We start from the raw sequence: 72,089 nt of genomic DNA on the forward strand, positions 1-72,089 counted from the left end.
GCTAGTTGTAAGATTATTGTAAAAAGTATGTCCCATTTGAACGTTTGTAAAATCATTTCATTCAGAATATAATTAACTTTTGCCAGCAATATTGCATTTCTAATTATAATCCATCCCAAAAACCATCAACGTAAAACTTTGCAAAATTTTATTGTTGTCAAGAAAAAGTTTAACTATGAATTACGTAATTTCAGTCAAATTAATTATAGAATAACGTCAGCTTTGCTATTAAAGAATAACGTCAGCTTTGGTAATAAATACAGCCACATATTATGAAAGCCCACCAGCAGCTAATAGAGTATAGTAAAACAGAGTAAGTATATTCATGTCGCAGTTCGATATAGCAGTCAGATGGGAATCCAGTAACAGTAAAAAAGGTAAGGAACAGTTTTGGGTATTGCAGATAACGACTGAGGGCCACGGCGACGACACATTCTATGTTTCGTCGAAATAATCAGAAAATCACTTTTAATAAGCAGCAATTAAATTTGTAAGCGAAGATAGAGAAAGAGAATAAATTTCAAAGGGAAGATTTCATTTGTTATTATAAAGCAAGAGATAGAAATCCTAAGGAACGGTTTCATACTTTATTGTAACAGGGAAGGTTATCATTAACAAAAGAGGTATAGAAGAGACGGGAAGGTTTCAAAATAATTACTTTTACAAAAAAGGAAAAAAAATATTTTTACAAATATATCATTTTCTTAACTCTACATTCGTGTTTTATCAGTCTTTTCGTTTTGTGCTGCGTCAATTTCTGTACTCGACGATCCCCACTGAAATACTGGAAGGCTTCGATTCATTTGTATGGGTGTAACAAATCATGAGAGAAGCACTCTAGGATGCGATGCCGGGTCTTACTTGTTGACATTGTCATCACTGAGTGGTGCTTTTAACCGGTGATGATGACTCTGGTTTACTGCATAAACAGTGATGTCTTGGTACTCCTTTGCTGTCACATCTGGGACGGTATGCCTGATTATGAACCGTACTCTCTCTGATCTTATCTTTATGTTCCTAACATTAAATGAGCGTTGGCGACAGTAGAATCGTTCTGCAGTCAGCCTCAAACGCCAGTTGTCTAAATTTTCTCAACAGTGCTCCTCAAAAAGAATGTCGCCCTCCCTTCAGAGATTTCCATTTGATTCCAGATACATTTCTATAATACTTGCAATTTGTTCGAACCTACCGGTAACAAATCTAGCAGCCCGCCTTTGAAATGCTTCGATGCCCTTTAATCCAGGGGTGGCCAAGATTTCGGCTCGCGGACCATGCCCGCACCCCAGGGCCAAAGCGCTCAGCCTCGCTTCTCTTTTCTCCCACTCCCACGGTGGGCTGTCTGAGCGCTTGGAAGGAGAAGAAACGAAAACAGTGAACGTGCCGCATTTAAATGGCAGTACAGTCATACTACAAATGACATGGTTTTATATTTTATGTTTTGGGTTGGCAGAATAGCCAACACAGTGTTGCGAGTGGAGGCCGAAATGAACGCGTTTTAGCTCACGCAGGCTTTCGTGTGGAGGGAAGAACTATACTGACGGGAGGTCTGGAACATGACAAGGAATGAGAATTTAGAAAGCGGACGTAATTGGTTTGATACTTAACTTTAATCCATTAACCCTAGCATTACCAACGTATTTTTTGTTACATGTAATACCAACGGGGGGGCCTCAAAGGCCCATAAAGAATACCACAATTTATTTTATCATAAATCAAGTTTACTTACTTCTGATACCTCTAATAACAATTCAAGATGCTTAGACATTGTTTTTGTATACTGGATAATAAAAGATGTTATTATAATAGGAATAAAATGAACAAATCACGAGATTCAGTTTATATATTTTTTGGAATAATGTTTCAAAATAGTGTTTTCTTATAAAAACGACTTTTTTAATTCGATACACTACATGAAGCAAACAAAATTTACTGTCTCATTCTGCAACGCATTTTTCACACAACACTGTCTTCCTGCAGTGTTTCCCACAGACGTGTTTGTGGCACTGAGAGCAGGTAACAGTTGACTTTCCCAGCTTGTTGTACTTGATCTTTTTAGGTGCAGCTTCTTGGCAGCATAGGTGGCACCGTCCACGTGTTCCTGGTTCTGCTGTTGAGGATGATGGTTCTACAGAGCAGCTGAGCTTCCGTTGTGTGATGCTTTCCATTGCCATTATTACTGGCTTCTGAAGTCCATACAAATTTTGTGCCCTTTTATCTACTTGAGATCTTATTAGTTCGAGACCTAAGTTAGTGATAAAAACTCTTCTGCGGTTTAGCAAATTCTTTTTCCAATTCGGAAAGTTGAGGAGGAAGAGTGAATATGCATTTGTTGTTGCTATGTCAATGAGTGTGTAGAAGAGGGACAAAGGCCATCTTCTTGTTCCTCTCTTTGTGCTGTAGTGTCTTGCCATCTGGTCTATGGTGTCCACGCCTCCCTTTGTAGAATTATAAAAAAGATTTATGTTAGTCTTTTTTGAGTCTTCATTCAACACCCCTTCTGAGTGATAAGTTGAAAGCATCAACAGCAGTCGTTTTGGCTTCTCGCGGACTAGCGTTGATGCAAGAGTAACTGGTGGCCTCTGTGTCTGAGGGTCAGTATAAGCAAAGATGGAAGAGTGTAAACTGCGGCCAGTTGTAGTCTTCAGCTCTTCAGGTATGTGTCGTCTGTTAGACTGTAGGGTGCCAACAAGTGTGAGGTGAAAATCATTCCATAGAGTCTCAGCAAGCTCCACTGAAGTATAGTACCGATCTGTGGTAACATTACGGCCTGATTTTTCAATAGGTTTTATTAGTCTCTTTACAATTTCCATCGGTCCATTTGAATGCTGTGTATTTCCTGACTTGCCTGTATAGATGTCCATGCTGATCACATATCTAGTCTCAGAATCAGACAGCATTCGAATTAGAATGCCGCATTTTCCAGGTTTTTCTTTTAGAAACACCTTGAATGGACAGCGACCACGGAACAAAGACAACATCTCATCCACTGTTGTATGTAGACCAGGAATGAAATACAATGGAAGTGAAGAATTGAAGCTTTCAAAAATTTCCCTCATTGGAGCAAACTTGTCAGTCTGGCGACGAATTTCTCTTGTGTTCTTATCATCAAACCTCAATATTTTAGTCAATTCGAAAAATCGGGTCCGACTCATTGATCCATAGTACACTTGTCGGCCCTGAAGCAAAGACCATAAATCTTGGACAGGTATCTTATTGTCATGATTTGAACCCATGATTAGCAAGAGTCCTATATAACAAAATAACTCATCTTCATCTGTGTGCTGAATACCTAGTCGAGAAGCCTCTTCATTTGAGTGTAGTTTTATTAGATTCATAATTTGAGGTGTAAAAAAGAGCTCTATAGCCTCTTTCGGAGACGCAATTCTTCCTTGTTGTCCTAGCCCCATTCTTTCTCGCACTATATTTTGTACAGAACGCCGATATTGTCGAGATGGCTTCGGAATATACTCTCGTCCACTTTTTGCAATGAATTTATCACATTCCGTATCATTATCATCTGGTGGATTGGCTTCAACCTCATCTTCATTCTCAGACGATGAATCAGTTCTAATTTCTTCCACATCATCATCCACTTCACTTTCCTCTAAATCTGATTCGTTCAAAACTTCTTCTAGCACTCTTTCAATGGAACTATCACGTAAACGATGTCTACTCATGTTGCTGGTTCAACAGCAGCAGAAACACTGAAAATAACAATGGTCCGCTTCATAATAATATGTCTGAAGGCAACAATGCCAAAATTCGTTTCATGGTAAGAATTTGAAACGAGAGACTCAACCTCGTAAATCTTTCCTTGCTATTACCAACGGGTGGGCTTCTAAGGCCCACAGAGAATTAAATCAAGTAAATGAATTTTAATTACATTTTTATTCCGAAATTCTGTAATGACTCAATAGTACATTCAATAACGAACAATTACCTTTTCTTTCAAGTTCATATATCAAAGGGTGTGGATACAACATAGAAAAACTGAGTCAGTGGGCCTACGAGGCCCCCCCGTTGGTAATGCTAGGGTTAATGATGAACGTCGCTCTTGACGGTACATGAGTCACAATATTGTCTGTTCAGAAGACATTCTTGAAGATATGACTTATAGTAACTGAATATGGCGCCTTGGTAGGTCGTAGCAAATGACGTAGCTGAAGGCTATGCTAAAGTGTCGTCTCTGCAAATGAGAGCGTATGTATGCAGTGAACCATCGCTAGCAAAGTCGGGTGTACAATTGGGGCGAGTGCTAGGGAGTCTCTCTAGGTCTGCAATCACTGATAGTGGCGACACGTGGGTCCGACGTATACTAAAAGACCGCGGCCGATTTAAAGGCTACCACCTAGCAAGTGTGGTGTCTGGCGGTGACACCACATTATGTTTCTCAACAACATAGATCTGAAGAAAAGTAAATTTTCAGTATTAATTATTTTTGGAGTGCTGAAGACATAATATAATTTTTATCTGGTACAAATTGTCGCCATACGGACAGACGCAGACAATTTCACAGAGTTTCGCACTCAAGTTGCGTCGTACTGTGACTTACCTAGTTTCATAATCGAAAAAAGGTCTTTCACACAAATATGTCGATCAAAATATTGTAATAGTTTTGGAACATCATTATGGAGCCTTCGAAAATCTACCTGAGAAAAGCAATGTAGACGACGCAGACAGTTTTAACGTAAAAAGATTTGTAATTAAAACTGTAATTACCTTGCAGGTCAATCAGCTACATCTGCTCATCACAGGGCGCTTTCAACTGGAACGGCAAACAGTCTCCAAAAACAGCTCGAAAACAGATGTAAGACTGACAGTGTTCTCAAAACCGTTATAAAACTGTCGTTGTAATTCTTGCAAGGCCACAATGAATTCTTCAAACGTCGCACTTTCTCTAACGCCTATGAGTTCAGGAAACTGGATTGTGTCAGAATCTGTCCCTTTTACAGCGCGATTTTCTTTTTAAATGCACCCCCATCAAACCAGAAGAAGTTACCTGCAGCGTGCAGTCAAGTCCACTTAAAATGTAAAGTATGCAATCGATTCCGGATGCTCTAATTTTCGTTCCTGCACTCCTTTTACCTTCATAAATTCAACAACAGCGACATTTAAACCGAAAAATGATTCAGGGCATGCTTCTTGACTTAACCAACGTACTTACAGTAATATATGAAGTTTCCATACTCTTCGTTAATTTCCATTGAAAACTGTTGCAACTGAAAATGGAATAATGAGTGCGACTTCAGAAATTTTGCTGTTCGTTCCACCAATTTCATCAAGTGCTTCGTGCCTGCAAATTTAGCACTGTTATTGTTGTTGTTGTGGTCTTCAGTCCTGAGACTGGTTTGATGCAGCTCTCCATGCTACCCTATCCTGTGCAAGCTTCTTCATCTCCCAGTACCTACTGCAACCTACATCCTTCTGAATCTGCTTAGTGTATTCATCTCTTGGTCTCCCTCTACGATTTTTACCCTTCACGCTGCCCTACAATACTAAATTGGTGATCCCTTGATGCCTCAAAACATGTCCTACCAACCGATCCCTTCTAGTCAAGTTGTGCCACAAACTCCTCTTCTCCCCAATTCTGTTCAATACCTCCTCATCAGTTATGTGATCTACCCATCTAATCTTCAGCGTTCTTCTGTAGCACCACATTTCGAAAGCTTCTATTCTCTTCTTGTCCAAACTATTTATCGTCCATGTTTCACTTCCATACATGGCTACACTCCATGCAAATACTTTCAGAAACGACTTCCTGACACTTAAATCAATACTCGATGTTAACATATTTCTCTTCTTCAGAAACGCTTTCCTTGCCATTGTCAGTCTACATTTTATATCCTCTCTACTTCGACCATCATCAGTTATTTTGCTGCCCAAATAGCAAAACTCCTTTACTACTTTAAGTGTCTCATTTCCTAATCTAATTCCCTCAACATCACCCGATGTTCCATTATCCTCGTTTTGCTTTTGTTGATGTTCATCTTATACCCTCCTTTCAAGACACTGTCCATTCCGTAATTTAGCACTAAGAACAACAAATCCTCTCTGTCGAGCGTTGTAATGTTTTGCTCTTTCATTGCCATCAAGAAGTTTAAATTCTTTCTGCGTGGTACTACAATGTCGCTTCCTAGCAAATAAGCAGCACCCATCGTGCGTGCGAATTGGTAATTCTCATCCCTCTCTTCCGGCATTCGCATTCATTTTAAAGGATTGTGATGACAGATTGCTAGACTGCCTGTTTTGTACAAACAGCCACTGGACCTGTGAACGTCCTTCATACCACGACCAAATAGCGAAGGGTAAACAGTGCTGACGTTACCACCCTGCCGAAGTCAGGGAGTTGTGCTGACATCAAAATGCCGCACCATAATGCTAAATGAAATGTCGCGCTGCCCCATGTACTTCGGAGGACGGGCCCGCATACACTGCATGCTTGAAGCCTGGCGCGCTGTTGCTGGCCCAGCATTAATCCGGTATGGTGCGGATCCCAAACACTAAAACAGTACTCAACACTGGGTCGCACTAGTGTCCTATGTGCTGTCTCCCTTGCAGACGACCCACACTTTCCTAAAATTCTCCCAGAAGACTGAAGTCGATCATTCGCCTTCCCTACTACAGTTGTTATGCGCCCATTGCATTTCACATTGCTTTCAACGTTATGCCTAAATATTTAATCGATATGACTGCCAAGTTGCACCCTACCAATACTGTATTCGAACATTATGGGTATGTTTTTCCTACTCATACGCATTAACGTACAGATTTCTACATTTAGAGTGTAAGATGTCGTGGTCTCCTGACCTTTATTGCTTACATATTCCGCCCTCAATATCATATTCCGCACATCAAGACGCTTCATTCGAACTTGAACTCAATAAGATAAAGCCAATGTTGTATGAATTCATGTAAACGATATACAAATAACAAGTGCCCACCGGGGTTGAAATACTTGAGGCTGGGGTACAAACATACATTCCAGACACGACGGTCACAGGGGCTTTTAGTTCGAGAGAGGCAGACCACACACCGGGAGGCCGGTCCCTTCAGAGGACGAGTCAACCTCGGCCGCCCGTGCAGCAGACAGTGTATGCCCAAGTGAAGGGGGGAACGACCCCGTGTTCAGCTTAAAAGCAAATTCCACTACATTGTGTGGGAGAGTCCAACCTACGCATTCTTTACACATAGCACGCAGTTTCAGAGATTTTCACAGGGAGACACCAAACGCCAAACGACGATACTACAGATTTCCGGATTGGTCGCCTTAAACGAAATGTCATTCTCCCATTTTAGAAGAGCAATGCTGATTGGCAGACGATATTTCTGACGCCTTGAGCTGAAGGAATAATGGAAGAGACCGAAGGATATACCCCTTCACGTCTGGCGTGGAGAGGCGCCGTTCCGTTGTCGCTCTTGGAGCGAGGAACAAGTCTCTCTTCACTACTTCACTGGGGGAGCGCCTCTGTCGAGAGCGAATCGAAGTGCGACTCTATATTGAGTCTTTGCGATTAAGGGTTGTTCCCTGTGTTGTCTGACACACTTATTGTGCGGTGTGAACAGATAGAGTTATAGTTAAACGCCTGCGAGCGAATTTTTGAGTGGCCTCGCGGTGGACTGGTTATCTGACCGGTGTACCATGCCAATAGTTAGACTAGGGGCGAATAGGAATCAAAAAATGGTTCAAATGGCTCTGAGCACTATGGGACTCAACATCTTAGGTCATAAGTCCCCTAGAACTTAGAACTACTTAAACCTAACTAACCTAAGGACAACACACACACATGCCCGAGGCGGGATTCGAACCTGCGACCGTAGCAGTCCCGCGGTCCCGGACTGTAGCGCCAGAACCACACGGCCACTGCGGCCGGCGAATAGGAATCCTTGACTTCATCAAGGCATAGGGAAAGTTTGATTAGCGAAGGTCAATCCAGATAGAACGAGAGTTATCTTATTTGTCAGCAGCGAGCGGCGCAGACAGCAGTCATCGTAGCTTACGGTATTGTGCGCTACAACTATTGCGAGCCCCCTATTTCCTCCACAACAGTACAGTTCACTGCATTTCACACGCGACAGCCTCGACCGTACCTAGCAATATTCTAAAGGATAATTATTCAAGTTGAGTAGGCGCGCCTCTCAGCCATTCTGCCAAGTCAATAACAATCTTAAACTTTGTATAGAAATTTCATTAGCAAATCCTATCCTTGAGAGGTAACTTCACATTCCGCAAAGATCCAGGATATAACTTGTTCAATTCATAGTTAAAAGTGACATTGTGATTTCTCAGGATTTTTGCAAAATAAATAATAATTTTCGTTAGTTTCATGTTTTTCTTACACTAACTAGCACTACTCCAGTACCCAAGTATCCCACTAGTTACGTAAGACATTTTGTGAATTTTTGTGTCGTTTCCTTAAGTGGACGACTCCTGAAAATATTTATTGCTGAAAGTTTTTCAGGCATTTCTGTTTAGAACGTTAGGAGTGTATGTCTGTCTTCTGTAGTAGTGTGGGGGTGGAAATTTCATCTTGCAGGAGCCACAGGGTAAAGGGTACATCTCAGATTAATCCGTTGAGCAGAATAACAGCAGATCAACCCCACGCTCACAAGAGCTAAATCACAATTATCACACCTACTATAAAATTTGTCCAAGTCATCTTATATCCTCCTACAGTCACTAAACGGCAACTTCCCACATACCACAGTACCATCAGCAAACAGCTGCATACTGCTGCTTAACATGTACGCCAGATTATTTTTGTATACAGAAAATAACAGCGGTCCTATCACACTTTCCCGTGGCACTCCTACGATATCCTTGTCTCTGATGAACATTCACCGTCGAGAACATACTAATTCTGTTATGCATCAAGTCCTCGAGCCAGTCGCATACCTGGGAACTTATTCCGTATGCATGTGCCTTCGTTAATAGTCGGCAGTGTAACACCATATCAAATGCTTGACGGAAATCTAGGAATAACGAATCCGCTTGTTGCCCTTCATCCGTGGTTCACAGGATCTCATGTGAGAAAAGGGGAATCTGAGTTTCGCACTAGCGATGCTTTCTAAAACTGTACTCATTTGTGGACAGAAGCTTTTACTTCTCAAGTAAATTTATTATATTCGAACTGAGAATATGTTCAAGGATTCTGCAGCTAACCGATGTTCAAGATATTGGTCTGTAATTTTGTAGGTCCGTTCTTTTACCCTTCTAATATACGGGAGCCACCAGCGCTTATTTCCAGTCGCTTGGGACTTTGCTTTGGGAGAGAGGTTCGCGATGAATGCAAGCTGAGTCAATGAGTCTAATCATGTCTTCGCTGTTCGTGTGGGATCGATACGGAGGTGGCTGTAGTATACAGGGTGAGTCACTAACTATTGCCACCTAGAATAACTCCGAAAGTATGGTAGTAGCAGAAAAGTTTGTGGGACGAATGTTGCATGGGACAGCGGGGGCCGTAATATGACGTTGGTTTTTTGTTGCTAGGTGGCGTCACGTCAGAAATATGAAGGTCAACGTTGTTTTTTTTTTAATGGGATGCTACAGTTTGGTAATTACTTTCTGATAGCGGCTGTCGAGGCGAATCCAACGATGTGCAACAGTAAGTCTTTGAAGATCACAAAGATGGCATGAACGTCCATTCACAGAAGGTGTTCGAAGTGATGACCATCGGTATCAATGCAGTGCTGCAATCTTCTTATCATAAATTGAGTGGTCTTCCTTAACACTTCGGCACTTACAGAAGCACATTCTCTGACAATTCTCTCCCGTATATCGGGCAAATAGTAAATATTCGCCAAATGCGGCGTATCCATCTAACTTGCCATTGACATGTAAATACCATTCGACGGTTTCGTAATACGACACAAATAGGAACGGTAAGACTAGTATCGTCGAATCAAGCGAATGTGAATCATGTATTCTTTCGAAGAACAAGTCGATATGCTTCTCATTTGCAGAGAATTCCAACGAAATTCAGTGAGAGCTAGAGAGAGACTTATACGCTGAAAGATATCCTCAACGATTCATCCTACACGTCGTACATATTATATGTGTATGGTAAATTGAGAACAACTGGATCTTTAACGCATCGAAACATATCCGCCAAAGGAAATTTACTAACAAGGAAACGGAAATTGGTAGTCTTGCTACTGTGGTTCGAGATCCGTGTGTTAGTTCGCGTCAAATCGCAAGGGAATCTGGCATGAGCCAGAGTAGTGTTGTTCTTGTTCTGCATCGCCATAAATATCATCCTTACCATAACAGTCTCCACCAAGAATTAACTGGTCGGTTTATATGCGTCGCATTGAATACTGGCGATGGGCTCAACTTCAGATTCAGAGGGATGAGACATTTACTAATTTGATTTTATTTACGGACGAGGCTACATTCATGAACCATCGAAATGTTAATTTGCATAACATACATTATTAGGCAACTGAAAATCCATAGTCCTCAGAGCCATTTGAACCATTTGAAAATCCATGTTGGCTGCGGCAAGTTGCACACCAAAAGCCGTGGTCGCTGAATATATGGTGTGGGATTCTGGAAGGCAGAATTATAGGCCCCTATTTCATCGAAGGAAATCTTAATGTTAGGAAGTATACCACATTCCTGCAAGAGAAATTAGGCCTGTTATTGGATGAAATATCTTTAGGAACAAGGCACAGAATGTGGTATCAACACGATGGGTGTTCGGCACATTTTTCGCTAATGGCTAGAAATGAGTTGCAGAGACAATTCCCAAATTGTTGGATTGGACGCGGAGGAGACGTGCCGTGGGCGGCTCGTTCGCCACACTTGACGCTTCTGGATTTTTTCTTGTAGGGATTCATAAAAGACATTGTTTATAAATACGTTCCAACTACAGCTGAAGATATGCGCGAGAGAATTGTCACAGCATGTGCTTCGGTAAGTGCCAATGTGATAAGGAATACCACTCAAGCTATTATAAGAAGATTGCAATACTACATTGATACCAATGGTGCTCACTTCAAACATCTTCTGTAAATGGATGTTGATGCCACCTTTGTGACCTTCATTGGCCTTCAAAGACCTTACTGTTACACATCATTGGATTCGTCTCGATAGTCGCTATCAGAAAATAAGCACCAAACTATAGCATCCCATTTAAAGAAACAAAGTTGACCTTCATATCTTTGAAGCGACCCCACCCAGCAACAAAGAACCAACGTCACATTATGGCCCCTCTTGTCCCACGCAACTTTTGTCCCACAAACTTTTCAGCTCCTATCAAACTTGCAAGGGGGCTTAATTAAAAAGAAAAGACTAATATTAATGAATAAATGCAATAATTTTACTAGCTGTGTGACCAGTTACGATGTCTCGTACCTGGTTGGCCTGACTAGTATTAGCACGAAATCTGACTGCATAAAATAAAAATAAAGAATGACAAGGAATTTCCACTAACACAATTGATTAATTAAGTCCCCTGCAACTATAAAAGCTACGATACAACAAAGCACAAGTGTAACTGTTCTGTGTGTGGTAGTGTGACTCAACGTACATGTATCGGGCTCGGTTCTTTCTCAATACGACAAAATATTTTAAACACCATTTACAATGAACTAATTGAAAAACCACAAATACTATAATTGCAAATAGAAACCATAATTACAAGTCTAGTAAATGAACGCGAGCCAGATGCTTTGTTGACTGTACCTGTGAGCAAGAGGGATTGTTATTAAAGAAAACTGTAATACCTTTTTACCTCATTTCACATTGACGAAAATATTCCATTACACCAGCATCATAAATCAAAAGCCCATCTCCTTTCTCAAATATATTCTGACAATTGCATCTTCTTCCATCTATACATTACACCAAGCGAACAGTACAACATTTCAGTCAACACTCAGATCGTCTACTCTCTCGCCCAACAGAACGACTGCCCTCGATATCCTCTGAACTACTACTGCCAGTGGAGGCGGCGGAATAATAATCTTTGGCGCAATCTCTGGCACTGTGACTCAGTGTAGCCACCTTTCAAACTTTCGGTGTTATTCTTGGAGGATGTAGTTAGTGACTCACCCTGTTTTTCTAGACTCATCACTTATCCTGTTTATTGTTAAGTTTGTAAATAGGCTTTAGCATCTATTGGCGTCTATCTTGAAACGTATATCGATTCAGATTTTTCAAAAGGACCGTGACAGTTTGGCTCTGAGCAATATGGGACTTAACATCTGTGGTCATCAGTCCCCTAGAACTTAGAACTACTGAAACCTAACTAAACTAAGGACATCACACACATCCATGCCCGAGGCAGGATTCGAACCTGCGACCGTGGCGGTCACGCGGTTTCAGACTGAAGCGCCTAGAACCGCTCGGTCACAGCGGCCGGCTGTGACAGTTTACCGTGAGAGAGTTTTCTCAATGAACTGAAGTCTGCCACCTGCTTCACCTATACCTGACCCTTCGTGATCGTTCCAGTTCATATGCATACAAATTGTTACATCCAAGAACTTGTGTAAATTTACTGATTCCGGTAATGGCTCATTGATAATGTAGTCATAGCATTCTTTCGCGTTTTGTGAAGTGCGCAGTTTTGAATTTCTGAATATTTAAAACGAATTGTCAGTCTTTACACGATTTCGAACTGTTATCAGGATTTGACTGGGTATTTGTGTTGGTTTTTGTATTGTACGACACAAAGAAGAATACTACTAGGGCTTAGATACAGATACAGACGAATAATGTCCAGCATCTACCGGGTGATCAAAAAGTCAGTATAAATTTGTAAACTGAATTAATCACGGAATAATGTAGATAGAGAGGTACAAATTGACACACATACTTGGAAAGACATGGGGGTTCATTGGAACCAAAAAAATACAAAAGTGCAAAAAATGTCCGACAGATGGCGCTTCATCTGATCAGAACAGCAACAATTAGCATAACAAAGTATGACAAAGCAAAGATGACGTTCTTTACAGGAAATGCTCAATATATCCACCATCATTCCTCAACAATAGCTGTAGTCGAGGAATAACGTTGTGAGCATCACTGTAAAGCATGTCCGGAGTTATGGTGAGGCATTGGCGTCGGATGTTGTCTTTCAGGATCCCTAGAGATGTCGGTCGATCACGATACACTTGCGACTTCAGGTAACCCCAAAGCCAATAATCGCACGGACTGAGGTCTGGGGACCTGGGAGGCCAAGCATGACGAAAGTGGCGGCTGAGCACACGATCATCACCAAACGACGCGTGCAAGAGATCTTTCACGCATCTAGCAATATGGGGTGGTTCTAATAAAACCCCACGTCATTCCAAGCATGTGTGTCAATTTTTACCTCTCTATCTACATTATTCCGTGGTTTATTAAGTTTTCAAATTTGTACTGACTTTTTGATCACCCGGTACAACGTGAACTTTTAGGGAGACCCGAACCGATCTGACGGCGCCGTGTTGACCGTCGTGTTATCTGCAGCCAGTTGTTGGCGTCACGGGTCGCGCTGGCTGCGCTGCTGAGTCACGGACAGAGCCGTAGTTGGCCGAGCGCGGGGACAGCCAGACAAGCCGCCATGTCTGCCGAGAGCACACCGTTCCGCACCCTGGCGGTGCTGATTTTACTGTCGGTGTCGATGGTGGTGGGCGGAGCTCCTCCTCCGCAACCTCCGGAGGACAACGAAGGTACAGTAGCTGCGTCTCTATTCTTGTCTGAGCCAGTGTGCTAAATTAGTCCCATCACAGACCTCATTAACGTAGTCACTGCCAGTGAGAGAGAAAAATGTCACAGATGAAAGTTGCTGGAAAGAATGTACTCTACATCCACATTCTATAAACTGCTGTGAACTTCGTGGAAGAGGGCATTTTTGACTGTGCCACATGTTAAGGTTTCGCAATGTTCCATTTGCTTATGCAGCATACGAAGAAAGACGCGTCGCCACGCGCGATTAGCCGAGCAGTTCCGTTTCAGCCGCGCTCGCGAGTGGCCGCTGTTGACTGCTGCCCTGCACTTCAGTGTTTACATCGCTGTACTTCTGCTTCACCGAGTGCTGTCCGTCCGTTAATCTCCGTGTTCGTTCATATTCCTTGTGATCTGATCGCTCTTTATGGTCTTGCTGCTGCTAACGGGAATTTCGGTTGTTTAACCGCAATTGCGTCGCTGGATTAACCATGGCTACAAACCTCAGGAAGAATACTCTGGTACCGAGCGAGGTGGCGCAGTGGTTCGACACTGGACTCGCATTCGGGAGGACGACGGTTCAATCCCGCGTCCGGCCATCCTGATTTAGGTTTTCCGTGATTTCCCTAAATCGCTTCAGGCAAATGCCGGGATGGTTCCTTTCAACGGGCACGGCCGACTTCCTTCCCCATCCTTCCCTAATCCGATGAGACCGATGACCTCGATGTCTGGTCTCCTTCCCCAAAACAACCAACCAACCAATACTCTGGTATTTGATTTTGACAGGGAATCCCGTCCTGTTCAGCCGACATCCCTGGAAATAGATGACTGGATTACACAGGTAATTGGTCTCAATTCTGAAACCGTCCATACCTGGCAACTGGATCAGGAAAAATACTGTGTTTTTGTCAAGTTAATCAGTGCTTCGACTGTTGATAAAGTGTTACGGAAGTGGGGCTATGAAGTAGATTTTGTGCATAGAAATGGTTATAAAAGTAAGGTTTCCATCTATAGAGCGGACATTCATTACAAAACCGTTCGTGTCTTGAATCTCCCCATTGAAATTGAAAATGATAAGATTAAGGAAGCTCTTTTAAACTACGGAGACGTTAAATCAATTGCAAATGAAAGATGGTCGCCTCGCTTTAAACTGCAGTGTTTCAAAGGGGTCCGCTGTGTAGAGATGGACGTTAAGACGAATGTTCCGTCTCACATAACTGTTTGTTGGTATAAGGCACAAATTGTTTATACAGGTCAGGAAGCTACATGTCATATATGTAACGAAACCGGCCACTTCAGACAGGAATGTCCGCTGCGAACTGTTGTTCTTAAAAGTAATTTGATACAGCTTCAGAAGCTTACCTTAAATGATCTGTTACCAAAGAATAGCCCGGATCAACTGGTTGAGGACGTTAACGGAGCGGGCCAAGCTCATGTCTCCGTTCACGATAACAGTCAATTTCCCCTGTTAACAACAAAGGGAAACCCTGTTACCACTACCCATGAAACTGAAACGCAACCGAAAAAACGACCTCTGGAAATAACTGATAGTTGTTCAGAGGATGAGCTGTCTTATCCCACTCCCTCACTTCGCAAGCAAAAACAGTGCGATGAGGAGGCAGAGGAACCTGAAGGCAAAATGCGAATAGAAACTGATGAACAGAAAGATAATACACATACGGTACCAGAAAATGAAGGGGGTGTAATCATCATTAATTTGCAAGAAACAACAGGTGCAGTAGCCGATTCCAAAGATCAGCAGCTATCTGTTAATAAACAAATTCAGGGAGAGGTTACAAAACTGCAGTCTCCATTTGTTTCCCTCGATTAGAAAGTGAGTGAAATTAATAAAGAACGAGCAAATAGTGGCCAAACTGAAATCACGGTCAACACCTCAGGACAGGCGCCGGTAACCGAAATTGCGAAAGCGTCTGCTGCTGCTCCAGATAAGCCGCGAAGTAAAATACCGGCGCAACCAAATGAGAATGTAGCTCGTAACCAAGGGAAGGGAAAATCCGGTAGGGGCGACCCAAGCCCAAAGAATATTCGGTCCGAAACGGTCTTATACGAATCACTGGAGGAAAAACCAGGAAGTTCACCAGGAAATCAGTCTGCTTGCGGTACAAGAGAAAACATCAGAAGTAGAAAAAAAACGGGACAGTAACTAATAAACTGATTGAAGTGTTATTCCATGTACAGCCTTCCGAGAAAACTGTTACAGCTTGACTGAACCCTGAACCACAGGAAACTAAATTAGTTCATCGAAACAACTACATAGTGACAGCACAATGACGCAATCTTATTCTGTCACCACTATAAACGTAAATAAAATTACGACCGGTTTGAAATTATCGGCCCTTAAGGATTTTTTTTTTTTTTTTTTTTTTTTTTTTTTTTTTTTTTTTTTTTTTTTTTTTAAAGCGGTCTAGGGCGCTGCAGTCACGGACTGTGCGGCTGGTCCCGGCGGAGGTTAGAGTCCTCCCTCTGGCATGGGTGTGTGTGTGTTTGTCCTTAGGATAATTTAGGTTAAGTGGTGTGTAAGCTTAGGGACTGATGACCTTAGCAGTTAAGTCCCTTAAGATTTCACAGACATTTGAACATTTTTTTTGAAACACGCGTCGTACCCTTCCGTGGGAGCTGTTACTTGCCTAGTTTTATCTTCACTAGTTACACATGTCGGGACAAGCACGTAGAGTCCGAGGAATAATTTTAGTTTTAGGTTCATTTCAGAGTATGCTCATGCATTAGCTCCACACTTAACAATCATATAAACCGTTCACTTGACGAAAGATCCGTACCCAAAGACTGGAAAGTTGCACAGGTCACACCAATATTCAAGAAAGGTAGTAGGAGTAATCCACTAAATTACAGGCCATATCGTTAAAGTCGATGTGCAGCAGGATTTTAGAACATGTATTGTGTTCGAACGTAATGAATTACCCAGAAGAAAACGGTCTATTGACACACAGTCAACATGGGTTCAGAAAGCATCGTTCTTGTGAGGCACAACTAGCTCTTTATTCACATCAAGTGCTGAGTGCTATTGACAAACGATTTCAAATCGATTCCGTATTTCTGGATTTCCGGAAGGCTTTTGACACTGTTCCACACGAGCGGCTCGTAGTGAAATTGCGTGCTTATTGCATATCGTCTCAATTATTTGACTGGATATGTGATTTTCTGAATGAGATTTTCACTCTGCAGCGGAGTGTGCGCTGATATGAAACTTCCTGGCAGATTAAAACTGTGTGCCCGACCGAGCTCGAACTCGGGACCATTGCCTTTCGCGGGCAAGTGCTCTACCAACTGAGCCACCGAAGCACGACTCACGCCCGGTACTCACAGCTTTACTTCTGCCAGTACCTCGTCTCCTACCTTCCAAACTTTACAGAAGCTCTCCTGCGAGTACCTGTGAGTACCGGGCGTGAGTCGTGCTTGGGTAGCTCAGTTGGTAGAGCACTTGCCCGCGAAAGGCAAAGGTCCCGAGTTCGAGTCTCGGTCGGGCACACAGTTTTAATCTGCCAGGAAGTTTCATATCAGCGCACACTCCGCTGCAGAGTGAAAATCTCATTCTGGAAACATCCCCCAGGCTGTGGCTAAGCCATGTCTCCGCAATATTCTTTCTTTCAGGGAAAGGCGAAGGTCCCGAGTTCGAGTCTCGGTCGGGCACACAGTTTTAATCTGGCAGGAAGTTTCATGTGATTTCCTGTCAGAGAGGTCACAGTTCGTAGTAACTGACGGAAAGTCATCGAGTAAAAAGAAGTTATTTCTGGTGTTCTCCAAGGTAGTGTTATAGGCCCTTTGCTGTTCCTTATCTATATAAACGATTTGGGAGACAATCTGAGCAGCCGTCTTCGGTTGTTTGCAGATTACGCTGTCGTTTATCGACTAATAAAGTCATCAGAAGATCAAAACAAACTTCAAAACGATTTAGAAGAAACATCGGAGTGGTGCGAAAAGTGGCAGTTGACCTTAAATAACGAAAAGTGTGAGGTCATCCACATGAGTACTAAAAGAAACTCGTTAAACTTCGGTTACGCGATAAATCAATCTAATCTAAAAGCCGTAAATTCAACTAAATACCTAGGTATTACAATTCCAAACAACTTAAATTGGAAGGAACACATAGAAAATGTTGTGGGGAAGACTAACCAAAGACTGCGTTTTATTGGCAGGACACTTAGAACAGGCCTACTAAGGAGACACTACGCTTGTCCGACGTCTTTTAGAATACTGCTGTGCGCTGTGGGATCCTTACGAGATAGGACTGACGGAATACACCGAAAAAGTTCAAAGAAAGGCAGCAAGTTTTGTGTTAACGCGAAAAATGGGAGAGAGTGGCACAGAAATGATACAGGATTTGGTATGGACATCATTAAAAGAAAGGCGTTTTTCGTTGCGACGGAATCTTCCCACGAAATTCCAATCACCAACTTTCTCCTCCGAATGCGAAAATATGTTGTTGACACCGACTTAGATAGGGAGGAACGATCACCAAGATAAAATAAGGGAAATCAGATCTCGTACGGAAAGATATAGGTGTTCAGTCTTTCCGCGCGCTATACGAGTTTGGAATAATAGAGAATTGTGAAGGTAGTTCGATGAACCCTCTGCCAGGCACTTAAATGTGAGTTGCAGAGTATCCATGTAGATGTAGATGTAGTTTCTGCCATCAAAGGCTGCTGCTGTTCATGTTTTCTAAGTAGGTGTAATGCGACTGTCGTCAGGCGCCTGCCACTTACGAGTTTGGGTCAGTCTCCACCCTGGACCATTCGCACCAAACTTCTTTGTATTCCCAGGTCGTCCTCCATGAGTCCGATATGATGTGGATTCCACACACTTGAGCAGTATCTAGTATGAACTGTACAAGCGTTCTGTGTGCAATCTCCTTTGTAGATGAAGTGCAATTCCCCAGTAACCTATCGCAATCCCATTTGTTTTCCTTTCGACTGAGCCCGTGTCGTAAAACTATTTCATACCTCTACACAATTGTTACGAGGGGTAGACACAGACTTTCAGCTACCACCTCCAAAGAAATGAATTCCCGAAATTGATGATTTTATTACTTGTTTACAGGCACATGTCTGTACACAACGAAATCCCCACGTCACAACCTCGTGGCACGCCGCTACAGGAAACAAACACAAAATTCTACAGCCCCTTCATAAAGAGGGGATGATCTGCGCCATTTGCTTCTGACTTCTCTATCGGCGTGCTGTGGTACTGTCTTGCGTGGGTTTTTGTGTGTACATGGGCTGTAGACATTTATCTGTAAACAATTGAAACACAAAATTAATTACGTATTTTATTTTTCAATGTGATAATCAATACTTTACGACTCCCAGGTATTTAAAGTGAGTGGCATGGGATAGCGGTATGCACGTATACAGATGGCGGTAGTATCGCGTACACAAGGTACAAAAGGCCTGTGCCTTGGCGAAGCTGTCGCTTTCTAACACTACCGTCCGCTACTGCTGCACCGTAACCTCAAAGTTGGAGACATGTCATGAAATAAAACTAACTTGTTAAAGCAAATATGGTATAAAGCAACAGAGCAGTGTTACCCTCTGAGAGGAATTTTGTTATGTTGACCGTGTTTTACATAACAGAGGTAGCTTATAGGAAGTGAAAGTCAGAATTACGTAAATATTTAAACAGTAACGAACAATATTTTACCTATCTACACAGTTAAAAGAATAAGGAAAACGGTCGCCAGCCTAATTAGGCAAGAGAACGATTGACATTCTTGTTCAAGAAAATAAGTATGAGTAACTTTAACGGACAAACACAACCTATACTTTGCCACATGCGAGTGCAATGAACTCTGACACTTGCATATGTTCACGGTAAGATTGGAGCTGACAGATCAGAACGAACTATTTGCATAAATATAACTGATAACAATACACACTATTACTTTCAGGGCTTATTCAAACTGAATGGTCTTTATAACATTACTAATAATATTCACCGTATAATCATAAATTGGACATAGGTTCAGTATTACCTTTCAAACATTTTCCTGACAAAAAAATTGTAAATGTAGTTTACTGCAAAATTATGAACTGGTCGTAGGTTAAGTCTCTCTCAACTAAATACTTTTCTATTTAGAATGAAGGTTAAATGTATTTCACTAACAAATTACTTCTCACTGTCTTTTGAATAAAGAAGTTACTGTTTTCATAGATAGTTGTCTTTCTATTAATTGTTATTTATCATCAGCATAAAGTATAAACTGTGGATCATATTACATTATTAACATGCACTTTCAAAACACAAGAGGAACCCAATACTGTACAGAATTTGGCTTGAATAGGAAGAGTAATTAAAACTTTCCATAATTAAGTAACTTTGTGCATTTGAACTACTTTCAATGGACGGGGGCCCCTTAATCTTAGCCACTGTAGCAGAGCAACCTAAACACACTTTCAATACACTAAAGAAACAAGATATTAGCTCTCAACTCTTACTGCAGTAAAACACAACTTGACATATCTGACAGAAACTGACTCACCTTTGGCGATTTGCAACAAGCAGCAATGTGATCATTTACTAAGCAAAACTTTACCATCCTCAGTTTTAAGAACTTTTAATTTTGAAACTGGCAACAACATATTAATAAGCAGTTTTAATAGAAAAATTATTTTCAGCAAGCATCACGTACTTTAGCTCACTCTCTTGCCACATTAACTTCAACTTTCTTTCAATAAAGGACACTCAGTAAGCACTTTAGCGTGGGAGGGACCTTAAGTGGATAAGTGCCTAAGGATAAATCACGGTAGGTACAAGAGTTCAGTTATAAATTACCTTATATTTGAGCACACTAACAAATCCAATAAGCTGATCCTTCACTGTACATTACTACAGTGTTCCATTACACTGACTGCGCAATGTGGTGGCAGTTGCATATTGGTAGGTGGATTTGCAGGCAGAATTGCTGGATTCTGTCATTTCTTGGAGGCATTGGAAAGCGTCAGGAAAAGCGTCTCTCGGAACCAGCACAATATACAACTTTTACATGGGCAGTTCACAGTTTGGTAGCTCGTCCCGACTGACTCTTGGTTCCACCTTTTCTACCTAGGCCAACCACCATTTGCGCGCGCTACACAGTTCCATTCCCGAGGGGAACCACAACACGTTTTACATACAAAATCACTAAGAATCCTAAGTGAAAATCAGGAGTTTACATAACAGCAAACAATCATTTTAAACAAAACATATCATTTGCACATATAGGTAGTTCTAAACAAAATTATTTAATTTTAAAGATAACCAAAGAGATTATATGAATAAGACAAAGATCATTTGCCCAGTTGTGCATATTACAGAGATTACACTTCATTACAGTATAGAATTAATCGTACACTAATTACAGAAGTTCAACGATGGGATGTTGAACAAAATAGAAAACTAAATGAATCAACAAAAGGTATGTAGTGTCTAGGCTATGGTGTTACAGCTTGTACTCTGGTGATTCTTGTGAAAAGGTTTCCGACCTGAATGTGGCTGCACGACGGGAATTCACAGTCTTTGAACGCGAAATAGTAGTTGGAACTAGATGCATGGGACTTTCCATTTCGAAAATATTTAGGGAATTCAATACGTCGAGATCCACAGTGTGAAGAGTGTGACGAGAATACCACATTTCAGGCTTCACATTTCGCCATGAACATAGCTGTGGTCGACGGCCTTCACTTAACGACCGAGAGCAGCAGCGTTTGCGTATGGTTGTCGGTGGTAAGAGGAAAGCAGCGCTGTCTGAAATAACCGCAGAAATCAACGTGAGATGCACGACGAACGTATCAGTTAGGACAGTGCAGCGAAATTTAGCGTTAATGGGCTATGGCAGCAGACGGCCGACGCGAGTGCCTTTGCTAACAGCACGATATAGCCTGCCGCGCCTCTCGTGGACTCGTGACCACACCGGTTTGAGCCTAGACGACTGGTAAACCATGGGCTTGCCAGAGAGCTCCCGATTTCCATTATACCATTATAGGTTAGGAGCGTAAATGGTTCAAATGGCTCTGAGCACTATGGGACTCAACTGCTGAGGTCATTAGTCCCCTAGAACTTAGAACTAGTTAAACCTAACTAACCTAAGGACATCACAAACATCCATGCCCGAGGCAGGATTCGAACCTGCGACCGTAGCGGTCTTGCGGTTCCAGACTGCAGCGCCTTTAACCGCACGGCCACTTCGGCCGGCCGGAGCGTAAATGGTTAATATTTGTCGTATTTAACACGTTGAACATGCACACAGATGGTCAACCGATTTCGGTATGCACGTTCTAGAGTTAAGAACGGTTTCAACACTTGATTTAGTTAGTGAATAATAACTTCGTCGGTCAACAGCATATACGTGGAGTAACCGGAATGACGATCACCAAGTCACTACCCCATTATAGAATATAAGTGCTACCACATAATCCTTCAATATGACCGACTGTGGACAATATTATGTGTATATGATAACAGTGATGCCATCATCTAGTCATACACAACTTTTTATTAACATAATTAATTAAATCCATATAAGTATCACGGGAGGGTAACGTCACCTTGCCACAATCTACTGGATACGAAGTTTTGGTTCAGACGGCTGGATCAGTTTGAACTGATCTTACTCAATGACGTTTAAAGGTGTCCTTTGGAGCGTTGTTCGCCAAATCACATCATATTTTAACCATTTTCCCGTCATCCTCCCATTGTTTAGACTAGTTCTTTAAGTACATATTCACCTTTGTCCGTCAATTATTTTAAGTGTGTTGACTGGAGCGATGTTCGCTAAGTCACATTTTAGCTTTGAGCGTAATTGACCTCTGTCGGTCAATAGTTTTAAGTGTGTTGACCAGAGCGATGTTCGCCAAGTCCCACTTTAGCTTTAAATAATTCCGCTATCATTCCCTAAGTCCAATGGCAGTGGTCACCAGGCCCGAATTATGATGGCGGTGTTCCACACACAGTTTTTACGATATGTATGTGGATCGCCTCCTTGAAGACAAATTGAGTACCCCATTGCGGCCACATCATCCCCTACTTTAAGGTTTTCTGTAACTCATAACCATATCTACGTCATGAAGCTCAATCAGGCACGTGCATTAGTTTATTTTGACTTGATAGACCATTTCAGGTCAAATATGCTAATCTTGAATAATGACCATCTATTTTATACGGCCCGTATTGCCGGATGTTAGAGATTAGATGTAAACTTGTTCACAAGTTCATTCATGACCATTTGTGTGCTAACTCAATAGGATGTTCATGCGTTGTAACCATAGCTAAGCAAATGCTTAACATTAACGTCTCAAAAAAAAATTTAGACCTTGTCACAAATAATAACGATGTTGGCTTTATATTATCCTTCCCACTCCTAAGTTCTTTTTAGATGATTAAACTTCGCCGTCCGGATAAGCCGAGGGGTTCTAGGCGCTTCAGTCTGGAACCGCGCGACCACTACGGTAGCAGGTTCGAATCCTGCCTCGGGCATGGATGTGTGTGATGTCCTTAGGTTAGTTAGGTTTAAGTAGTTCTAAGTTCTAGGGGACTGATGACCTCAGATGTTCAGTCCCATACTGCTCAAAGCCATTTGAACCATTTGATTAAACTTCGTGCTTAAGCCCAAAATTTTCCTAGACAGGGCATACGTTGTAAGCACACGATGTCTTCCTCATATCATGACCAACGAATACTTCATAAATGTTAAGACAGTCGATCTAAGTACGTTCTGCACAGGATAACATATACGCCCTTTTCCTCAGCTGTACCTTTCTTTTATTTCACTTTACTAGTAAATTAAATGTCAGGAGTTAGTTTCGCGTCTTGTCGCAACAAGTACCCATCGTACAGTCTATGCACAGGTGCAACGTACTGTGTCGGCCTAGGCGGGCCTCATGACGCTACGGTCAGCTCCAGTAAAAAAAAAAAAATGGCTTTGATCACTATGCGACTTAACATCTGAGGTCATCAGTCCCCTAGAACTTAGAACTACTTAAACCTAACTAACCTAAGGACATCACACACATCCATGCCCGAGGGAGGATTCGAACCTGCGACCGTATCGGTCGCGCGGTTCCAGACTGTAGCACCTAGAACCGCGCGGCCACCTAGGCCGGCTGTTCTAGTACAGCACTCGTGGCTGCCGCATCGCGGTCGCGAAGTGGGGCCGAGGCAGTTTCAACTAAGTTTTTACAGTATGACGATAATTCATGGATTTTTAGTTTTAGCTTGACGATGTCCACTATGGGCAAACGGTAGTTACTTTTATTCCGAAGAAGGTTGGATTATCCCGACTGAAACCTAGGTAAAGCTAGGTAAACTTTGCAACTGGGGCTGTTGGTTTTTAAAATTAAAATTAATACTGAACATACATCTTCTAATCGCTCTCTAAGAACTGCTTTGCAATCTGTGCTGTCTGTCTTTACCTTCTTCTTTCGTTGTACTCTTTTCCAATCAGTTGGAATATTACTCCTGCGCTACATCGTGGTCGGAAGTAAAGCTAATACATACCCTCTTTTTTTTCCAGAACGTGTCAATCCTGTGACGTTATTGTGTTTTAACGATGTAAGCTGCTCTTCAGTAATTATAGTGGTTGTTATGTCAGTCAACTTAGTAGGAGAATGGGTTTTGCGTAAGATGAAAGATGCACGTCAGTAAATTTATTTTGAAAGAAACATCGCTGTGTTGCGACTGCAGAATGGCAGTTATTGATGCAATGAATTTAGTTACAGCGCTATTTCATAGACTTAATAAAAGATTACTGAGTAAAGATGGGTATCTGCTGTGCTTTCGGCGACTCTAAGACGTATCTTCATAATTTTTGCGCCACTCTTGATATTCAAGTAGAGGAGATACACGATCTTTGTGTATTGCCGTTCTGAGGATTTAACCGAAAAAGGGAGGGACAACAATTTACTCAGATCACGTTTTTTGTGAGGTACTCATTTACATATGTTGGCTCTGAGCACTATGGGACTTAACATCTATGATCATCACTCCCCTAGAACTTAGAACTACTTAAACCTAACTAACCTAAGGACATCACACAACACCCAGTCATCACGAGGCAGAGAAAATCCCTGACCCCGCCGGGAATCGAACCCGGGAACCCGGGAGTGGGAAGAGAGAACGCTACCGCACGACCACGAGCTGCTTACATATGTGTTTTATATAACATTTCCACTGTCTAAGTAATTCACAGATCTTTTGAAATGTGCTATCGTTTTTACATATGAAGAAGAGATTGGTAGGAAACAAATTTCTGGACAACCTCATGAAACTGTGCCAGCAGTTGCAGAATAGTTTCAAATATAGCACCAAATGCGGCAGTTCTGCTATTATAAAGAAAAAAAATGGTTCCTGTTAGGCAAGCAAATAAGTATTAAATTCTATAAGATTTATTACATATCTTCTAGGTACAATCGTGCATCAGGCTTTTAATTATCACCGGTTTCGGGTATAAGTGACCATCTTCAGAAACCAAGTCTTAGGCGACAAACATTTTGTGACTAGTCTTCTTCAGTTCTGAAAGAGTCTAAGTCATTTCGGTGTAATTTTACCATATTCCTCACATCTGCTACTTCACGTTCCGTTCACATGTGGATCGACGCGAAAACACTGTACATATATCTTATAATCGCTCTCTAAGAACTTCTTTGCAATCTGTGCTCTCTGTCTTTGCCTTCTTCTTTCATTGTAGTCCAAATAAGGCAACAATCAGCTTTATTCCTTCATAAGTTCACATTTTCTCTCCTCTCATCTGCTGCCAATTTTATTCGATGTCTTCTTGAATTGTTTTGTCTTGAATCTTCATGCACTTTCCCAAGGCAATTGGATCTCCGTCCTAATCTTTCCTTAACTGGAGAGGTGTCGATAGGAGACTAGCAACTCTACACGGAATTGTCTATTTTATTTATGTAATTTTTAGTCAGTTCTCTGTATAAATTACAATATGGTCCTACTATCCTGGGGAGAAAAAAAGAAAAAAAATTTTTCGTTCCTAATTTTTGTCGCTCTCTTTCCCGTGTGTGTGTGTGTGTGTGTGTGTGTGTGTCCTTTTGCGTAGCTCCAGAGTGTACACACACACACACACACACACACACACACACACACACACATACGAAAAACAGAGAGAGAAAGGGAAAATGAGAGAATAAAAATATATGCATGAAATATCAGTTATACTTATTATGTAAATAAAATAATCAATCAGAAAGGCAAGTATCAATATTTGTCCCTGAATGAAAGTTTTAAATTATAGTTTGGCCCGTTGTAAAATCAGGTGAAACACAGGACGTGTCATGTGAGGGAGATTTTGAATGTGGGTCCACATCAAACGAAAGTAGAAAACTCATCAGCGAAGATGAATAACACGAGTTAACTGTATGAAGTGTTTAAATTTAGTTAGATTCCATATATTAACTGTTAGACACAACCGAGAAACGTGAAACTTGTCAACTTGCCAACTGAACATGCTTTTCAAATAACAAACATCAACAGTCTGTGATTCTTGAGTTTCTCCCGGCGTATTTGATAATCAAAATATCCACGGGTGTGCTGCCGGTCTATAGTGTCCAACGGGCAAGTCTGTATTGAAGGATAACGTTGCAGATCATAAAGACAGATTCTATTATATAGTTTTAATTTAGTTTTAAATTTCCTGTATCTGGTATCCGTACACCTGCTTACAATTATTTTCACCAGAAGGTACACCACATTAACATACATGGAAGCAACTAATCTATATGGAAATTATTTGCAACGTATGTAACAATGCATTAGTAACTTACTTCTATTGTTTCTATAAACAACGCGAGAGAAAAATTTAAAAGCGGTTAACTCTTAGAATTTCGAGCTAGTTGATGACTCCTCCGCGTGATGCATTATCAGTACGATATAATAAGCATATAACTCGTTTATATGCAATAAATACTTTTTCATCCTTAGTTTCATTACCTCATGAGATGATTTCGTAACAGAACAGATAGTGAATTTACGCAAAACGTGATAGCTTTATTTCGTGATAAACGATAGGAATATAGCTCGTTTTTATACAAGTCGAAAAGCATTGCACGTTTACAAAAAAACCATGTAGGTCCTAAGGAGTGCGATACGGTACGTATGCCTACGAGGACTAAATACACAAACGTAAACTTTGGCCGAATGACTCATCACTGAGTATCAGCAACATATTTGGGTCACTTGGCGATAACGTTCTTTTTATTTGCATCCATAAGTTAGTCGTATATATCATTTTGGTCCCTCCTGCCCCCTGTCTGAACCGCAATCACTTCAAAAAATGAAAAAAAGAAAGAGAACTCGTAGGTCAATGAGGAAAAAACATCACTAACAGCGTACTCGAAATGACAGATCTGTCGTTGAGTAAGAAATTAAACTTGACACAGTTAAATAATTTGTTTCTCATGCTGAACGCGCTGTTGCAATCAGACCTGTCTCGTCATTAAAGATCTCTAATGACCTCGATATTCTCTTTTTTCCTTTTCATTTTTTTTTGTTGACTTTATTTCCTTCATAGAGTGTATCAATGATGGCAAACAGAGTATTCAACAAATTATTCACGTGATATTTATTAATGCTATTTATTGTTGCAAACGACGGGAATAATGAGTGAGTGCAGACAGAGAAGCTGTCATAATGGTCTGGAAGCCTGAAGGAAGCATTCACCAACCTCTACATCTGCATCTGCATTCATAGTCTGCAAGCCACTGTGAAGCGCATGACAGAATGTACTGACCATGGTATCACATGTCATGATTTGTTTCTGTTCCAATTATTTACGGAGCGCGGGAAGAATGACTCATTAAATGTTGAAATTAGTCTAATTTTCTCTTCAAAGTTCCTACGAGCAGTGGGAGCGATACATATGGGGCTGAAGACTATCTCTAGTTTCTTCACTAAATACTAGTTCCCTGGTGTTGGTAGGTTATCGTGGAATGATAGGTCTGCCAATTTAGGTTTTTGAGGTTTCTGCGGCATTCTTCAGTGAGTGAAGCAAACTTGTGACCATTCGTGTCACTTATCTTTGTATACATTTAATATCTGTTGTTATTCCTATTTGGTATATGTTCCATGGATTTGAGCAATATTTTAAGGTAACACGTACGGCTGTTCTAGAGAAATCAAAAATGCATAGCATTGGAAGCTCTTATCATTGGGCATCAACTCAGATGGGTCGGACATGTCCAGCGGATGAAAAATGACAGACTTCCACGCCAAATGCTGTACAGCGAAGTGAGCACAGGTAAAAGGCCACGAGGTGCCCCTCTCAAACGTTATAAGGATCAGTACAAGAAAAATCTGAAAAACTTGAACATCGATCCGAGTAACTGGTCCACAATAGCAGAAGACCGAAGTCGCTGGCGCTCAGTTACCTCAAATGCTCTTCAAAACTTTGAGCTGGAACGTCGAAGAATGGAGAATGACAAACGCCAGAGACGTAAACTCCTCCAGGCTCAGCCACGTCCTCCACCTTCCATCAGCTGTAACGTCTGTGGCCGCCTGTTCCACGCTAGGATTGGATTGCTAAGCCATCAACGACACTTCCACGCCTGAACCGTGACAAAGGAAATCTCAGGAGAGAAATGAAAACTCGGATACGAGTATCAGCCGACGACGACGACAAATGGCTTGTACGCAGCCTCCATTGTAGACTGACTGTATTTTCTCGATATCCTGACAATTAATCGAAGTCAGCGATCTGCTTCAAGTACTATTGAGCCTATGAGATGGTTCCATTTTATACTCCTGCAAATTGTGACATCCAGGCATTTGAGTGAATTGATTCTGGTTATGAGTCACTGATACTGTAACCACGGGATACATAGGCTACTAAGCTTTTTCGTTTTGTCAGGTGTTTAATTTTACATTTCTGTACATTTAAACAAAGTTGCCAGTCTTTGCACAACTTTGAAAACTTATTAACAACTGACTGAATATGTATAAGGTCTTTTAGACAGTATTATAATTATAAATATCTGTATCATCTGCGAAAAGTCTGAGGTTGTTATTAATGTTCTTGCCACATGATTAATATACAGCATGAACAAAATGTGCCCCAATACACTTCCCTGGGGTACATCCGAAGTTACTTCTATTTTTATTGATGGGATGCTCTATCAGCCTACCAAAGCATCCTTAACCGAGTCACACGTTTTGTTTGATACCCCATAAGATCGTATTTTTGTTAAGAAAGGTTAGTGTGGTGCAGATTTAAGTGCTTTTAGGAAATTAGGAAACTCTGCATCTATCTGATTTTCGTGATTCATGGCTTTCAGGATGGCTAAATGGCTCTAAGTACTATGGAACTTAACATCTGAGGTCATCGGTCTCCTAGACTTAGAACTACTTAAACCTAACTAATCTAAGGACATCACACACATCCATGCCCGAGGCAGGATTCGAACCTGCGACCGTAGCAGCAACGTGGTTGCGGACTGAAGAGCCTAGAACCGCTCGGCCACAGCAGCCGGTCTTTCAGGATGTAATGTGAGAAAAGTGCAAGGTATGTTCCAGTTTCAAGAATGAGACTTTCACTCTACATCGGAGTCTGTGCTGATAAGAAACTTCCTGACAGATTAAAACTGTGTGCCGGACCGAGACTCGAACTCGGGAGTGAAAATCTCATTCTGGAAACATTCCCCAGGCTGTGGCTAAGCCATGTCTCCGCAATATCCTTTCTTCCAGGAGTGCTAGTTCTGCTAGGTTCGCAGAAGAGCTTCTGTAAGGTTTGGAAGGTAGGAGACGAGGTACTGACAGAATTGAAGGTGTGAAGACGGGTCGTGTGTCGTGCTTGGGTAGCTCAGATGGTAGAGCATTTTCCCGCGAAAGGCAAAGGTGCCGAGTTCGAGTCTCGGTCCGGCACACAGTTTTAATCTGTCAGGAAGTTTCTTATGTTCCAGTTGACCGATTTTTTCACTATCCAAGCTTAGCATGCTCAAGGTAATTCTGTTTGAGATGCCTCACTGTGTTTGAGCTCATAACATATCTAGGATTTAACAACAGATGGACGTTGATGAGATTTGCCAGTACTTTCTTTGATCTTTTCTGTTATCTGGTTGTGCATAGGCATGGGCTGCACTTTTTTTCCAATCATTGGGATCTGTAGCATTTGATGATTACAATTGGTGCTATCTCATGGCTTCCATTGTTTTCAACGTAAACTCCCCTTTTCCATTGCCCTCCCACACCACTTTAGGCCATTTGGAATGATCACCGGCGTTTATTTAGGTTCCAGCTATAATTGCTTACCCAATTAGGGTGGGCGGTGGTTATTTATTTAGAATCCTTGTAGTTTGACATTTATTACTCAAAATAATTTATGACCCAATATGGGGAATCCAATATGGTCAACGTCAAATTTAAAAAAAAAGGCAGTGTAAAATGGCCAAAAATCATAAAAAGTTGTATATTTATTTAAACACTTAGAACATTTGTCAGATGCTTCTAGAATTGTCTATAGCAGTATTTAATTATCAGTTCATCGTTTATTATCACATAATACCACATGAAAGGAACTTCTAGCACACCTAGGGAGTCTCTAGGATTATATATTATTGTTATTATTATTATTTTTATTATTATTACAAACTTTCTTTTTTGGACAAGGAAAAGGAAGGTCTTGGATCTAGCCCACCTGTTTAAATGAGACATTTCTCTTAGACAAAGTACATATCTCCCACATAATAATTACACTGCGGTGGTTTTGGGGTTAACTTTCTTTAAACAAAGTACACTCTTGCTGTGTATCAATTCCACTGTGGAAGTGCAGGAACATATTTCACACAACTTCCAATGGTAGCCTCCTGGTTCTAGGTTTAACAACTACTGCCCCACGTCCCCAGAAATGCATGGAGCAGTGTTTAATTATTGCTGACTGCATGACGAACACTAGAGCAGTTGTGTATTGTGCATCTGAGAGCACACAGGTCATTGGTCAGACAGGCATCCCTCAAGGGTAGGCATCTTATGGCTGTGTTATCTCATTCATATCTCATTCACCGGACATGGCAGGGCGTGTCAGGACTACATTTTTTTCCCTCCATCATCTTGTAAGCCATGGACCATCAATCCTCCCGTGGGGCGGATAATGTCTACCATTACTGGTGGCAGAAAAAAAGATACTCATGTTCAGAAAGAACAGAACACCTTGAAGGACTAGAGATAGGACTTTCACATTCACAGATCATGTACATTAGTATGTTCTGCAGAAATGATTGAACGTATGCCTACGAGAGTGGAAGCTATCATCAAGGCTAAGGGTGGGTCAGCACCATATTGAATTCCAGCATTATCTATGGAGGGCGCCACAAACTTGTAATTCATTTTCAGCCACGTGTCCGGATACTTATGATCACATAGTGTATGTGGTGTCCTCTTCCTTTTTTTATACAGTTTTGCCGTAAAGTCACACAGCATCTGTTGCAAATTCTGATTACTTCCTCAGTATACTGTTTTTCTTAAGTGTCTGTAATATTACTAATGGGGAAATTGTGAAGCATTTTGACATATGGATGTAGGTAACAAATTTATAATAGTTTCATTAAGGAGGGTTTTTGTGGTTACGGATTCGAATATATTCCATGAACATCTCCCACATCACCCTTGAGTTATTATTAGGTTAGCAGAGTGTACAAGCTAGCTCTTTCCGATGTGCATTAATTGAGTTCTGAATGGTGTTCTGGTCTTACATTATGAAGTATCTGTTAAGAGATGATAAGGAATTAAGTAGTACACGCCTAAATGTGTTAACAGTTATACTATGCAGGGAATAAATGATTTTGTTAACCCTGTGGAATGCTGCCAGTACTATCCCAAACCTAACATGGGCGGAACCGCCCCGATCCTCACCTGAACGGAAGATGGGTGGATGTGCCACCGAAAGCTATGTCAGATCTAACGTGGTTGGCTGCACCCCCGATCAATACCTGTAACAATGCACTTATTACTATATATTACCCGAAAATTTAATTTTCATTATTCAACGTTCATGAACAGCAAGATAATTTAGTCTCCTGGAAGAGGTCGTAGCAGATGTTAGATTTGTACATGCTCACACCGTTTAGCAGTAGTCATAATAGTTAAATTACAAACAGATACCATCAAGTGACAATGTTATAATTGGTTATCTGTTAATTTGATTCTCTACATACTTGTAGCAATGAATATTGCTTCATACAGACTATTATGTTTCAAAATTTATTTATTATTGGTTAAGGTATTTAGTACCTAAACACACACATCAAAAAAAAATTTTGCATCACCTTGGTTCCGAGAGTTCAAATGGTCCAAATGGCTCTGAGCACTATGGGACTTAACATCTATGGTCATCAGTGCCCTAGAACTTAGAACTACTTAAACCTAATTAACCTAAGGACATCACACAACACCCAGTGGTTCCGAGAGTTTCTGAACCTGTACAGAAAATTGGAGTAGAGATCAACATAAACATCATTTCCGCCTTTTTTGTTGCTCATGAAAACCACATGTTGCATGTTGTACCATCATACAGCGAGACCTTCAGAGGTGGTGGTCCAGATTCTCCACACACCGGTACCTCTAATACCTAGTAGCACGTCCTCTTGCATTGATATATGCCTATATTCGTCGTGGCATACTATCTACAAGTTCATCAAGGCACTGTTTGTCCAGATTGTCCCACGCTTCAACGGCGATTCGGCATAGATCCCTCAGAGTGGTTGGTGGGTCACGTCGTCCATAACAGCCCTTTTCAATCAATCCCAGGCATGTTCAGGAGGGTTCATGTCTGGGGAACATGCTGGCCACTCTAGTCGAACGATGTCATTATCCTGAATGCAGTAATTCACAATATGTGCGCGATGGGGGCGCGAATTGTCGTCCATGAAGACGATTGCCTCGCCAATTTGCTGCCAATATGGTTGCACTATCGGTCGGAGGATAGAATTCATGTACTGTACAGCCATTACGGCGCCTTCCATGACCACGAGCGGTGTACGTCGACCCCACATAATGCCACCCCAAAACAGCAAGGAACCTCCACCTTGCTGCACTCGCTAGACAGTGTGTCTAAGGCGATCATCCTGACCGGGTTGCCTCCAAACACGTCTCTGACGATTGTCTGGTTGAAAGCATATGTGACACTCATTGGTGACGAGAACGTGATACCAATCCTGAGCGGTACATTCGGTATGTTTTTGAGCCCATCTGTACTGCGCTGCATGGTGTCGCGGTTGCAGAGATGGACCTCGACATGGACGTCGGAAGTTAAGCTGCGCATCATGCCTATTGCGCACACTTTGAGTCGTAACACGAAGTGCCGTGGCTGCACGAAAAGCATTACTAAACATGGTGGCGTTGCTGTCCGGGTTCCTCCGAGCCATAATCCGTAGGTAGCGGTCATCCACTGCAGAAGTAGTAGCCCTTGGACGGCCTGAGCGAGGCATGTTATCAACCGTTCCTGGCTCTCTGTATCTCCTCCATGTCCGAACAGCGTCGCTGTGGTTCTCTCTGAGACGCCTGGACACTTCCGTTCTTGAGAGCCCTTCCTGGCACAAAGTAACAATGCGGAGGCGATCGAACCTCGGTATTGACAGTCTAGGCATAGAAGAACTACAGACAACATGAGGTGTGTACCTCCTTCCTGAGGGAATGACTGGAACTGATCGGCTGTCGGACCCCCTCTGTCTGATAGGCGCTGCTCGTGCGTGGTTGTTTACATCCTTGGGCGGGTTTAGTGACATCTCTGAACAGTCAGAGGGACTGTCTGTGATACAATATCGACAGTCAATGTCTATCTTCAGGAGTTCTGGGAACCGAGGTGATGCAAAACTTTTTTTGATGTGTGTAAAATAAACGATCAAACATTATTGTTAAAATGAAAAAATAAAAAAGGTTCAGAGAAAGAGTAACGCTTGTAGGGAAACCAGAGGTGTAAGTTACAGTAAATAATGAAGAACAATAAGTGGCTTGTTAGTCCATATTTTGTATTTAGTTATCTATGGCATCATGTAATGAGCAGTCATGGACTCAGTCCATCGATAAAGCTTCTAATTTGCAGTTATACTCTGCCCAATCACATTAATGTGACGAACTGTCAAGAGCCTTAATAACCACATTTTGCCGTGCGAATCGCTGCGAGACGTGCAAGAAGAGCGTCGCTGAACTTCTGGAAGGTACTGATAGGGATGTGGAGGTACGAGGGTCACTCCAAAAGAAATGCACACGATTTTTGTAAAAATACAGTTTTCATTCTGCATGTGAAAGTTTTATAGTGTGTAGATAAATCCTTCCCGCTTGTTTTCAAACTTATTTTCAACCTGTTCCCGTGAGTGGCAAGATGGCTGCTACACTTGACGTTCGTCAGAAGCAGCGTGCTCTCATAGAAATCCTGTGCTGTGAAATCGAGACAGTGGGAAGCATCCACAAGAGGCTGAAAAAGGTGTATGGAGATGCTGCTGTCGATCGCAGCACAGTTAGTCGGTGGGCAAGCACGTTACGTGATGAAAGCGGGCACGGCAATGTTGAGGATTGTCCTCGCAGCGGCAGGCCTCGTACTGCACACACTCCAGACAATGTGCAGAGAGTTAACGAATTGGTGACTGCTGACAGACGCATCGCAGTGAACGAATTGTCATTCTGCGTTGGGATAGGGGAAGGAAGTGTTTGCAGAATACTGAAAGTGCTGGCGTTAAAAAAGGTTTGTGTCAGGTGGGATCCGAGGATGTTGGCAGTGGCTCACAAAGAAACAAGAAAAACGGTATGCAGCGATCTTTTGGAACAGTACGACAATGGTGGAGATGAATTTCTTGAAAGAATTGTGACAGGTAATGAAACATGGCTCCATCAGTTTTCACCAGAGACGAAGAAGCAATCAATGGAGTGGCATCATGCAAATTCACCCTAGAAAAAAAAGTTCAAAATCACACCTTCTGCTGGAAAAGTTATGGCTACGGTGTTTTTCACTTCCGAAGGACTCTTGCTTGTGGACATCAAGCCAAGTGGAACCACCATAAATTCTGATGCATATATAACGACATTGAAGAAACTTCATGCTCGACTTAGCTGTTTTGGAAATGCTTCCCCCTTGGTCTAAAAGCCAATAGCCATGCCCTTTTGGACGTCAGATTACTGACTCCATTCACACATTTCAAAAATGTCTGCACTGTTTTCCGCATCCCTGACGCGCTTTATATTCTGTCCACTGGTAGTGCTGCCACGTGCCGTCTGTGAGAGGTTGGCATCGGACATGGACAGTGGGCACATTAACGCGACTGGACTATGGATATGGAATCTTACCTACACGATGTAGCGAAATGTCTGATTCGCTGCTGCTGGTGGAATTATTTAACATCGTCTATAAAGATGTCAAAATGCTCATACAGTGTCTACTGTATTCGATAAGTTTACATCCAGTGTTATGTGAAACAATGAAGTTGTTCCCAGAACACCGTCATGCAAAGTTCAGTGTTGCAGTTTTGTAAAATCAAGCTGTCTCTCGCATGTGTGAAATTATTTAAGTAGTCACTTATGTGAAAAGCTATTATGTTTTTATGTGAATCAATTTGTAAACAATGAATGAATATCATTCCTTTATTCAATGTTCTAAAGCTGTTTTACACTTCATAGTCATATGCGTTAATGCGGTACAAGGTAAAAGAAAACATGCCGTTGATTAAATCTTAACAAAACCAGATTGCTGTGGCAATTATACGATGTGCCACAAAAGTTATTGCAGCTGTGAGCATTACAGGTAACAAGTCGAATTAATTACATACAGGACATTCGCTGGGATGAAACTAATTACAGTGAAAACATTTTTTTAAGTCACATGTGTTGACTCTTAACTGTTTTCAAGTGAATTTTTATATAACTGTCGTATAATATTATGTTTTATATATGTTGGTCTTTAGTTCAAAAATGGCTCAGAGTACTATGGGACTTAACATCGGAGGTCACCAGTCCCCTAGAACATAGAACTGCTTAAACCTAACTAACCTAAGAACATCACACACATCCATGCCCGAGGCAGGATTCGAACCTGCGACCGTAGCAGTCGCGCGGTTCCGACTGAGGCGCCTAGAACCGCTCGGCCACCGCGGCTGGTCTTTAGTGGCACAATATATGCCGATACGAATAGTCATTCAAATTAATATATCCCATTTATGGTATGCATCCCACCACAGCCTCCTCGTCATTAAGCTGAAAATTATAGTGCAGGTAGCAACTTCTTCCGCAGCTCATTGGATTTTCGATATAAAGTTAAGTGTGATAGTTTGAATGCATTGCGTTGGCTTTAACAAAATATTACGGAATAAGTTTTGAATAAGCTAATGCATGTGACTGTTACTATTTCAGTGCAGTGCATTCAGGTCAATTAAGTCATTCCTAATTAATACAGATAACACAGGGTTAACAGCATTGCATACACCCTACGTTGTGCAGGTGGAGCCACTGCCCCACAACTAATGCAGGTGGATACAACTTTGAACATTACCTTGTACCTAACACTGATGAATGCACGTCTGAACGCTACTGTAGGCTCAGAGGTACTCACGATTTGCACAACCACCCCGCCCCTACTCTCCACATTCAATAAATAGTGCAACTGCTATTTAAAATAGGATGAGTCAGTTTCTCAAACATTATTTCCATCTGTCGCTTACATCCCGGATCTTTAGAGTATATAAGAAGGTTTCATAAAGGCAGTTGATCAGTCCTCTGTTTTATCAACATATAACAATGTAAAATTGATGTTACCTTTGTCTGGTGGTTATAGAGCGAAATTTCAGTGAGAAAAAAGTTATTTTTAAGATAGATAATGCACTTATGGTGCACTAACTACCTTGTACAGGACATCTCCTCAGCACTCCATGTGTTTTAGACTACGTAAGAGGTAGATTTGATAGCTAACCTCTGTTGATAGAAGTTTTTATGGGTAGACATTTGGAACAGTGGAGTGGTGCTTGCCTTAATGTATTCTCTCATTCGTTCCATACCTTGTCGTTACGTAGTCATTATGACTGATGGAATGATTCTTAAACTGATGCAGTGGTCATCGTATAATGATCCTTTATGAAAGTTTGTATGGTACTCTCAGCCGGTTTTGTAGCATAATTTGTAGGGTTCCATATATGTTGAATATGTTTACTGTTTTATTTATTTGTGTATTAAATATGTATGAACTTTCAGCACCATCTATTGTGCGTGTAGCAGTCATCAAACTGTTGTACATTCGATTAATGTAGGCATCAAACTTTTGACTGTTAATAGCTGATGTCTTGTAAATAAAGGTTCTGTGGGAAGTGAGCTGTACACCTGTTAATTAAATTTAAAAATTATTAGCATAACACAGCCAGGACACATGACTTTAATTTTCACATCTTTCTAGTGTAAACCTAGTGCATTGCTATGAGTACAAATTTTAATAAGTGCTTTGGTGGTTTGAGACAGGCGTTGTGAGGATACGGAGCATGTTAGTACAGAGGTGGCTGTGGTAAGCCTCTACGGTCGGTGGTGGTAATGGGCTGGCAGAAGTGAGGTAGCCAATAGTTCACCACTGTGGCCAGGATAGTTGTGGAGTGGTGAGTGGATGCCTGGTAGTCGTCTGACGTGTTGGCATTAAAACATTATTGTTATGACATTCCTATTTTGTTCATCAGCCACAACTGTCATGATGGTACTTTAAGAAGCCAAACCCCCTTGCGACGTAACCCGTGTGTAGCCTGCAGGGAGCTGCAGCCATCAGCTGGGGGCCAGACAGGGTGCAGTGTTGGACAGCCAGAGGTGATTACAGCAGTGATTCTACAACGACACTGACCACTACAGTGAGCAGCGACTCGTAATGCAGATTAGACTGCTGGCAGCCCAGGACATAGCATGCAGAGGTGCATTCTGAACTATGTCCTGGATCCAGGGTGAGTGACACGGCTGACAGCAGCAGAGGTGGCTGGCCACGCAAGTAGAGGCAAGCAGTAAGGAGTTTTCCTCCACGTGCTTGGATGTGAAGGAAACAGGTAACCAACACAGCAGTTGCTTTGCCTTTCTGCTGATGTTACAATTCTGGTGCCTCAGCTGTCTGTGATTTGGTGATTGCCTGGCGTCATAGCGATAGTTCTTGTATCAGAAGGCTGTCGATATAACAGCATCCAGTCGACTCTGGTGTGACCTGCTTCTGTACTCTCTTGCATTAGCCATGGTAGGTGTCTCAGTTTTACTCAGTTGTGCTCAGTAAATTATTTTGTGGTTCAGCATTAGTAATAAACTTCATACGTTAGAAAGTAATATTCAGTAACAAATGCACATGTATAACTGTTCATTTCAGTTTGGTAGTGGTCCGATTCTATTGCTATACATGTATAAACTACTGGCCATTAAAATTGGAATACCACGAAGGTGACAGGCAAGCAATGTCAAATTAGCAATAACTCTACTACATGATGGGATATGCAAATGATTAGCATTTCAGTGAGACCCCACAAAATAGGTAGGAGTATATTCTGTATGTAAGGGAAAAAACACATAGCCAGTTCTCATTAAGAAATAGCATTTGATGTTGTTTGTAAGAAGCACATTTCAGAATTCGACAGTGGCAGCGGCGATATCGTCGCCTATTGAGACTGCTGTTCATCATTCCATCATACTGCTGTTTGGGGTGGTCGAAATAACAAGACTCTCACGCGAATATGAGAGCGATTGATACAGGAGCGACATATCCAACGCCATGCTCTTTCTCAACGACTCCACTCCACTAGCGCCCGAGAGTCGAGACAGTGTGTTTTCGTTCATGTAGTACCGTATAGGCAGGTCACATACCTTCCATGAAGAAATGGGGTTGTTTACAGCAAGACCAGTATCAACAGGCCCAGTGTGCTGACGTCTGCAGCACTGCAGTCAGTAGGCCGACCACTGTTCTGGCTTCCTTTGAAGTGGTAACAGAGAGAGTAGCGCCACAAAGATGCGAAAAACAGCAATTACAAACACAGCAGTGGCACCATGTCGTCTTTACAGGCGAGTCCTGGTTATGCAAACAGTATGACGCTGTTTCAGTATGCGGTTGGGTCTGCTGTGTCTCACGATTCATACAGTCTAAAACTCTACTCAAGTTACAAAATAATAATTACTTATGTATTGCTTCTAGCATATCATATGTCAAGGTAAATGTCTGAGTTATAGATATTAACTTCTTATAATTTGGTACTTATATTACTTTTTTAAACTTCTATGGTGTACCTCAAAGAGCTTTCCCCTCAACAGGTAGTCTCACTAGTTTCTAGCGTTACGACTGCATTAGTTTGTGTAAAGACAGTGCTAATTGTAAGACTGAATGACAGTGGCCAGCTCTGTTACAGTCAGACGAGTAGGCCCTCCCGGAGAACCTGGTAGACCTGGATATACTGGTGGTCCCGGGCCACCGGGGAGGAAGGGCGATCCTGGGCAACCTGGAACACCTGGACCACCTGGAATTCCTGGGCCAGTTGGACCTCCCGGACCTCCTGGACATGCTGGACCGATAGTGGAAGACCCATCTGCTGCGGTATAATTTTTTATGGTTTATTTTTTATGGTTTGTACTTTTCTTAGCTCCTTGGTCATGTTGTTGTTGTTGTGGTCTTCAGTCCTGAGACTGGTTTGATGCAGCTCTCCATGCTACCCTATCCTGTGCAAGCTTCATCTCCCAGTACTTACTGCAACCTACATCCTTCTGAATCTGCTTAGTGTGTTCATCTCTTGGTCTCCCTCTACGATTTTTACCCTCCACGCTGCCCTCCAATGCTAAATTTGTGATCCCTTGACGCCTCAGAACATGTTCTACTAATCGGTCCCTTCTTTTTGTCAAGTTGTGCCACAAACTCCTCTTCTCCCCAATTCTGTTCAATACTTCATCATTAGTTATGTGATCTACCCACCTAATCTTCAGCATTCTTCTGTAGCACCACATTTCGAAAGGTTCTATTCTCTTCTTGTCCAAACTATTTATCGTCCATGTTTCACTTCCATACATGGCTACACTCCATATAAATACTTTCAGAAACTCCTTCCTGACACTTAAATCAATACTCGATGTTAACAAGTTTCTCTTCTTCAGAAACGCTTTCCTTGCCATTGCCAATCTACATTTTATACCTTATCTACTTCGACCATCATCAGTTATTTTGCTCCCCGAATAGCAAAACTCCTTTACTACTTTAAGTGTCTCATTCCGTAATCTAATTCCCTCAGCATCACCTGACTTAATTCGACTACATTCCATTATCCTCGTTTTGCTTTTGTTGATGTTCATCTTATATCCTCCTTTCAAGACCCTGTCCATTCCGTTCAACAGCTCTTCCAAGTCCTTTGCTGTCTCTGACAGAATTACAATGTCATCGGCGAACCTCAAAGTTTTTATTTCTTCTCCATGGATTTTAATACCTACTCCGAACTTTTCTTTTGTTTCCTTTACTGCTTGCTCAATATACAGATTGAATAACATCGGGGAGAGGCTACAACCCTGTCTCACTCCCTTCCCAACCACTGTTTCCCTTTCATGTCCATCGACTCTTATAACTGCCATCTGGTTTCTGTACAAATTGTAAATAGCCTTTCGCTCCCTGTATTTGACACCTGCCACCTTCAGAATTTGAAAGAGAATATTCCAGTCAACATCGTCGAAAGCTTTCTCTAAGTCTACAAATGCTACAAACGTAGGTTTGCCTTTCCTTAATCTTCCTTTTAAGATAAGTCGTAAGGTCAGTATTGCCTCACATGTTCCAATATTGCTACGTAATCCAAACTGATCTTCCCCGAGGTCGGCTTCTACCAGTATTTCCATTCGTCTGTAAAGAATTCGTGTTAGTATTTTGCAGCTGTGACTTACTAAACTGATAGTTCGGTAATTTTCACATCTGTCAACGCCTGCTTTCTTTGGAATTGGAATTATTATATTCTTCTTGAAGTCTCAGGGAATTTCGCCTGTCTCATACATCTTGCTCACCAGATGGTAGAGTTTTGTCAGGACTGGCTCTACAAAGGCCGTCAGTAGTTCTAATGGAATGTTGTCTACTCCCAGGGCCTTGTTTCGACTCAGGTCTTTCAGTGCTCTGTCGAACTCTTCACGCAGTATCGTATCTCCCATTTCATCTTCATCTACATCCTCTTCCATTTCTATAATATTGTCCTCAAGTACATCGCCCTTGTATAGACTCTCTATATACTCCTTCCATCTTTCTGCTTTCCCTTCTTTGGTCAGAACTGGATTTCCATCTGAGCTCTTGATATTCATACAAGTGGTTCTCTTTTCTCCAAAGGTCTCTTTAATTTTCCTGTAGGCAGTATCTATCTTACCCCTAGTGAGATAAGCCTCTACATCCTTACATTTGTCCTCTAGCCATCCCTGCGTGGCCATTTTGCACTTCCTGTCGATCTCATTTTTGAGATGTTTGTATTCCTTTTTGCCTGATTCATTTACTGCATTTTTATATTTTCTCCTTTCATCAATTAAATTCAATATTTCTTCTGTTACCCAAGGATTTCTACTAGCCCTCGTCTTTTTACCTACTTGATCCTCTGCTGCCTTCACTACTTCATCCCTCAAAGCTACCCATTCTTTTTCTATTGTATTTCTTTCCCCCATTCCTGTCAATTGTTCCCTTATGCTCTCCCTGAAACTCTGTACAACCTCTGGTTCTTTCAGTTTATCCGGGTCCCATCTCCTTAAATTCCCGCCTTTTGCAGTTTCTTCAGTTTTAATCTACAGGTCATAACCAATTGATTGTGGTCAGAGTCCACATCTGCCCCTGGAAATGTCTTACAATTTAAAAGCGGGTCCTAAATCTCTGTCTTACCATCATATAATCTGTCTGATACCTTCTAGTTTCTTGGTCATGGAAAGAGTAATTACTTAATTGTTAGTGAATCGTATTCTAAAATTAAAAAACTCTAAGTTTTAGACATACATGGAGGCTAAATATTGCTGACAGTATACAAAAATGAACGATAAAGTGGAGTGAAATTATAGAGTACAGAATAAAATGAGATTACCACAAGAAACCCTTGAGTTAGATTTGAAAATCGGCATTTATCGCTCAGATTTTTCCTTTGCAAGCCTATAAAAATCGAACCTGGTTCAAGAGATTCAAATGGCTCTGAGCACAATATGCACAATATATATATCTGAGGTTTTCAGTCGCCTAGAACTTAGAACTACTTAAGCCTAGCTAACCTAAGGACATCACACACATCCATGCCCGAGGCAGGATTCGAACCTGCGACCGCAGCGGTAGAGCGGTTCCAGACTGAAGCTCCTAGAACCGCTCGGCCACAGCGGCCGACTAATCGAACCAGGAGAATAGTGCATATGTTACTGGCCAAGCTCGATTTTAGGATGAACTAGTTTCGCCCAGGTCAAACTCGTTCATCCTGTTACCGATAAGATAAAATAGTTTAGCCTAAGTCGAATCGGTTTATCCTGGTTAGAATTTAAATATGGTACATCCTAATCTGAACTAATTTTGCCTAGTCGGAACGCATGTCGCTGCCTGTACGAACGAGGGATCCCCGAATCATCTCTGGCTCGCCCCTCTCGCCTACCAACCGCTCTCTTCTCGCACTGTTCTTTGTTTTGAACGGTATTCTGAATCGACGAGTACGCGTGTTAAGTTGCTGGTTGCGTTTAAAGGATTTTATTATAACCCTAGTATAATTATTGTGAGGCCTTTCATCATGGACGAGCCTTCGTGTAGTAGACATACCAATCAAAAGCTGTGGAGAGAAAAGCTTCTGGAGGAAATTTTGCAGAGTGAAAACAAAATGTCTTCTCATTAAAATGTTTTATCAGTAGACGAATATGCGGGTTTGGTTGAACAAGTAGAAGATGCGGAAAAATTGGAAAAAAGAACATCATTACAAAAAAGAAGACTGAAACGGTTGGTTTTTTTTTTTGAAAATTGGAGATGTGAAAAAACTCATTGCATGGTATGAAGTGAATATAAAATACCTTGTTCCAGTTGATGAACCTTACGATGATGTGATTGGCGCTGCTCATATAGCCGTGCGTCATGGTGGTCGCGATAGGATGTTAGCCGAGACATCAAAAAAACATGCCAACATCACAAAGGAATTGGTATGCCTCTATTTATCAATGTGTGATGTTTGTCAACAAAAGAAGACAAAAAAGAAAAGAGGGCTAGTTTCAAAGCCAATTCTCCATTCGGAAATTAATAGCAGATGCCAAGTAGATCTGACTGATTTCCAAACATAACCAGTCGGGAATTTAAAATTCATTCTAGTTTACCAAGACCATCTCACAAAATTTGTTCTCCTTCTAGCGTTAACATCAAAGAGGGCTGAAGAAGAGGCTTATGATTTGAACGATATATTCCTAACTGTAGGGGCGCCGTGCATTCTTCAGTCTGATAATGGCAGAGAATTTGTCAATAATGTTATAAGTGAACTCGCAAAGCTTTGGTCAGAACTGGAAATTGTGCGTGGAAAACCAAGGCACAGCCAGAGTCAGGGATCTGATGAACGTGCCATCCAAGATATTGAAAATATGATAACTTCTTTGTTAAAGGACAACAATTCGACGAAGTGGTCGGAAGGATTAAGGTATGTCCAATTCATGAAAAATCGAGCTTACCACTCTGCCATAAAACAATCACCTTACAAAGCATTAATCGGAATCGAACCTAGAGTAAGACTTTCCACTTCCTCGTTGCCTCAAGAAATCATAAATGATATTCAGGATGAAGATGACCTAAAGAAGGCAATCGAAGATGACAGCAATACTGAACAGTACGAAGACAGTGATGATGATAACATCGTGGAAATTGACGCAAACGACATTCAAAATGCTAGAAAAATTGCTACAGAAAATTTAAAAAAACAAGCTAAAAGAATGAAAGCTTCCTCTGACAAATCCCATCCACCAACTGACAGTGGAGAGAACGTAACCATACCTATTCCAGATGTAGATAGAGGTAGAGGTGACCTTCGAAACATAAGTGGAGTAATACTTCAAAAGACTGATGAGGGCCTGTACAAAGTTGGCACCAAACATGGCATACTTCAAAAACATTATTGCATGTACAATTTTATTAAAATTTTCCATAATTTTTGCAATAAAATATTAAAAAATATTTGTTTTAACTTCTTTTTTATTTTTTAGAACTGATTTCGACGTCTGCATTCAGAAGTTTTTAGATGTGAGAGATGTTAACCAGGATATTGAAATATCTTTAAGGACTGCAGCCTCAGAACATTCTGTTGGATCAGGGAAGGCTTCGTGAAATGTAGTTGCATGAAAAACTGTACAACAAATGCAATTGTAAGAAAAAAAGTACTCTGCAATTCTAAGTGCCTCCACAGTAAACCTTGGAAAATTAAGTAAATCACCAAATTGCAGATAAGATGATTTCTGTGGATGGATATATGTAAGTCGATCTAGTGATAGATGTGAAATTGCTGATTAGTTAAAAAATAACTAATTAACTATTTTATTTCTATTCCTTTATTCATTGTACTTTGAAAATCTTGTAGAAGATACAAACTAAGTGAAATTAGTTTAGACTAGGACGTACAATTTTACCCTGAGGCATGTAAATTCTTACTAGGATAAAACGATTCGACCTAGGCTAAACTGTCTTATCCTATCGGTAACAGGATGAACGAGTTCGACCTAGGCGAAACTAGTTCATCCTAAAATCGGGTTTGGCTGTTAACACATAGTCTTTCCAGTTGTTCAGGAAATGACGTATAACTGCAGTTTTTCTGTCAGTCTGAACACTGACTCAGGTAGGCAAAGTTCTCGTGAGCTACAGTGATGCAAGTGCATCCTTGTACATTTTTGTCCATTTTGAACTCACTCTAAAGAACTACAGCAAATGCTTCATAAATAAACAAGTTCAGCGCATTTTTAATATGATGTAACAGCAAATATGATTTTGGTGTTTCTGTTGGGCGTCATCATTTGCCATCATCGTGGTCTTATAAATCCTTACATCTGACTGATTTGATGGTTAAGTATTGGGCTATCCCTGTGATATGTCCCCAGATGCCCCTTCTTTTCGCGTCTGAGAGGGACAGATGGCCTGTAGAAACGATGGAGATTGCTCATGCAAGATTGTCAGTTCACCTGCGCTAATGTAACTCTGAACTCTGCTTACTAACTCTCAGTAAAGCACAGCTCAGTTTAATGTATCCCTCAATTATATAAGACATCGAAACTGTGATGTGTCTCTTGCAGTTTGTCTTATGTGTGGGTGTAGATGAGTGTGTTTGTGTCTGTGTCTGATGGCGTCTTAATCAACATGGTGACTATGGTATTTCCTCATTATAAAGCCTCTATGTGTATATCCACAGTGCGAGTGGAGTGAAGACTTGCAGAAACTGGAGCAGAATCTGTACGAGCTGCAAGTGAAGCAAGAGGAGTCACTTCATCAACTTCGTCTGACATTCGAGGAGCTGCTGCACCAGCTGAGGAGCACCTTCATTGGCTGCAAGTGCAGTACCCTTCGACATGTGTTCCCACCACAGTGAACCTGGTTGTTTGAGATGCAGGCTATACATTCTGAATGCAGTAAGGTGATGTGCATTGTGCTGTTGCTGTTGCGTAGATCTAGCATATTAGCTAATTATCCAGTGTTGCTCACTTATTGATTACATTCTCGTGTTAATCGTATTTTCATATAATAGTGTATTTCTGAAAAATAGAGTTTTGTTAAAAATTCATTCAGAAAGTCTTTGTATCCTGGCTCAAACTCCCCCAACCTGCCCCACCCCCTCATCCCTGTATAGAGTTCCATTCTCATGTATTAACTTTACAGATAGTAGTTCCAGAATGCATTGCGAACTAGCGAATAAAACTGTCAGTGCAGTAAGCTGTGCATAAACTTTAAGGAGAGAGCTCTATGACAATTTGAAAGGTTTTACTGACCTTGTACTTGAGTGTCAGTGCTCAGGAGTTGCGGCGTCTGCTTAAACTTGTTAAAAGAAGGTTCTTAGTTTTCATTAGCATAGCCTAAAGTTTTTGTTTAATTTTCATATATCTGCTATTTATTTCCACTTCTTGTTGTTCAATAGACACTAAGTCACAAGATCTCTTTACTTCCACTGAAGTTCACGAAACTGTTACACAACATCATATATAATTGTTCATTGTACACTAGCAAAGGGCTTCATGCCTACTCATGTGTACTGTCAGAATAGAAATTATAAAGTGAATGAAGTAACAATTTTGGCACGAAAGCTACAAGGTACACCAACTAAGCTTTATTTCAGAAGCTTCTAGAACTATCCATGACTCAAATTAATATTTTATAAACTTCTGTTTTTTGGAAGATGTAACACAATTCAGAGTTTCAGACAGAGCATTAGGGAAGGAATGAGGGAAAGAAATACAGTAGAAGAAGAATGGGAAGCTTTGCGAGATGAAATAGTCAAGGTAACAGAGGATCAAGTAGGTAAAAAGACGAGGGCTAGTAGAAATCCTTGGGTAACAGAAGAAATATTGAATTTAATTCATGAAAGGAGAAAATATAAAAACGCAGCAAACGAAACAGTCAAAAAGGAATACAAACGACTCAACAATGAGGTCGACAGGAAGTGCAAAATCGCTAAGCAGGGATTGCTAACGTAAGGATGTAGAGGCATATATCAATAGGGGTAAATTAAAGAGACCTTTGGAGAAAAGAGAACCACTTGTATGAATATCAAGAGCTCAGATGGAAACTCAGTTATAAGCAAAGATGGGAAAGCAGAAAGGTGGAAGGAGTATATAGAGGGTCTATACAAGGGCAATGTACTTGAGGACAATATTATGGAAATGGAAGAGGACGTAGATGAAGATGACATGGGAGACACGATACTGTGTGAAGAGTTTGACAGAGCACTAAAAGACCTAAGTCGAAACAAGGCCCCGGGAGTAGACAACATTCTATTAAAACTATTGATAACCTTGGGAGAGCCAGCCATGACAAAACTCAATCATCTGGTGAGCAAGATGAATCAGACAGGCGAAATACCCTCAGACTTCAAGAAGAATATAATAATTCCAATCCCAAAGAAAGCAGGTGTTGACAGATGTGAAAATTTCCGAACGATCAGTTTAATAAGTCACGGTTGCAAAATACTAACACGAATTCTTTACTGACAAATGGAAACACTGGTAGAAGACGACCTCGGGGAAGATCAGTTTGGATTCCGCAGAAATGTAGGAACTCGTGAGGCAATACTGCCCCTACGAATTATCTTAGAAGATTGATTAAGGAAAGACAAACCTACATTCCTAGCATGTGTAGACTTAGAGAAAGCTTTTGAAAACGTTGACTGGAATACTCTTTCAAATTCCGAAGGTGGCAGGTGTCAAATACAGGGAGCGAAACGCTATTTACAATTTGTATAGAAACCAGATGGCAGTTATAAGAATCGAGGGGCATGAAAAGGAAGCAGAGGCTGGGAAGGGAGTGAGGCAGGGTTTTAGCCTATCCCCCATGTTATTCAATCTGTATATTGAACTAGCAGTAAAGGTAACAAAAGAAAAATTCAGAGTAGGAATTAAAATTCATGGAGAAGATATAAAAACTTTGAGGTTTGCCGATGACATCGTAATTCTGTCAGAGACAACAAATGACCTGGAAGAGCAGTTGAACCGAATGGACAGTGTCTTGAAAGGAAGATATAAGTTGAACCTCAACAAAAGAAAAACGTGGATAATGAGATGAAGTCGAATTAAATTGGGTGATGCTGAGGGAATTAGATTAGGAAATGAGACACTTACAGTAGTAGATGACTTTTGCTATTGGTGAGCAAAATAACTGATGATAGTCAAGGTAGAGAGGATATGAAATGTAGACTGGCAATGGCAAGGAAAGCGTTTCTGAAGAATAGAAATATGTTAACATCGAGTATAGATTTAAGTGTCAGGAAGTCGTTTCTGAAAGTATTTGTATGGAGTGTAGCCATGTTTGGAAGTGAATAGAAGCTTTCGGAATGTGGTGCTACAGAAGAATGCTGAAGATCAGATGGGTAGATCACATAAGTAATGAGGAGGTACTGGATAGATTTGGGGGGAAGAGAAGTCTGTGGCACAACTTGACTAGAAGAATTGACCGGTTGGTAGGACATGTTCTGAGGCATCAAGGGATCACCCATTTAGTATTGGAGGCCAGGGTGAAGGGTAAAAATCGTGGAGGGAGACCAAGAGATGAATACATTAAGCAGATTCAGAAGGATGTAGGTTGCAGTAGGTACTGGGAGATGAAGAATGTTGCACAGGATAGAGAAGCATGGAGAGCTGCATCTAACCAGTCTCTGGACTGAAGACCACAACAACTACAACATAATTCCAAATTAATAGTTGTAATTTCCACATGTAAATTCATTGAAAGCATTATGAAAATGAAAGACATAGAAAAGACATCAAAATAAAATATTTCTAAAAGTATGAATCTTATGCCACATCATTAATCTGGCTTAACATTGATCAGTAAATTAACAAAAAATATAATACTGTTTATCTCGAATAACACAAGATTGATAAAGTTCATGAATCCAAAGCAGTTAACCAGTTGGAACAGAAGGTAGTTTTACTCAACCTTTGTCCATAATTTCGACAGACGTAAACTCATTTTCTTCAGAAATAAAAGTACCTCTAAGACAATGTAGCAGCAGTAACTACAAACCCGGTAACTCACCTGTCAAAATTACTTGCCACACAAAGATTGGTTCTCCACAAAAGTATAGGAGTATCACACATATCGTAAAACATAACTAAATTAATAAAACTAGTACTAACTAAAAAATCACATTGGAGAAACACCAAATAATGAATCGATTTTTAACCAATAAAAATGTGCTACCAGCGCATATCATTTTGTAAGTTATTAAATATGCTGTCTCTTATGATCAGGCTTGTCAAATGTGAAATGTGTAAAAATCCAGAAATAAAACCAATCAAATCAAATAAAAACTTGGTTCATGGATTCATAGTGCTTGTTGCCACCATCTACCAGCATGGCATGTGGTCTCAAGATGGTATAAAACAGACCAAAACGTGTAACCTAAAAAAAAAGTTTCTTGTAGTTGTGATTGTTTATATTCATTTTATTCTTTGTTTTTCGCTATTCTCTCATTTCCCCCCCCCCCCCCCCCAATGCTCTTCCACATATTGGCCATTCATGATTCAAGCGTACTTCTTCACTCTCAGTGCATGCACCACCTGCCTTGTTTTGCTGGTGTTCACACCCTGTGTCCTTTCCGTTGAAGCACAGCTCATAGCATGGCTTGACATTTTATTTCACTGGTTTTATTTCTGGATTTTAATTATTCTCGCCTATCAAGCCCTGACCATAGGGACCAGCATATTTAGTAACCCAGAATGACATTTTCACTCTGCAGCGGAATGTGCGCTGATATGAAACTTAGAGTTCGAGTGTCGCACACAGTTTTAATCTGTCAGGCAGTTTCATATTTAGTAATGTATACAATGACGCGCACTGACAGCATATTCTCTTAGGACAAATGTCTAATTGCTTCATTATTTGGTGTTTTTGTTTTCAGTTATCTTTTACGATATATGTGATATTCACACCGCTTTGTGGGGCTCTAGTTTCTGTATGATGCATAATTTCGACATGTTTGTTTCCGGGGGTGTAGTTATTGCTGTTAAATTGTCTATGGCTTACACGTATTTCTGTAGGAGACAGGTTTTCATGTGTCAAGATCATAGTCAAAGATTGAATAAAACTACCTTTCGTTGTAACAGTCTGGCTGCTTTGAACTCAATAACTGATCTCTAACCATTGCTGAAGCGCAGCCTTGTTCATAATATTGAAATCAGATTGACCTATTTTCATGATACAGCCTGGTAGTGTAATAAACTATCGAAGTATAATCTGTAAAGTATATATATGCAGAAACTTCATCCAAGAGCTAATAAACTTACTAAATATACAGAAACATGAATCAGGATATTTTACTACCGAAAACAGGCGTAAGCATGGTTAAAGACGTGTGGTATCTTAGATTTCTCTAACTGAGATCAATTCCATAAGATTCTTACTTGTTGTAATATCCTCTACACAAGATCAGATATAAAATTTCTGTGACGCTTTATGGAATATGCATAGACGTTAGTCATCCTATAAACGTTTAGCTGTTTGTGGACTTTTAGATAATATTTATAGATAGAAAATCCTTTGTTTATGAAAGAACAAATGCCAGCCATTGTGACCGAGCGGTTCTAGGCGCTTCAGTCCAGAACCGCGCTGTTGCTACGGTCGCAGGTTCGAATCCTGCCTCGGGCATGGATGTGTGTGATGTCCTTAGGTTAGTTAGGTTTAAGTAGTTCTAAGTTGTAGGGGACTGATGACCTCAGATGTTAAGTCCCTTAGTGCTTAGAGCCATTTGAACCATGTTTTTTGAAAGAACAAATTGTGATCATCATAATCATCATCTCAGCCTTTTGCTACGTCATGTGGGGTTGGCGTTGCTTTGCTGGATCCTTCTCTTCCATAAATGTCTATCCAGTGCTTCTTTTCTGAGCCATCCTTTCTCCCGTAGGTCCCCTGCTACCTTGTCCTTTCATCTCATTTTCGGTCTTCTTCTTCTCCTTGGTCCTTCGATTTTTAGGTCTTCAATTTTTGTCCCCACATAGTACTCCCCTCTTCTCTGCACATGCACATACCATCTTAGCCTACTTTCTCGGATCTTCTTCCCTATGGGCCCCACTTTCACTGTCACCCTGATGTACTCATTCCTTAGTCTATCCATTCGTGTCACCCCACTCATCCACCTTAACATTCTCATTTCTGCCACTTCAACCTTTCTCTCTTGGGCTTTTGTAATTGGCCAAGTTTCTGTGCTATAAATCATCGCAGGTCCTACCACAATCTTGTAAAGCTTTTATTTCATTCTGCAGCTAACCTTGTTATCACACAGTACTCCATTCAGTTTCCTCCAATTCATCCATCCAGTATTTATCCTGTGCTATATTTTGGCCTCCAGTCCTCCATCACTTTGCATGTAAGAGCCTAGGTATTCAAATTTCTTGATCAGCTTCAGTTGTTCTTCTTGCTGGTTAATATATAGGTCTTTGGCTTCCTTTGTACGTATATACTTTGTCTTCATCCTAATAATTCTCATTCCCATTTCCTCTAGAGCTTTTCTCCACTACTCAAGCTTGTCTTGAAGTGCCTCCTGAGTGGGTTCACACATTACAACATCATCGACAGACATCAGGCTCCAAGGTGCCTCTTTTTCACATCTTTGACTAGTACATCCATGACAAGGTCAAAGAGATACAGCCTGAGAGCAGATCCTTGATGTAGTCCTACTCTCACTGGAAATGCCTTTGTTGCACCTGCACTGCTCCTGACTTGTGTCAATGCACCTTCATACATGTCTTTTACCACCCTGATATATTTTTCTGGCAGGCATTAACTTCTCAGACATCTCCATATCTCTTGCCTCGGCACTCTGTCATATGCCTTCTCAAGATCGATAAAGGCCATATGCCGTTCGGCTTGTACTTCTCTGAGCCTCGCCATAAGTGGCCTTAGTGCAAATATTGCATCGGTCGTTCGTCTTCCCAGGATAAACGCAAACTGTTCTTCACATACTTCAGTTTCTAGATGCAACCACTTCTCAGTTATCCTTTCCCAGATCTTCATTATGTGGGGCATCAGTTTTATGCCTTTATAATTGTCCCAGTTTTGGATAACCCCTTTCCCCTTATATGTGGGAACCAATATACTGCTCCTCCACACATGCGGCATTCTTTCACCTATCCAGATCTTCTGCTTTAGACCCCAGACTCTTCCATGCTTCTATTGGGATTTGGTCTGGCCCTAGGGCCTTCCCATTTTTCATTTTCTTCATTGTGTGTTCGACTTATTCCCTACCTTATACTTTGTGTCATTTGTTCATGTATATCTCCATCTTAATACTTCTCTTGTACATTTTCCTCATTCAATAGTCTTTCAAAGTACTCCCACCACCTATTCAGGATTTTCTCAAGGTCGTGTAATACTGCACTTGATTCATCCTTTATCTGCTTCATTGATGATATGTGCTTGGTCGCCTTATCTCTTGCTTTGGCAATCCGTAGGAGATGCCTGCCATCCTGTCTTCTTTCCAGCTCTTCATACGCCTCCTCCATTGCCTCAGCCTTTGCTTTTGCCACTGCTCTTTTTGCCATATTTTTTGCAGTCCTGTAGGCTTCCCTATCCTCCTGTCTTCCTCTTAAGTTCCATTGTTTTTTTTCCCTTTCTTCACTTTTATCGCTTTTTGTACCTCCACATACCACCACCCTGCCTACTTATCTTCTGAAATGATAATTAAATTAAGACCCTACGCTGTCGACAGGCGTTGATATACATCAACAAGGATAGTTGAAAATGTGTGCTCCGATCAGGACTCGAACCCGGGATCTCCTGCTTACATGACAGACCCTCTATCCATCTGAACCATCAAGGGCACAGAGGATAGTGCGACTGCAGGTACTTATCCCTTACACACTCCCTGTGAAACCCACATTCCTAACTTAATGTCCACACACTACATTCGTAGTGCCCCTGCCCATTACACTAAATAATCGCGACAGACAATCTTACCAAGTCCCATAAGAGTTTGGGCAACATGTGTGCATCTGCACAGAAGAAGAAGGTGTTGGCGATCATTAGGTCAAAAGACACAGCGTATTCTGTAATCTTGTTCCCTGCTGCATTTCTTTTTCCATAGCTCCATCCACCATAAATTCTGTCTTCCCTACACCTTCTCTCAGCAACATGTCCATTTAAATCTCCCCCAATTATCACTCTTTCATTTTCTGGTATTTCCATTGTTACTCCACCTAGGATTTACCAAAATTCGTCCTTCTCTTCCTCTGAACACCCTGTCTGGGGTGCACACACACTTAGAACTGTGATGACGTCTCCTCCGATAGTAAGCTTTACACCCATAATTCTGTCATTGATTCTGTCCACTCCACAGAATTCCTCTTTTAGATCTTTATCCACAATAGTCCCTACTCCATTTCTGGACTCTTTGTCCACATTGCTATAGAACAACTTGTATTCTTCTGCCAATAGTTTGGCTTTGTCACCCTTCTGCCTAGTCTCTTGTAAGCACACGATATTTATCTTCCTTCTTTGCACCATGTCTACAATCTCTCGAATCTTTCCCTTCAATGTCGCAATGTTTAAAGTTTCGACTTTGATTTTGCACTTCATTCCTCCTTTCACACCCTCTTCTTTTGTTGGATGCTTCACAAAACGTCTACCCTGGAGATCCGATTGGGAGATTATCACTACAGAACATTTACTTTGAGAAAACGAATTGTAAAAATCATAAGAAATTAAAATCAAAATTTTAAAGAAATAAAATTTTTGTTTAGCAAAGCTTATGTTAAATGACATGATTTTTTGCCATAAGTAAGAAAATAACAAAGTATGCGTTAAAAACATTTTCAACTAGGAAACCGAGTACATATTGCATGAGAAAGAGACCATTATATTAAAATAATCATTTCAAATTTTAAGCATAGATCATTTTTCAATTGTGTAGTTAATACGTGTGTTCTGGAGTCCATCTATTCTAATTCCAGACAAATTCTGTATAAAACTTCTGCGTCCAGCCATAGCTATAAACGAGATGACATTTAATATCATGGTTAAATTGTTTACACTTGCACATTACAAAACTCGGTCCCTGTTTTCTTCATTTTAAACATATTAACTGTCCATATAACATGTTAGTAATTACACTCAGTTGCGAATACAAAGATATAAAAGAACCTGGTACCCAACGTATGTCCCAACTTCTTTTTCTCCGCAAATAATTGTCCTTTGTCTCCGTTTGGTTACCATAGAAATTATAAGTCTCACTTAGCCCTTTGTCTCGATTGTGTCATATTTTTGTTTGTTAAGGGGGAGGGCTGATAGACAATTTTATATAAAACAATGTGAGTTCTTACTGACTACTTGGATGTGGATGCCTTTATATGCCAGAGTAGGCAAAGCAAATTGAAACAGTGATATTCAGTCTAGCAGTGTTATTTAATCTAGTTAATATATCTGGGATTTTCTACGTGATGATTTAAATATAAAAGCTGTTTGATATTTTCATTCAACATCATGAATTTTTCAATATTTTCAACAGTCCACAAAAATGGTCAAATTTGGATAAGCATCTTAAATACATAGAGCAATAAATAATGGTAAGTATACAACAGGTTTAATGTAGTGCCAAAGAAAATGTGCATACATAGACAATTAAATGGTCATCACAGCAAGTTTTGAGGTGTAAAATTAATTAACTTCAATTTTAATTAATTATGTGCCATTTAAAGCTGTGTTATATAACTGGTATACACCAAGACAAGAATAAAAGAATTTGATCACTATAAAATATCTTTAAAGTAATGTTTAACCCATAATGCATTACACAGCAAAATTTCTCAAAATTCCTTGTGTTTTGACAAGTAACACAAGCATGTATTTATGAAAACGGAGTAAATATTAACAAAACCCTTCTCAAATAATGGGCATAGAACTTACTTTTAGTTAAAGAGATGATCACAATAGACTTCCATTTAAAGAAAAACTACAGAAAAAACAAAATATTCCTAGTTTCTACTTTGTGTAATCTTACAGTATACTATGAAGTGTGAAATATATCTCCCAGGTTCACTCTGCCATTGCTAAATTTATTGCAGCCTTGAAATATCTATATTTTTAAATAAGAACAATCCATGCTCTTGTTTAGCATTGAATAAGCCCCTAATTTTTATCTGTGTTCAGTTTTCATTTAGCATGTCAGATATTTTCAAACTTTATTCAGTGGGTGTTAAATTTTTTATAGACAGTAACAACATTATGTTTTCTATTTCATACAGATCCTTTCAGTATCCTTCTCATTTTAAAACTTGTCATCACAATAAAGTACTCAACAAAAATTCACATACCACAAATATGTCAGGTCCATTTGAAGCATTGCGTAAAAATCATTAGCATAACCATAGAAAAAACTACTTCAACATATAGCATAAGCAACCTTAGTCATTCTTCAAAACCATAGACAACATACCATCGCAAATGAGAGTAAACAAAATTACAAAACAACACATCAACATCCCTACATCATTGTCACAGAATATCATGAACATCTTCACAATACTGTAAAATACAGTACATCAAACTGAACATATTTCTCAAACCTCGTATATGACAATACAACACATACCACAAACCAAGAAACATTTTACAATCCAGCTGATCTTTCAGACATCTACCTGTATTCAGCGTTCTTTTAATCTGAGAACTATCATACTCTATTGAATGTTTCTCTCGCAATGACACAACAGTAACAGCAATGACACAGCTTTCAAATAATATAACAATTTCATTTCCCTTCAAGAGTTTTCACTCATTAGAGTTTAGATATTTTTTTGATGTTAATAACTGCTGAATTTGATCACAAAATACTAAAATATTTTCAGTCTGATTTTTCAAAATAGTTACTAAAATTTCCTCACCATTTATATTTAGTTACTTTAGCACAGCAACACACAAAATACGACATCTTTGTTTATACAATACTGAATAAAAGAAAATTATTTTTCAGAAGAGCATGAAAATCTTTCATTATCAACTTTTGTGTACATGGATTTTATAATGTGCTACACATGGCAAAATTTCAAAGTGGAGAAAATATTCTTTTATCGTCATCAAAAGATTTTTTAATGTAAACAGTTGTGTGTCTTATTTCTTTCTAGTCCCCAGATAATTTTCAGTTGATTATGCACCTTTCTGAGTACTGTAACCATTTTTGGTGAGGTTATCATAAGACCTCTATATACTAACATCATTGTTCCTAAACTAAAGTTGTAGAACACAGATTGACAGTAGAAGGTAATCAAGCAAAGATTAACAGATGAGTAGATAGGAAATAGGTAGTATAGACATGGAAAAGACTGAAATAATACTGCACGAGCATCAGTGCCATGGGTTTGCACACATACAATTACCCAAAGAGTTTGTAATCCTCTGAGGGTACTATTATTACAATTCTTCACCATCAATTTTCTGAGTTTCATTTGTTATCACTGTTTCAATAGCTGACCTCAGTTTCACCATTCTCTGTTCGTTAGATACACAACATGCTGTCATGAAAAATTTGTAAACTTCCTCTTAAGATTTCAGTGAATTGTTGCCAAAACATGTTACCAGTAAAACTGATTTTACGAAGTCCTCTCCACATTGTAGCTTCTAACTTTGTCAAAACACTTCTGAAATCACTGTCGCACTGAAATCCACTACAAAGAATGTTATATTATTTATGAATTTGGTCCAAGCAAGTTAATAGTCAGGTGTCAACGCACAGAAATCTTAAATAAAAAGTTGTTCTTTTAATTCTCATGTGCTTCTAAATATTATCCTTCTGACTGTCTTATAAGTGCTAAATGAAGTTTTTTGCATTCCACAACAGGTAAACTTATATATGGTAAGGTTGTGTCCACACTGGTTTCTTGTATGACAACAATACTGCTAGTTTCAATAACGAAATGTTTTTCTTCAATAATACAATCGATTTTGCTGCCATGTTTCTGGATGTTGGAGTTGTGTCAGCACTAGTTTCCTTAACTGAATGGTACTCTTTGACAACACAGCTGGTTTTATTGTTAAAATAATTTATCATATTGTTTGAAGAGATTTTTATTCTCAGATTTGAGTGATAACTGATTCACTGTTGGCCTTCACAGACCATTCTGTCTCCCCTATTCTAGATTCCAAAGGGTTTGTATTAGTTTTTATTTCAGTTTTCACTTCTTCTATTTGAGATTCCATATTTCCTAATTTAAAGCTAATTTGTCCTAATACTGAACTCAGTTCATTCGGCTTTCTTCCAACTTGCATCTGGTCCAAGTCTTGAATCACATTTGATGCCTCTTCCACCACTTCACTCTTAATTTCTTCATTGTTTTTCATCATGTTAGAAATTTCCAAAAAACACTCATACCAAGGGTAAATATTTTGAAATTTCTTATATACTTATTTTGTCTCTTCCTTTATAGTCTTGTGCAATGATCTTGTTTGATTTTTTGTTTTCATGTACTGGTGTTATTTCTTATGAGTAATTATGGTTTTCAGAATGGGTGTCAGTTATTGAATATTTTCTCCACACATTGCTTTAATCACATGGTGTTTGGTTCTCATATCATAGTATGTTTTTGAACAATATATTTTATATTAAAACTTCAGCCAACAAATCTTTGTGTCCCAGCTTGAGCCCTAAAGTACAAAATTCCTTTCTCAGCTATTATCTTCACAGATAGTAGTTCCACAATGTATTGTGCATTAGTGAGTATGACTGTCAATGCACTAATTGTAGTCAAAATTTTAAGGAGAAAACTCTCTGCCAATTTAAAACATTTTAGTTAACTTACAGTTGGCATCACTGTTCAGGAGTTGCAATGTCTGTACAACCTTTTTTTTTAAAAAAAAAAAAAAACTTTAGGTTCTGGGCTTTTCAGTAGAATAGGCAGAAGTTTGTTGTTTAATTTTCCCATATCTACCATTTATTTCCAGGCACAAAATCATAAGTACTCTTTGAACCCACTAAAGTTAATAAAACTGTTACACAACTTAGTACATAGTTGTTCAGTGCTAACTACCGAAGTGCTTCATGTCCTGCTCTTCAGTGAATGAAGTGACACTTATTACTCCAAAACAACAAGTAATATCGACTATGCTTTGTTCTGAAAGCTTCTACAACAATCCAAGACTCAAATTAATTATTTATAAACTTATGTGTTTGAAGATTTAACATAATTCCAAATTAGTAAATGTAATTTGCACATATAAATTCTTTGAAAGTATTATGAAAATGAAAACCATAGAAAAGTTAGCAAAATAAATAAAATATTTCTAAATTCATGGATCTTATGCTATGTCATTAGTTTGGTATAATAACAATTGGTAAACTAACAAAAAAAGTTAGTGTCATTTAACTTAAATAAAATTAGATTTGCTTTACTAAATAGGGATAGCAATGATACAGTTATGTTTTACATGCTTTCAATGTCATTTACAGGAAAACTAATTTTTATGATATAACCCATTAGTATGTGAAACTATCGATCTACAATCAGTAAAATATATATATAAGCCCAAGTTTCACTTGAAAACTAATAAACTTCAGAAATATGAATTACATGTTGTACTACTGAAAATGGCTGCAGACATGGCCAAAATCATGTGGTATTGTAGATTTTTGTAATTAAGAAAAATTTCATAAGAATCTGACTTATTACAAGAGAAGCGAAATCTGTCTGTAGTCTAAAAACATTATTTTGTTTTAAAAATTGAACTTGAGATATAATTTCCCAGATGTAATTCAACTTTTAAATGAGAGGTGTCTTCAGTGGATGTTATGTAACAAGAGACATAATCACAGATTTAACAATAGTTTACATACTGTTTGTAACAAAATTAAATGAGTTAATCTTTGCCTATTCTGAATATATCTCTGCTTTCTGTTTGTTTTATTTATAAACTTGTTTTCAGTAATGGTACATATCACTTCCTTACAATATAATGAATAATTTTATGTCTGTTTCATTACATAAATGTATTTTTGAAAATTAAAGCACTGTCTATACAGTAAAGGATTATTTCATAATGCCTGCTTAACAGTCTTCTACCTGCACATCAAGAAAGTTCAAAAATGCTCTTCCTAGTTCACATGCTGGCTGATGTGGCATGTTCTCAACACTGACTACCCTCTTACAACATTAGTACTGGGAGTGGGGGCAAGTAGTCTCCAATACAAAGTTGGTACAAATTGTAGAGGGAGGACAAGTCTTGACAACAACATGTACATTCAAATGTATGTAGACTGCAGTTATTATCCAGAGGCTTGCGCATGATCAACAAGCATGGAGTGCTGCATGAAATCAGTATTCGAGCTGAAGATGACCACCACCATAACCACCACAGCAACAACAACAATAACCACATGTCTCGTAATATGGCTTACTCATCACCTGTAATGGACAGTTGTGCAAAATGTGACAGATTTCAATCACCTCCTTCCCATCCTCCCCTTGGTCTAACATTTTTTGCATTTCATTGCTTATTGCCTCTTGCTCTGACACAGGTACTCAATAGAGTTTCACACTGAAAGATTTGTAGTTTGTTACATCTAAGTGACACTCAGAATCTTTTACCTTAACATGTTTCTCAGAAAAAAATCCTCCAATTTGTGCTAACATTCTAAACATATGTTTTCTTTTGCTCTGTTATCCCTTGTATGTAATTAATCTGTCGCCTAAATGAAAGAAAATCATATTTCGATATGGTGAGATGAGCTGTTTGTCAAATAGAAAGGATCTGTTTTTTTCTTGATGTTATTTCTATAATCCAAAAACCATTATTATTAACAAAAATGTTGCACCAAAAGCCTAATAAAATGTTCGCATCTTCTCTTCATCAGGACACACCAGACTCGTCTTTTTGCCGCCTTAAAAATGACAGTCACACCTCTCACATCTAACAGCATCTCTGCTGCAGTTCCTCGCTTTGTTTATCTTGCGTATACCTCTTTGGAAACATCCAGCAAGTGCCACTATACCTGCTCCCTACTAAAGGCTGTGGATTCATAAACATAGTACTCAATACACAATTTACTATTCATATTAATGTATATAAATTTATACATTTTACGTTTTGTACCCACACGGGCAAGGTGCAGTTGTCTGCTTTCATGGCCACAGGGTCAGAAACCTTTGTGTTGGCTATTCAGCCTTTGGCCAAATTTTTTTTCTTTATTGTGATTTCATTGCCCTGCCCCATATGGGCAGGGGAGGGCTGTCAGCGGCACAATCCGCTGCTCTTCAGCCGAGTGACACGACAACTAAAACAAGAATAAAATGATACACACATAAGGCGATAAAAAAGGGGAACAAAAAACAGAGTAAGGGAAGAAAATGGAGGTAAAAATACACTGACATGGAGACGTCCATGGGGGACAGTTAAAAAAGTCACCAGAAAGTTAAAACACACAGTTGGCGATTCTTAAAACACAGAGAAGACACTGAATGCGCATGCACAGGTTAAAAGTCGGCCACAGTATTAAAAACACACTTAAAACCCATTTCGAGCACACATGGCGAAGAATAAAACTGCCAGGTGGACCTACTGAGGGAAAGGTCAGAGAGGATGGAAAAGGACAGGAGAGCAAGAGGCAGCAGGGGAAGTGGCGGGATGAAGAGAGTAGGGGTGTCAGCGGGTACACTATGAGGCAGGAGACACGTGGGGCAGGAGATGAAGAGAGAAGACAAGGCAGGAGGAAGTGCAGAGACACTGAAAGGGGGCACAAGAGAGGGAGGGGGAGTAGGAGGGGGAAGCCGCTCAGGAGGAGGGAGGGGGAAGAGAGGGAGCCTTGGGGAGGAGGCAGGAAGATGGGGTTAGAGTTGGTAGGAAGGGTAGATGTCAGGGCGAAGCTCATCATCTGGGAGGGGTAGATGGTGGAAGTTGCGTTGGGAAGGAGATGGAGGGTGTGGAGATGGAGAGAGGTGGGACGCAATGGTAAAGACGTGGCAACTGGTTGGGGGTGGAGAGGAAGGGAGACACCAGGGGATGAGGGGGATCAAGGCGGCGGACAATATATAGTGTGTGGATGTGTTCAAGGAAAAGGAGAAGGTGGGGGAAGGGGATGAGGTCGTAGAGGATGAGCGTGGGGGATGGAAGGCGGATGCAGAAGGTGAGGCGGAGCACGTGGTGTTCGAGGATTTGGAGGGCTTTAGAGAACTGGGGAGGCCTATTTGTCTATTATTCTTTAATATACTGTTTGACTAACTTCTGTCAGCTATGCTGGAACCTAGTTTTTACCAAATGCTTTATTTGTCACACATTTTACCAAAAATTTTCTTACACTACCGGGTTGTTATAATTAAACTTTCCGTATTTAAAACGTAATAACACGGAAACTGATAACTGTACGAGTATCAAACTTGGTAGCATTGATGTCCAGGGTAAGCAGTGCATGATTTCCATGCGTCACAGCGCCATCGTCTAGTTCCAACTATGACCAACAGGTGCCATGATCAGTCATCGAGATTCGTAGTTTCACACCCCTAATTAGTCGCAGTGCACTTGTTGACGAGTCAACATGAGCTTGGACAAAAGGAGCAGGGTGTTATTGGTGAAGCTCTATTATCAAAACAACAGTAATGCTGCAGCTGCACTTCGAGAATATCGCCGGCTGAAAGGATTGCGAAAGGGCCCTCTTTTTCCACCTGCTGTGCGGAGCACGATGAAGAAGTTAGAATCAACTGGAGAACTGGGCATTCTGTGTTACGGAACATGCTTTGAACCATTCTCACCACGAAGTTCCTCTGTATGGTTAACGTGTCACCGTATGGTTTGGCTTCACGGCTACATTCATCATTAGCCTATTCTTTTTTGAACAGGTTGGCGCTCAAGGACCAAAGACGTTCAGTGTGACTGGCCAGCGCTGCTACGATATGCTTAATGAGCATGTTATACCCGCCTTACAGGAGAGAGACGCACTGAACTCGACAGTTTTCATGTTTTCATGCAAGATGGGGCCCCATCGCACATCGCTCGTGAAGTTCACCTGATTCCCCGAAACACAGTTGGAAACGATCTAATTATCATCCGCTCTTTTCCAAATGCTTCACCAATACGGTCACCTGATGCCTTGTTGTGGGACTACCTGAAGGACAGGGTTTACCAGGGGAACATTCACACATTTGCTAAATTGAATCAACATATCAAGAGAGGTAGCCAGCATACCTACGGACATGCTTCGTTCTGCTGTGCAATCCTGTGCTTTCTGACTCTTCTAGACGCTGATGGGAGCCGTATTGAGCCTCTTTTGTAGCGGCATTGGCGCCGGTAGATAATGGTATAATGTACCATTAAAAGTGTTTCAACTGGATTGATTCTGCATTATCTCTCTTCCCCATATCCTTAACATTAATGCTACCAAGTTTGGTTCTCGTACGGTAATTAGTTTCCGTCTTATAACGTGTTAAATAGGGAAAGTTTAATTATAACCGCCTGGTATATTACAATTACAAATAAATCAATACTTAACATATGTAAGGAAATTATTACAAATTTTGTCTGACATCATGCAGTCCATTTCCACATTCATATTTATGACAGTTGCACGTGCCTCATTTAGTTTACAACGAAAATTTGCATCTTCCCTGTCCTTCGTTTATCTGTTGTCGAGTCGTCGACGTGAGCTGGTTCCATTGTTAGGAGTTCCTCGCCGCTATTATTTTCTGCACCACGAAGAGCATTTTTCGATTGAGTAATGAAGTGTGAACAGTTCGGTCTCCACTCTGGGTAACTACTTACACTTGCCTACGAATTCCGCAAGCTACGACGGTCTCCACTGCATCGTGAGGCCGAAGGACCCTGCTGAACCATCTAAGTCTGGATGAAATCGTGACTTTTTACCTCTCCAGTAGCACATACGTACCACTGTTCCACCTATTCATCATCGCAGATGATGAATCACTTGGCGACTGCGAACTTGAATCGTTGCACAGCACTATATTTTAAGAACGACGTGGCAATCCTACATATCCGAGGTACGTTGCACAACTTACACAGCATTCTTTTACACGTATTTGCACTTCCTAATACGTCCGTTGGTTTTTCACATATTTACAAAATATTTAAAAGACATGGAACAAATACGTCATGCAAACACAGTTACAAGAAAATCTTATCCTCGGTGAAGAAACAATACCGGGTAACTAATAGATTGTGGATTTTGCGTTTTCCACTCTTGCCTCTCAGCGCATCAACTCTTACCGCCAGAATGCCGATATTTATTTTAATTATCTATAAATAAAATGAACTAAAACAGCACCATGTGTACGACACAGCGAAAAAATAGCTGCAATTACCGCGAAAGTGCAAAAGTATGAAATACTGCGCAGCTAGAATGTTTTGGATATTGTAAACAACACCGTGTAAATTCAGAAGTGCGCACAGCTTCAGCTGATTGTTACTACTTACTACGTAGAACCCAGAGCTCGAAAGTGGTTCCTTGGTTGTACCTTCAGTTACCGAAAATGGACATCGTTTTACAAGATGATCTCTCTACTGACGAAGAAAATGTTTCTCATCTGAACTTAGCGCATAAAAGCAGAAAACCCTTCTTGAGAGTGATTGACAGTGGTAAGAAGGTTGTTTTGTTATTTACCTCGCATTAACAGCAGTGCGCAAAAACTCTAAAATTTAGTAATACCACAGCTCCTTTATTATAACGCCACATTTCATTTCACTTAGTGCACGCTTTAGTCCTTTCTGATGAAGATGTTTTGAATATCCACTAGATTATCGCTTTTCCAGTAAATACAGAACGAACAATATGTGAGAAGAGTAGTAACAATGAAGTTACATGCATAGAAGAAGAATTAATTTCTGTTACTTTTCCTGGGCCATCTAATGACGCAGGTAATTTTTATGGTGACTATTAGTGTTATTGATGATACTGTAATCGTCGTTCATCTACATCTGCACAGACACACTGCAAGCTACCGTCAGGTGCGCGGCAGAGGGTACTCTGTACCACTACTTGTCATCTCCGCTCACGTTCTACTCGCAAATAGAGCACCGGAAAAACGACCGTCTGTACGCCTCAGAGCCCTAATTTCTCGTGGGTCCTACACGTGATGTATATTGGCGGGAGCAGAATCGTTCGGCAATCAGCTTCAAATGCCGGCACTCTGAATTTTCTTAATAGTGCTTCCCGAAAAGGATGCCGCCTTACCTCCATTGATTCCCATTTGAGTTGCCGAGGCATCTCCGTAACACGTTTTGGTTGAACCTACCGGTAATAAATCTACCACCACTTTTCCGAATTGCTTCGACGTCTTCCTTCAGTCCGACCTGGTTCGGATCCCAAATACTTGAGCAGTATTCAAGAATAGGTCTCACCAGTGTCCTATATGTGGTCTCCTTTACAGGTGAACAACTCTTTCCTAAAATTCTCCCAATAAACCGAAGTCGACCATTTGCCTTCCCTGCCACAGTTATCGTAAATACTTTACAATGAAATTCAACTTTGGTTTTCTTAAGGTGATTTAGAAACGTTTCTCTTCTAGAAACTTCGCTGACTGCATCCAAGAAAGCTCAAAATAATACAGCCGTCACAGTTGGCATTGGAGACGATAGTACTTCTTCACATTTATTGCTGCCCGATGGCGCTGATTTTTTACCAGTGAATTCATATAATTTATCGGCAGCTGATGGAAGCGAGGATATTGAAGTGGAAGACAAGTATTTTGTGGTGACTTAAACAGTGATGGGAAAAGGAAATCTGAAGCCTGCCATGAAGAATGGATCAAAAACGCCAACAAAACTCGGAGAATGCTCGGACAAGCGTATAATGGATATAAAAGAAGTTGAATTGACAAAATTACTCATAATCGTCGAAGAGAGGCCCGAAAATTAGGTCCGATGTGTACTTCAAACGCGGATCATAAATCCGGTCAAAGGAAATGTCATCAAATTTCTGCTGTTGACAGGCAGGAAATTTTTAACACTTTCTGGGAAACGATGTCATGGGATCAGAGGAAGAGTTGCGTAACCAATCTTATGGGCATAATTCCAACCAAAGGTCCAGGAAAGATCACTGGCGAATTCAGAACAAAAGACATGCTGGTTTATTATTTGAGAATTGATATGAGAAACATGAAGTATACTAAAAAATAAAAGAAAATTAAAAAAATATATCTCAGCACACTTGTGGCATCAAAGAATGGACAGTGAGATATTGGCTGGATAATTCTACATTCAGAATCTTCATGTTCCTAAATAAAACCAATAAAGAAGAACGATGAGAAAACTTGGTAAAAAAAATCCTGGAATATCTTCCGAAACTGCCATCACATTAATGCAGGAAATCCTCCTGCAAACTGGCTGTAGCTTGAGCCTATTGTACAAAGCAGACAACAGCTGTATGGACTACACCGAAAAATGCAATAAGGAACAGATTTCACAATTAAGTTTAGCCTCCTTTAATTTCGAAGAGGGTAACCTTAGCTTATTTTCTCCAAAGAAAGACCAATGCGATTCGTGTTGCAGTTACAGGCTTGGAAACGTGAGTGAAAACACGGGGAAGCAGCATGTACAATGTAAAGAGCAAGCAAGGTTGCAGTAAGAGTTAGATAAGAAAGATGCCCAACGGAAGCTCTGCACAGTCTGCACCATGGACTTACTGGTTGTGAAAGAAGCACCGTTTCAACAGGCAAGTGTAGTTTGTTATGAAACAAAATTGGCTATCCTTAACTTTCCAATGTATAATTCAGAAAGTCATGACGCATTGTGCGTTACAGGTTCGGTAAAAAGCAAGGTTAATTTGTTGCATCAAGTTTTGCCTCTTGAATTGTGAGCACACTGTCCAAAACGATTAAGCAAAGTTCTGCTCCAGTCATTCTGTATTCTAATGGCTGCTCATAGAATAAAAACGACGTATTGTCAAACGCTCTTTTAAGATTAGTAATTGGTTAAGGATTATTGATTACGCGGAAGTGTTTGGAGAAAGGTCATACTCAGATGGAATGTGACCCAGTTCCATCGAGTACAGACACAGAGGACGTGAAGTTATACTTCCTCGTCAATATGCCTAGGTATCTAAAGAGGCGAGAAGAGAGCTATGACCTTACGAAGTCTAGTACCTATATTACGCCTTTTTCAAACCGAGCCAACAGTTACGGGCATGAGGGGAATGCAGTACCGTCCAGACATTATTTACTGCAAGTGCACTTTAAGCGAAGTGTGGCAAGAAATACCAAGACGTCCGAGAAACATTTAAAGAAAAGTTTGCTTCCTGAAACTACATAGACAAAGAAAGACTGACAATCAAGAAATCCAAATGAGATCATTTACAAAAACATAAAGCCGTTATTCCTAAGGATTTTCATTGCTATTGTGATAACATTCCTTACGAATTATCATCGTCTTGGACGTTACTGTTTAAAGAGTGACAGTGCGATGTAGTTCTCCGTTTGGCTGTTTTTTCCTGAAGAAATCTACAGACAGTATGAGGCCTATTTGAACCGCGTGCGTATTTGAATTTGTTTCCATGAAGTCTTTTCAAAACGATGTTGTTACTGTTTTTCAGCAACAAAAACAATGTAAAATCGGTAAGTCATACAGGAGACTGAAAACAAATACCGTGTAAATAACATTATTCGTCCTCCTCCAAAAATACTGAGAAAATTCCGTGTATTGCCATAATTAAGTTTTCTAAATAGTATTTTTTCACTTTTTGTTACGATCCGGAATATCGTAGTAGTGCAACAATGCAAATTTCGTGCTGTTATGAAACGATCAGGTATTCTAGACAGGTTTTGCCTCTCCTGTAAAATTCTTGTTTTGGCACTTTCGCGGTGTTGTTCCTTCACCGACGTTATTTCTCTTCTAATTCGATATTCCTCGTAATTAATTTTTCCTGGCACCTTTGTTTTTAGCTCTAAGAAAATTTTCTCCCTTTTATTTCTTTCAGTGAGTGAGTGAACAATTTACTGCTCAAAGTTTTTATATCTTCCATAATAACCTGAAAACTAACACTATCAGCAACACAATCAAGAGATAACGGTGAGGAAAATCAAAGGAACTCTATCAAGCAACTTCTGTTTAAGATGAACATCACGAATTCACTTATACTAGTATCTGTTTAAACAAACTACTTGCTACGAGCACGGGTAAAATACTGTCTGCAAATTCATCTTCTGCTTTTCATTGCATTTTATGTTCAGCTTCACTGGTAACACTGTGTTTGAATAGTGTGTTTAAGCGTTTCTACAACGTTAGTTTTGTATTACTCTTTGTACAAAGTGAACTTAAGGGGAGGCTTACTATCTTTAGGTTCAAAAAATCGTTTTCTTAATTGCATTTTTGGATCCATAAAAGTGTTTAGAACCCACCCCTGAAACGGTTTTTCCGAATACGGAACGGAAATGTTTGTTATTCGTGGTTCAACAAAAGAAATGCACCTGCCTGTAATCGGCCTTTTACACGCACCAGTTTTTTTTCTTTTGGGGGACTAGTTATTGTACCGGTGCTTGGGAGGAAACACACAAAATTCAAATGAAAGTTTGAGCGCGTGTGTTTGGAAGTTAGCCCCCAAGCATTTGCATTCTGGTGTGAAGACTGTGGAGATTGTGACTTTCTTGGCAGTGGGCAGCTTCAACGAAGGGTATTCAGCAATTCTGGAGACCATGACAGCGACGGACGTCACCCTGGGACTCTATTCGACGCAGTTCGCCAAGCATTCGGAAGCCCACCGGATTCAAGCGGCCGAAAACCTCTTGTCACCGGCCGTATGAGCGGCTCTGGAGCAGCGCAGGATGGTCCAGATCGAGCAGAACGCCCTCTATGAGGAAGGACTAGTTTATGGACCCGGAATAGCAGATTGAATGCACGTTGTATAATATTGCATTTATATGTAGTCAAAACTTCAAACGCGTTTTCCTCGAAATGACTTTTTTTTTATCACGCAATATGGTAACTTCAAATCTACTGAACCGATTGGCATGATTCTTTGTTTTCGACGAAGCTAACTAAATTGTCTAGGAGTTGTACCACTTTTATTCCGATCCATCAACTATAAATATTTTTATTTGGCCGACGAAGTCGAAAAATCGATGAAAACACTATTTTTATCAAATTGCCGCCATTTTGTTTCCCATGGACCAAGTAACTTCAGCGAGGTACAGTTCCTAAAGAATCATATATACTTCGCTAACTTCAACTCAGTTTTGATTTCAGACGAGCCGGCTCACCTGTGACATACCGCGCGTGGAGGTCTACATCGAAATTGTGTTTCGTTCTGACGGCCTTTGCTCTTCGACATTTCCGGTCTAAAAAAAAGTCCAGTTTGTAGAGGAAATATCAATAAACATTTTGACCAGATTTGACATTGGTATCTACTCGTGTAACACATCCCGAGAAAGAAATTCTCAAAGAACATCCTTTTTTTCGGGCCAAAGATAGTAAACCTCCCCTTAATTTACCCTCAGATGTGGCTTGCGTAACCATCTATGTATTTCAGTGGACATAGCACACAAAGTTTTACCTAATCGCTTAACACTTAGGCTAAGTTCATGTGAGATACACTGTTCTTATTACTACTCCTCAGCTGACAAGAGCTGCACTCATGTTTAGCTCTTTCGACGTACTGAATATAAATGTATCCTAACTTAGTGCCCGACCGAGACTCGAACTCGGGACCTTTGCCTTTCGCGGGCAAGTGCTCTACCATCTGAGCTACCCAAGCACGACTCACGCCCCGTCTTCACAGCTTGAATTCTGCCACAACCTCGTCTCCTACCTTCCAAACCTGAATGAAGCTCTTCTGCGAACACAGTTTTAATCTGCCAGGAAGTTTCACATCAGCGTACACTGCGCTACATAGTGAAGATCTCATTCTGGATAAATGTATCGACTTAGCCTCCTTTCCATAAATTCACACATAATCCCAATTATACATAACTTATAAACTAATGAGGGAGGGCTTTTATTTGATACATTCCACCTCCAATTCAGTTCTTTCACCAAGCGGGGCGTCCTACTTTGTATCATTTCCCATAAAATTCTTATTAGTACATAACTTCTAAATTACGCATAACTGCCCATAGGTCAGTCAGAGTATTTATTCACACATACGCACACAAAGTACAAATGGGCAAATTTAATATTTTTGCTGATAACGTTTGGTCTTCTACCTATATGTTTATCAATATTTCGTACTTCCTCACGCTCTGTTTGACAGCGATTTGCCTGCTGTACTGGTCGTGCGGTTCTAGGCGCTCCAGTCCGGAGCCGCGCTGCTGCTACGGTCGCAGGTTCGAATCCTGCCTCGGGCATGGATGTGTGTGATGTCCTTAGGTTAGTTAGGTTTAATTAGTTCTAAGTTCTAGGGGACTGATGACCACAGCAGTTGAGTCCCATAGTGCTCAGAGCCATTTGAACCTGCTGTACTGTGTTTTTGTAATACTGCTTATTCGCCGTAATGAACCTTTACTTACCATGAGACATGTAGTTGCTAACTATGCAAAGTTTTTGCCATTTTATCCGACGAATTTTTCTTTTCTTTTTAATTCCCTCGCATGCAGTACATTAGTTTTTCGTATTCGCTTTAATGGACAGGTAATTTTCAATAGAATAGTGCAAACTATTGTACAATTGTCATACCTTAATCGGTTGTAGTTTTATATATGTATGAATAGCGTAGTCCGTTATTGTAAGTAGCTGTAAATAGTGTAATGTAAATCGTACATAATGTTGGTTCTGTCACTATATTCATTAGCTTTTTCTTCTTCGAAGCTTACTTGTTAACATTTGTTTTATTTATTACTTTACTATAATTGTAACCTTTCTGTAAACATTTCTTTCCTCGCACGGAATCATAGCTCTTTCCGTGTAAATATTTTCTTCTGTATATAGCTTCTTATTCTGATATATCTTTCTCCTTGTGCATAGTCCTTCGTCTACGTACGGTCGTATGTGTGAAGTTGCTTTTGAAGTTTGTCTCAGAATGATATGGTAGAATGGACATATCATTAGATAAAATACTTCATACTAGCAAAACCTATGTATAAAATACCAAGTGTGCAGTAATAATACTCATAAAAAACTGAAGAGGCAAAGAAACTGGTAAACCTGATAATATAGGGTAGAGCCCCCGCGAGCACGCACAAGTGCCGTAACTCGAAGTAGGATGGAATCGACTAATGTCTGAGGTAGTGCTGGAGAGAATTCACACCATGATTACTGCAGGGCTGTCCATAAATCGTAAGAGTACGAGGGGGTGGAGATCTCTTCTGAACAGCACGTTGCAAGGCTTACCAGACATGCTCAATTAGGTTCATGTCTGGGGAGTTTGTTGGCCAGCGGAAGTGTTTAAACTCAGAAGAGAGTTCCTGGAGCCACTCTAGCAATTCTGGACGCTTTAGGTGTCGCATTGTCCTGCTGGAATTGCGTAAGTCCGACCGAATGCACAATGGACATGGAAGAGTGCAGGTGATCAGACAGGATGCTTAGGTACGTGTCACCTGTCAGAGTCGTATTTAGACGTATTAGGGTTCCCCTATCACTCCAACTGCACTCTGCCTCAACCAGCCTGAACAGTCCCCTGCTGACATGCAGGATCCATGGATTCATGAGTTGTCTCCATACCCGTACTCGTCCATCCGCTCGATACAATTTGAAGCGAGACTCGTCCAACCAGGCAACGTGTTTCAAAACATCAACAGTCCAATGTCGGTGTTGACGGGCCCCGGCGAGGCGTGAGGCTTTGTGTCGAGCAGCCATCAAGGGTACACAAGTGGGCTTTCGGCTCTGGAAGCCCATATCGATGATGTTTCGTTGAACGGTTCGCACGCTGTCATTTGTTGATGGCCCAGCATTTAAATCTGCAGGAATTTGCGGAAGGGTTGCACTTCTGTCACGTTGTACGATTGTCATCGGTCGTCATTGGTCCCGTTCTAGCACGATCTTTTTTCCGCCTCGGCGGTGTCGGAGATGTGATGTTTTACCGGGTTCCTGATATTCACGGTACACTCGTGAAATGGTCGTCCTGCTTTAGCGCTACCTCCGAGATGGCGCGTCCCATCGCTCGTGCGCCGATTATAACACCACGTTCGAACTCACTTAAATCTTGACAACCTGCCATTGTAGCAGCAGTAACAGATCTAACAACTGTGTCAGACACTACTTGTCTTATACAGACGTTGCCGACCGCAGCGCCGTATTCTGCCCGTTTACATCTCTCTGTATTTGAATACTATACCAGTTTCTTTCGAACTTCAGTGTACATGTTTATTCTTATGGTTAATACATTTGCTAGCAATACGGTTTATCAAGTGTACCCTTCGTTCCTATAACTAGCTGTGTACATAAAATGGAAAAACTGCTACCTCACTTGATCGATTTTTCCGTAATTTTTTGTTACATATGTGTTGGTGTTTATTTAATGCAATTTGTTCATAGTATTTCCTTTGTGCAATTGTATTTTTATTTTCAATAGTTAATGTTTGAACAACGCACTGTGTTTCTTTTATTCAACCATTCTTCGTTAAGCGGTGCGGTAGCGCGTTGGGAATAACGCACTTGCACGAATATGGCCACTGCAAGCTACAGTACGTCACAAGTGGGAGAGCGGAGAGGTTTACCACCTGTAGCTCAGCTAACTCGGCCACTCGTGCAGGGCGAAGCGCAGGCTGCATTACTGTATTGTTGTTCATATTCGCTGTTTCCAAATATTTATTCAAAGTACAGTTTGCATATTGTCATTTCGCTCTGAGTAACAAAATTTTGGTAATAAATTTCAAAGAATCTTCATACCGACCTTGGCTTGTAACTAGTCTAATTTGTTTCAAAAGTAGTAGCTTGCATATAGTTAGGCAAAAAAACATCCTAGAAGTGTTTTCATTTCTTACTATCAGATAGACTTCCGAATTTCTGTAATGATTATAGATTTTTTCCCATAATCGCTACAGACGCTGAAGTGGCTGAGGCGATTGATCTCTTGTTTAGCATACGAATTCTTTGATATCTTTATGTGGATGTCATTCACGTATTTTCCCTGTTTTTTGGTTGATCGGCAAATAGCATCCCTGCTGTGCTATTCTGTGCAACTGCCATTTTTTTAAGCTTTCTGCGTTTGGTAGATGGAAGATGTGTGCACAGTGGCATCTCCTGTCCGACGAGAAAAGTAGTTGTACTACTTTTTCTTTCATGACACTTTTTCTAGCTTGTGCCTTTGCTTGCAACGTTATTAATGGTTGTCTAACCTATTCTTTTAACAGTATCTCTTTATCCGGAAATTTAGATGATGGATTAACTTAGTCTTCTAATTTATACTCGTGCATCAGTTCGATTGATTTAAAGCCTGCTGATGAGTGTGGCAAATTATTTACTATTTGCTGAAAGGGCGTCACGTATTCAATCTACTTAGTATGTATGTGTGTGTGTGTGTGTGTGTGTGTGTGTGTGTGTGTGTGTGTGTGTGTGTGTGTGTGTGTGTGTGTTGTATACGTCTTCACAAACCTGTTGAACTCACGAAATACTCGTCCTGCTGGACTGGCCTCGGGATGAATTCTGGATACATGAATACATATGTTGTGTGACTTGACAAATTCTTTCCACTTTCCATCTACGAAGTTAGTTGCCTTATGAGTCAGAATAGCTTTTGGTTTACCAAATTTCACAAAAATACTCTCACGATTCGCTTGATTGTAGGCCCTGCCATTTGAGTTTTAGTTGGCACACATTTGCAGATATTTATGAAACACATCATACAAGACTCCTTTTGCAGTTGGAAAAGGTCCTGCGGCTTCTACTGACACGAGGTTAAAGGACTTCACTTATATAATAGGATGCAATTCATTGAATCGTGATCTGGTTAAGAATTTGATTTTTGAC

General features: G+C 40.4%; 1 protein-coding gene across 1 annotated transcript; it reads left to right on the top strand.

Moving 5' to 3' along the window:
* The first annotated feature begins 13,497 nt into the window (after window positions 1–13,497).
* Window positions 13,498–45,345, top strand: LOC124607224 (collagen alpha-1(XXVI) chain-like). The gene is made up of 3 exons (XM_047139496.1): window positions 13,498–13,653; window positions 38,989–39,173; window positions 44,977–45,345. Exons 1-3 carry the CDS (start codon window positions 13,545–13,547, stop codon window positions 45,151–45,153), a joined length of 471 nt encoding a protein of 156 aa, XP_046995452.1. The 5' UTR covers window positions 13,498–13,544; the 3' UTR covers window positions 45,154–45,345.
* The last annotated feature ends 26,744 nt before the right edge of the window (window positions 45,346–72,089 follow it).

Source organism: Schistocerca americana, chromosome 3, assembly GCF_021461395.2.
Source record: "Schistocerca americana isolate TAMUIC-IGC-003095 chromosome 3, iqSchAmer2.1, whole genome shotgun sequence".
Lineage (NCBI taxonomy): Eukaryota > Metazoa > Arthropoda > Insecta > Orthoptera > Acrididae > Schistocerca > Schistocerca americana.

Coding starts and splice junctions, on each gene's coding strand:
- LOC124607224 (XM_047139496.1), top strand. CDS start 13,545: ATGTCTGCCGAGAGCACACCGTTCCGCACCCTGGCGGTGCTGATTTTA. Junction 13,654..38,988: donor ACCTCCGGAGGACAACGAAG/GTACAGTAGCTG, acceptor GCTCTGTTACAG/TCAGACGAGTAGGCCCTCCC. Junction 39,174..44,976: donor TGGAAGACCCATCTGCTGCG/GTATAATTTTTT, acceptor GTATATCCACAG/TGCGAGTGGAGTGAAGACTT.